This window comes from Apis mellifera, linkage group LG9 (genome assembly GCF_003254395.2).
Source record: "Apis mellifera strain DH4 linkage group LG9, Amel_HAv3.1, whole genome shotgun sequence".
NCBI lineage: Eukaryota > Metazoa > Arthropoda > Insecta > Hymenoptera > Apidae > Apis > Apis mellifera.
In genome coordinates, this window is record NC_037646.1 from 11,691,398 (window position 1) to 11,763,486 (window position 72,089).

The 72,089-nt window shown below is 43.3% G+C and overlaps 2 protein-coding genes and 2 long non-coding RNA genes across 5 annotated transcripts in view; 1 reads left to right on the forward strand and 3 right to left on the reverse strand.

Moving 5' to 3' along the window:
- Positions 1-21,568: 21,568 nt before the first annotated feature.
- LOC113218997 lies at positions 21,569-36,749 on the reverse strand. Its single transcript, XR_003305350.1, has 2 exons — positions 36,286-36,749; positions 21,569-22,897 (listed from the first exon to the last, which is right to left on the reverse strand). It is a non-coding gene; the product is annotated as an uncharacterized LOC113218997 (long non-coding RNA).
- Positions 36,750-44,162: 7,413 nt separating this feature from the next.
- LOC411296 (silk gland factor 1) lies at positions 44,163-46,046 on the reverse strand. Its single transcript, XM_394770.7, has one exon. The coding sequence runs from the start codon at positions 45,864-45,866 to the stop codon at positions 44,322-44,324; it is 1,545 nt and encodes a 514-aa protein (XP_394770.5). The 5' UTR covers positions 45,867-46,046; the 3' UTR covers positions 44,163-44,321.
- A 1,137-nt stretch (positions 46,047-47,183) lies between these two features.
- Positions 47,184-64,493, forward strand: LOC107964972. Its single transcript, XR_003305368.1, has 2 exons — positions 47,184-47,460; positions 63,742-64,493. It is a non-coding gene; the product is annotated as an uncharacterized LOC107964972 (long non-coding RNA).
- A 3,810-nt stretch (positions 64,494-68,303) lies between these two features.
- Positions 68,304-72,089, reverse strand: part of LOC100577196 — an 8,785-nt gene continuing 4,999 nt past the window's right edge. Inside the window, exons 6-7 of one of the 2 annotated variants that reach the window (XR_003305367.1) lie at positions 70,680-71,997; positions 68,304-68,440 (exon numbers count right to left, since the gene is read on the reverse strand). Coding sequence is in view for 1 of the 2 variants with exons in the window: in XM_006567379.3 (XP_006567442.2) it covers positions 70,794-71,997 (1,204 nt within the window). In the remaining variant the exon portion in view is untranslated. Of the gene's footprint in view, positions 68,441-70,143; positions 71,998-72,089 lie in introns of those variants that run through there. The other variant, XM_006567379.3, reaches the window with a different exon arrangement.

Genomic DNA, 72,089 nt, shown 5'->3' on the forward strand with positions numbered 1-72,089 from the left:
CGAAACGCGATCCCCTCTCCTCCTCCTCCCCCGAGCCTCGAAAAATTCATTCGAAACGAGCTGCGAGATCCTACGAAATTTTAATAATTATCGGTTTATCGGCAAATAAATATAATAATAATTAATTATAATTATTTCGTTCCGACGTATCGATGATCCCATTATGCAAATAACGTTGCTCCAATGTTTGATCCACTTCGTAATCGCTTCTGCGAGCGAGAATTTGCCTCCGAGCGCGCATAATACCCGTTGACCCGATATATTTCACCCTCCTTCCTCCTCCATGTGTGCATTATTTCACCAGGGAAAATAAAGCGAAACCGTGTATCTTCCGCTCGCGCGTCTCTCGTTATCCCATTGTCCACGTTTGCGGACCGATCCCTCGATAATCCGTAATCTTTCATTCTCGAAACGGTCACGAATTAGGAACGAATCTTTCTTCTTTTCGATTATTGACAACTTCTTCTCTCTCTTTCTCTCGTGTTGGACGAATCGTTCGGTTCGATCGATAGGAAAATCTCGGCCAGTGCTCGGTTCTTCTCTTTGGAAAAACGTTGGATGGAGCGGAGGGAAGGTGCATAACGGAGCGCGTACGCGACGGTACACGCGCGTATGCAGCCGCGTGTTCGCATATGGCCGCGGAAGGTCGAGCGTGACGTGGTCTCCACTCCCGGCTGCGCAAATATTGATCGAGGTGTCGCCGTGACGAAAAATTCCACCGAACGGGAATATATACGATGCGTTGGACGTAGTCCGCCAAAGATGGACGCGCCACGCGCCCAATTCCGTGAAATCCTTCTTCCTCTTCCTCTTTCATTTCGACGCGACAGGTTGGATCCTTGGATTCCTTCGATTACGAGGATTATATCGATATCTAAATCCGGCGGATACGTTTGTCCATGTTTAAGTGGAGGTGTATTTATCGAGAAGCTATGCATAATTTGTACCCATTCGAGTAATTTGAATTTATAATCTCTGCTCGGTTGCATAAGAAGTAGAAGAAGAAGAAGAAGAAGAAGGAAGAGGTAACAAGTTGCTTTTAGTTTTCCATCGATTTACACGGTTGGTAGAATTCTATTATATCTTGCCATATTTTTCTCTCGAAGAAGAAGAAGAAGAAGAAATGGAAATTTACATTTTCTCCCTTTCGAGTATCAAAATTTCTTAAATGTAAAGATAGGAAATTGATATAAATTCGTTGGTAGAATTCTATTATATCTTGCCATATTTTTTTCTCTCTCTCTCTCGAAGAAATGGAAATTTACATTTTCTTTCGAATATCAAAATTTCTTAAATGTAAAGATAGGAAATTGATATAAATTCGTTGGTAGAATTCTATTATATCTTGCCATATTTTTCTCTTTCTCTCTCTTTCTCGAGGAAATTTACATTTCCTTCCTTTCGAGTATCAAAATTTCTTAAACGTAAAGGAAATTGATATTGGCGAGCGAAATCTGTCAACATTATTCGTTAAAATACGACGATGAAATTGTCGGGCCTATTGGCGATATATGACGTTATTTTATCGAGTTTCAATAGGCGTCCCCTTGAGTATCGCTCGAAACACAGAGCCTCGATTTACAACGTATGTACAAACTATTAATTCGATATCGCCTCGGCTTGTATCGATGAATATCGATACGAAGTCGTTCCGATATTCTACAACCTGGCGTGTCGAATTTTGTGTCGATCCATTGATTCTTTGCAAATTTTTCGAAAGGAAGAAAGGAAATTGAGCGAAAAAGCGGTTCTATCGGTTCAATTATACCTTAGGGCTCTTAGCGTATATGAAATTCACACAAAGGCGTGGGTCGAGGAGATGGATCGATCTTCCGGAAGGCTGCGAGTATCGATAAACAGATAATTGGCCGAGACGTAATATTCCGTGATGGCGTGTAATCCGATACAAGTGGAGGTATAACGTCAAACAGGAAGGAATGGTGGAATTGAATTGACAATGGCCCCCGGGATTCAATTTGGTCCTCCGACTCCTTTACGAAAATTAAACGGAGATTAAATGCCTTCGGCCTCCTATATATACCTTCACATATCTACGACCGCGAGAGAGTTTAGAGATTAGAATTCCATCCCCCCCTCCAACCTTTTTCCATCCATTGCTTAATCGATTCTTCTCGATCGAAAGGGATCGTTCTTCGAAACGAGTGCCTCGCCTATTGTTTTATCGCGAGAGGGGGGCAAATCCCTTTCGAGGAGGCAGCGGAACAGGTGGCAAGCGGTAGCGCTGTCAAACCACCCCCTCGTGGTAAACTTTGTACGCAACGCACGAGACGCACCGTGGGGGCCACAGCTGGGCGCCGCGTAGACACGCTTCAGCGTGCCCCTTTAACGGACGCGACTCCTCTTCGCTTCGAGGGGCCCACTCGTTTGTCCCGACCCCCTTTCTTTCAACTACTTTCCACTCGAGAGAGAGAGAGATCGGGATTCTTGGCTAGGAGTAAGCTTTCTTGAAAAAACTCGTACTCTGGCAGTTTATTAGAACAGTTTGATCATCGAATTTATATATCTGTGAAAACTGTGTAATAACTAAGAGGAGAAAGGTTATGATATTTCCAACCGCGTGGAACAGAAGCGGGCGGACATTTATCGTTGTATACATTGTGTATATATATATATATATATATATTTGCTAGGCGATGCCTCTCGCTTAAGAGCAGTTTCCCTGTTGATTCAAAATATCAATCGTGGCGAAGAAGTGGGGAGGAGAAGGGAGGGGAGGGGAGGAGGATTTATTGGCCGATCATCGGCCGACGATTAGGAATAATAATGATCGCGTTGTTATATTTCCCCCCTTCCCGATCCCCCTCCCCTCCCCAATTGTAACCACGCGACGATTTATGGCAGCAAATATTCTTTTAATATTTAAAGAATCCTCCTCCCGTATAACCGTTTTCGTGCAAATACTCCGGCCATGAAGTGTAAATATGTACAAAATATACATTGGCGGAATGTATAAATATACGAGGACTTTTATACACTTTCAGGGATAAAATATTTGCAGGAATCGATCATTCGCTTCTCCAATTTCACTTTCCTCGCCTCGTCTTTTCTGCGGGAGGATGGGGTGGGGGGGAGTAGCGTTCGAGTGTCGTAAGATCGAAAGAGCGAAAGAGTAAAACTTGGCTCGGGAGGGGGGAATACGAGTGCACAAAACGAAACGAATAAAAGTCGATGCTCGATGTTGTACAGATCGAAAAAACAATAAGAGTCGAGGGAGTGCGTTATACGGGGAAAGTGAGAGTGTCGTGTATTTTTTTCCCTTTCGAGTCGAATACGGACGACGGGGAAAACGATGGACATTGAAACGAACGAATCCTCGCGGTATAACGGCTTGTTAATCGCATTAGCGCGACATCGCCGATAAATCAGACAATTAGCGGCCATAAGCGCATCGTAAATCGGAATTATCAGAATCGGCTAATGCATTTTGATGCTGTCTGTTTGCTTGGTAACGCGCTGCGGCGGGCCAGCATATATGTTTACCAGTCTTACGATCGCTGGAACCATCACCTGTTTGTTCTGTCAACCGGGGAGAGCTCGAACCGCTTCGTCCCGCCCTCGTCATAATCGACCCCCCTCGTCAAGTAAAATTCCGTCTTTTCCTTCCAAGGAGAAAAAGAAAACCACGCTCTCTCTCTCTTTCTCCTTTCGAGGCTCCCTCTTCTTCCTTTCCACTCGTGCATTCTCATTCAATTCCTCTCCTCTCTTTCGTATTTTAGGATAATTATAACCGATAATTTTAATAACGCTCTTCCTTTTCTATTTATATTCTCATTAAATTCGAGATAGAGAAGTAAAAGAACACTTTCGTTTCCTTTTCTTATCCTTTTCTTCCTTTCGACTCATAAACTTGCGTTGAATTCGATGGAGAAGCAAAGGGAAAATTGGGAATTCGATCGTGGAGCGATAATTTCGAGAAAAGAAACGCATAGAAAATTAATATTAAATTCGATGACAAAGTAAAACAACACTTTCGTTCCTTTTTCTTATCCTCTTCTTCCTTTCTCATATACTCGCGTTAGATTCGAAGCAAAGGAAAATTGAGAATTCGAGCAATAATTTTGAGAAAAGAAACGCATAGAAAATTAATATTAAATTCGACAGCAAAGTAAAAGAATACTTTCGTTCCCTTTTCTTATCCTCTTCTTCCTTTCGACTCGTATACTCGCGTTAAATTCGAAGCAAAGGAAAATTAAGAATTTAAGCGATAATTTCGAGAAAAGAAACGCATAGAAAATTAATATTAAATTCGATAGCAAAATAAAAGAACACTTTCGTTCCCTTTTCTTATCCTCTTTTTCCTTTCTTATATACTCGCGTTAAATTCGAAGCAAAGAAAAATTGAGAATTCGAGCAATAATTTCGAGAAAAGAAACGCATAGAAAATTAATATTAAATTCGATAGCAAAGTAAAAGTTCCCTTTTCTTATCCTCTTCTTCCTTTTGACTCGTATACTCGCGTTAAATTCGAAGCAAAGAAAAATAATTCGATCGTGGAGCGATAATTTCGAGAAAAGAAACGCATAGAAAATTAATATTAAATTCGATAGCAAAGTAAAAGTTCCCTTTTCTTATCCTCTTCTTCCTTTCTCATATTCTCACTCACGTTAAATTCGAAGCAAAGGAAAATTGAGAATTCGAGCGATAATTTCGAGAAAAGAAACGCGTAGAAAATTAATATTAAATTCGATTTAGCAAAGTAAAAGAGCACTTTGGTTTGAGAAAACTGCGGACCGATAATTTTAATAACGCTTTCTCTTTTCTTATCCTCCTCTTCCTCTCGACTACTCGTATATTCGCGTTAAACTCGACGGAGAAGAGAGAGGCAAACGGAAAAAACGGTTTCGTTCGGGAAATTTTGGGGATCGAATCGACAATTTCTGCGGAGGGAGGCGAGGCGCGTGTAGGCGCTGTTCGAGCGAAGGAAGAGGAGCGGAGGGAGCGCATGGGAAATTAATGCAACGCAGGGGATGCGCGTCCCATCGCTTCGGGGAATTGGTCGGACGTCGATGGACTTAGAAGTATCATCGAGAGGTAGTTTACATCGGCTAGTACCAGCGTCGCGATTAACTTCTCCGACGCTCGAAGGCGAATCGCTTTTTAAATAGACGGCCGGCCCGATCGTGGGAAACCGTGCCAGCCATCGCGCTCGAGAGGAGAGGAGAGGAGAATGAGAGAGAGAAAGAGAGGAGAGGCGGTTTTCTCTCCCGAGAAATCGCACCGGCACGTGACACCTCGTTCTCGGTTTCGAAAGAGACGCGGATAAAAGGAGAGGATCTTTTTCTTCCTTCTTTCTTTCTTTTTTCTTTTTTTTTTTTTTTTTTACGTTCACAGCCGCATCGATCGCGTATTAATCGCAGCTTTTTAATATACCTCCTCTCTGCGTGAAAGCTGTCGCGCTGTTTTCTAATTGACTTTCGACTTTCAACCGTTCACTTGCAATTCGAACTCCTAATTGAGATTTCTAACTTTCGATCGGTGCTCTCTCTCTCTCTCCCGTGTTCTCGAGCAGAGGAGGGAGCCACTCGTCCCACTTCCACTTCGCCTCCTCTCCACCACGCTCTACGTTCCATCGTGAAAGGAGACGAAAGGATTAAAGGTCGTGGCTTCTTCTTCTTCTTCTTCTCCGAATCACCATCGTGTTCTCGTGCCACCCGATTTTCCACGTGGTCCACGTGCTGCGTCCACGAACCGCGCGTGCTGCGCTCGAGCGAGCTGGGAGCAGAGAAAGAAAGCGGAGCGGAAGAGGGAGGGGAAGGGAGAGAGGCAAGTTTCACCCCGTTGGTCGGATATCATCCAGGCTGGCGATATCCCGAATGTTTTGACAGGGGGTGGTCGGTCGCGTGGCGTAAAAACATCGCCTCGGTTCCTTTATCGGCGCCGATATTAACCGGCCGACCCCCCCGGCGGCCACGTGATCCTTCCTCCCCCCTCCCCTCCCTCCCCATTGTTCGCATTGTTGCGGCTCGAGAGAGCAATGATACGGGCCATTGTTCGCCCGTGATTTTATTTCTCCACTCGCGATAATCTAATTGAAATTAATTCCCTCCTCGCGATGTCGAGGGTTTTCGAGAGGAGAGAGAGGGAAAAAAAAGAAAGAAAGGAGAAGTGGGAAGGAAGGATATTTCGAGGAACATTTCGAGTGAGAATATGTTTTTTTTTTTTAATGAGAGATCGAAGAGAGAGAGAGAGAGATCAAAGAGAAAGTAACGACGATTATTCGAAGATAACCGGTGATATATTGTTCGAATTATCATTCTTCAAATATTTTACTTAAATAATACTCGAGGCTGCAAATTACACGCTATACATATTTTTCTTTCTCTCCTCTCGAGCGTCTCAACCGATAACGCCAACCGATATTTTTTTATCGATCGATCGATTAAAGATATCGGTCGAAGAATTTCTCTCCCACGAGAAACTCCTAGTAAATTCGGATCCTCTTGCAACTCTTCCCCATCCGTCTGATCTGTCGCGTCGTTATACAATTTCTTTCTTCTTTTCTCAACGGCCCCTCCATTTCTCCCTTCTTCTCTTCTCGAAGAGAAGAAAAGAGGGGAGGGGAAAAAAAAAGAAGAAGAGAAGACAGAACAAACACGCGTCGCGATTTATTATCGGGCATCCACCGATCCGATCGATAATAATAAGGCGCCGCTCGAACGAAAAACATCCGATTTTTGCGTCTGCCGATTTCCCACGCGCAAAGTTCCTTGCCTTCTCCCTCTCGATCCCCCGCGATCATTCATTTTATTCGAAACGTTCTCTATGTAGAAAAAAATATCGCGCGCCTCGAAAATTATCGATCGATAATTAACGATCGGATCGGTAAGAGAAAGGGAGAGAGAAAACAGAGAAGAGGAAAAGGAGGAGGGAACTTGACCAGGCGGAAGTTCGTTAATAATTCGGCCCCCGCGCGCTCTCCTCCCGGCCAAGTCTTTTCGAAGCGAGGAGGGGGAGGAGGAGGCGAAAGGGGCCAGCCGGCTCGTGGAAGCTCAGGCTCAGGCAAGCAGGCTCAGGCTCAGGCTCGGAACTCGCCTGGTTCTTGACGAAAGCTAGACCGAGGGAGGAGAGGGGAGAAGCGAGGAAGGGATGCGGGGGGATAGTTGGAGCGCATGCCACGGGGGTTGAAGTCTGTTTGCTCATGAAATATGCAGGCATGCGCCCTCCATAACTGCTCGAAAGCACTGAAACTTGCGTGCAGCTCGGCCGGGCCACGGGATTTTCTGTCCCTTCCAACGTTTACCAAAGCGCACCGTTTACGCCGATGGGAAGAACACGCGTTCTTATCGACTCCGGCCATCGACTCGTCGTATTATAATATATATATATATATATATGTATCTCATTTTGCCATTTACTTTCTTCCTTTCCTTTCGTTCCGTTTATTATTTACCTTCCCTCGAGAAAAAAAAAAGAAGGAAAAATCGTGACGAGGAAAGGGAAGGAGAGAAGAAAAGTGAAAGGTAAGGGAGGAGAGGAGGAAAAAGTAGGCATTAAACGGCGGGTTTCCTCGGCTCGGGTTTGGTTTTGTACCGATCGAATCGAGCCGCGAATCAGTTGGACATATGGCGGGAGAGCGTGCAGCTTGCGTGGGCGTAGCGTGTCAAGCGTTTTTACGAGCCGCACGAAAGCTCGTCACGTCGGTCGCCACAGCGTGTGTATCCGACCAGTCACGGCCGGATTATTTAACCCCGAGGAGAGCATATGTCGCCTTCCCTCCCCTCGCCTGGCCGCCTCCTTTTATCGCAATTAACCCCCGTTTCGAAATCAAGCCCCGTCGATAACGATCGCGTATATAAAAACCCGTTTTATTCGCCCACGTTTCTCCCATTCCTCGCACGACAGGTTCACCTCTCCCTTCCCCTCCCGCCACCTCTTCCTCCCGTTTCTCGACTTCGACCGACAGTCGAGTCGAGAGATTTTCTTTCCTCAAAAAAATCCTACGAGCCAATCCTGAGAAACGTTTCGAAAGATTGGAGGATTCGTTCTGAATCTGTGAGCGAAGAGAGAGAAAGTGTTTTAAGCGGAATGCGTGTACGAGTGTGTTGCAGGGTGAAACAACCGGGAGGGTTGACACTGAGACTGAAAAAGTCAGCGTCGGGCAAACTGCTGCTTCCCCTTTTTTGCTCTCGCCTTCTTCTTCTTCTTCTTCGCCCCCTCTCCTTCGCAGGACATTTGCGATTTTAAATTAACGCGAAAATATAAATCGATCGATCGAAAATTGTTGGATAAGCATAAACGTACGATGAACGACGCGTCGATTATCGATTAGACTTTTATTATCGAACAATGCAATACTCGGTGATTCGTCCAAAAAGAAAAAAAATGGAAAAGTATATATATATATATATATATACACGCTTGCGTCGAGCGAAAGATTTAATTTTTCTTCCTTTCTTCCCTCTCCTCCTTTTTTCCTTCCCGAAACGGCGAATTGATTAAACGGCGATTTAACGAGATAAAATTATGTTCTATTTCTAATTCGTACAGCGGACTTTTGACTTGGATGGCACGCAGAAAATTCAGATTCGATTCGAACCGATGGGTTGGCCGATCGGACACGGCCTTTGTCGCCCACGGATGAACGATCGGACTGATCTTCTTCGGTGCGGTGCGTCGTAAAAAATTCATTACTTGGCCGGAAAATCGATCGTAAACCCGTGTAATTGCCTGCCCTCTGGATCTCGTGAACTTTGCCTCGTGGCTCCGCTTCGTTCGCGATGGAAAACGCGAAAGAAATCCGTCCATTATCCGTCCTTATCGATATCTCCTCCGCGATTATCCCTCTTCATTTCCCCCTTCTTCCTTTTCTCACCCGAATTTCGACCCAAAATTCCAGAAACTTCGAGAAGCATTTTATCAGCAAAATATTTGCTAATAATACCGCGAATATAGCGTAGGGGGAGGGGATGGGTAATACCGTGAAAATCCGATTTGTTTGTACGATTTAAATTTGTTTGTTTACATTCCCCCCCTCCTTTGTTTATTTACTATCCCAGTTTGTTTGTTTGTATTTCCAATTTGTTTATTTACATTCCATATATATACATATATATATATTAGATGTACGCACCATGTATGATAAAGAGAGCACTTATCGTCGTGGCGCGACGAGATTAGAGGAGAGGAGAAATTTTCCGATCGCTGGTTGGAAAAATGAGAAAGGAGAAAAGGCGTGAGAGGCAACGGATGGCAACGCACGGCAACGAAACGGTCGAAGAGAGCAAGGATACAAAAGAGAGGATACGTAGAGAGAGGAGAGATGGGCTCCGAACGAACCAAGCTCATCCTTCACGGAGAAGATTTAATTACGGGGCCATTCAACGCCTCGTAAAAGCCGACTTTCTAGAAACCGAACGTTCCACACCGCTCCCCCCCGCCCCGCTTAAAAATCTTACTCGTACCACTTACGCTCGTATCGCCGCGGATCTCCGCGTCTCCGAATCCTCGAGTCGTTTTTTTAAAGGAAAAGAGGAGAGAGAGAGAGAATCTTGGAATGGAAAATATTTCATTCTCCATTCTTATTCTTTTCTTCGTTTATTTCTCTCTCTTTCTTTTCTTTCGCCATTCTCTCGTCGACACATCGTCTCCAATAGCGGATTTAAATAAAATTTCTTCAAGACCAGTTCTAATTTGACGGCCTCGTATAGGCCGCGATTCTTCTCGCGGAGGGAACGACCGGGGTGGCACAAATCGCGGAACACATTGCAAAATTAACAATTTGTCCCGCATCGGTACATTCGAAACAGTATGCATCCTCGATGCCGACAAAGGCGAATCATCGATCGAATCTTTTTTTCGTTATTCCCGCACGATTTTTATTGACCCCTCGTAATCGAGACGAGGAGAGAGGGGGAGGAGGATAGTAGACATCGGCCGGCTACGCTTTCTCACGTCCACATTTTTCCTCCTCCTCCTCCTGCTGTTCTTCTTCTTCCACCTGGAGAAGAGGTGGAGAAACACGCTTGTTGACTCTTTTGGTTCGCGCGAGACGATAAGACGTGCACGTCTTAACGAGCAGATAACTATTTTCCCGGAAAAATTGCATGGCACCGCCGGGCCCGTCTCGATGATTCATCCACATCTCCAACACCTCTCGATACCAAAACCTTCTTCTCCTCTCCAATTCCTAAATATTATGATCGTTCTCCATCTTCCAAATATCCACTCGTCGATTGCCTCGAATCGATTTCGAACGAGACGATTGCAAAAGAATTGGAAAAGCGTCTCTCTCGTAATGGGGGAATTAAGAAAGCGAGAGATCGAGCCGATTCTCCGGAGATAATGACAGGGGAGGGGAGGAGGAGAGGCGCGTTCATTTAAGAATTTGCCTCGTTAGTCAGATCATGTCCACCTCGTTGGGCGGCCAGGTTGATACAATTAATTAAGCAGCCCGTCGCCGGATGTTGCAGCCTTTGCTAAATCTGATTAGAAGCGACGGGGAAACCGATTCTCTCGCTCTTTCTCGGTTCCACTCGGGCGGATGTCGTTTCTTCCGGATATCGGTGCCCATTAACGTCGCGATTACCGATGGAGAAGGATACTTTTTTTTAATTTTTATTGAATTCGTTCGAGGGAGAATAAGAAAAGAACGGAATTATTACGATACGAGGTTCGACGATTCGAAATTTTTTCCTTTTAGTACCTCGGTCTCCTTGTTTTAGATAACGATTAAACGAGCCGAGTGACTTTTGACACGTAGGAGCGTGTAAATGATGTAAGTGCAGGAGAACGGAGATTTCTAGGATAAATAAGAAAAAATACGCTAATTTGTTTAGCCAATTATCGCAACTTTAGTTCCTTCTAAAAGGTAAGATAAATTATAGTACGCTGTTACGCCGTTTAACGTTTAATTTGGCGTGAAATTTATATATATATACCTTTTCCTGTAGAGAGAGAGAGAAAAAGAAGAAGAAGAAGGAGAAGAAGAAGTGAAAGAAAAAAAGATTCTTCCTCCTCCGAGCTTTTTTATTTTTTTTACACGATCGATAGAGGAGGAAATCGGGTATCATAATCGCGGCGGACACCAGCCTGGGTGTCTGGGAGGATCGGGATCGATCGCGATAGGAAATGGTCGGATGGAGGCGCGGACGATTATGTCGGGGCAAAAAGTATATACTTTATCAGGTGTGTAAACAGTGGCGTAGCTCGACAGAAAATTATGGCGGGCCGCTCGGCGTTGCACGCTCGCCGCTTCGGCTCCGCTTCGGCCTTAAACAGAGTTGTAAATTAATGCAGCAACCATGAGCGAACGAGCGCCCCGTTGCCCCGTCGCTATTAATCACCACCAACTTAATTACAGTCACGCGCACCCCGCCTCATTGTTCCACCCGTCCTCCGAAAAACGCGTCTCGTCAAATTGCACGTTTAAATCGCTCGATCGCCCCTCCCCCTCCCCCTCCGTTCCTCACCGCGATCGATATTTTTTTCACTTCGATTCCGTCCCGTCGAGTTAATCGAAACTGCGTTTGTCGCGTTTAATATCCGATCGATTCGACGTTTCTCTTCGATTTTCGCTTCGATTCTTTCGAACGATGGAATACGAGTCATCTAATATTCTAAGAACGTTTTTCAAAAAAAAAATGGGATTTCGGTAATTTTTAATAATATTCCGTTTGACGAAGAATTGTTTCTCGTTTCGTTCAATCTCTCGAAAAAATCGCGATGATTTGGAATTTTTTTTTCTTCCACTTGGAACATTATCTACGAGTATATTCTTTCCATATTTACGCCGATGCTCGTTTCCTCGTCTGTATATATATATATATATATATATATATATATATATATATGTATGTATGTATATTTTTTTCTCTTCGCAAGAGTCGCACGAACGTTTCTTCTCTTCGGCCGTGTATCTTATCGTCGATGGAACGTAGTCGAGCGTTATCAGCCAATGTATTTATGGGGTGGGATATGCGTAGCTGAAAAGATTGGATAGATATCAGTGTCGGTAAGGCTGGCTACGTTTTTAGAGAAACGAGAGTGCGTGGGATAAGTAGAATTTTATTACGGTTTCTTCGGGGCGTATGCGATTCGAATCGCTTTTTACGCCAACAGATTGTTCGGCTAGAAAGTTAGCCAATCCTCTTCTCGTTCGTTGGCCCGTCGTTCGAGATTCTCCCTTCGCGAAACGAGATGAACGATTTCGTACGGGTCAACGGGAGGAAGGGAAATAAAAGAAAAAAAAATCTATGTAAATATTTCATTGGCTAATCTAACGTAAATACGAATAAAAAAAATGAGAAGAAGAGGAAGAAGAAAAATATCTAAATACCTCGTCTCGTTTCTTCTATCTTTTCCTCCTATCTAGAAATCTGACAAAATGGAAATTACAACGCCTCTTAAATTAATCATTTTCAACGTATAAATAATCTTAATGATACCGTCTCTTAGGAAAGATAAGGGAATTCGTGAACGGCGAGAGAGAATAAAACTTGCTCCTAGGCGAGGTGGAACAAAAACGCGAATCCAAAGAAATCGTCCATCTATTTATCGACCGATCCTCTCTACCTTTACTCGAGAAATTCATGGCCGATTCATCGATCACGCGCTCGCCGCGTCGAGAAAGACACGCGGTTTGCACAAGTGTTCCGCGTCACGTTAATTGTCCCTCCTCCCTCCTCCTCTCCACCCCTCCTCCTCCTTCTCGGCCCAGGAACGGATGTTAATAAATTTCGTATTCTCACCGCTTGAACGAGCATCCACATTCCCCTTTAAAACACAAACTCACTCTTTCTCTCTCTCTCTCTTTGGAAGAGTTTCCCTAATTAAACTTAATCTCGAATCACTTATCATCGCTTGACGTGTAATCGAATACACGAGACGAAATCGTGAAACCTCGCTTCGTAATTGCGTAAATTGGGTGATCGATCCCCCCCTTCGAGTCGAAGGAAAGGAAAGAAAGAAAATAAAGGAAAACAAAATTCTCTCCCTTCTTCGCCTCTTCTAAACAGGCATTCGAGTATTTGCCAAGGGAAGGAGTGGAGAAAGGAGGAGGAGGAATTGGTGGAAAGGAAGAATTTGGTTGAAATCACGTTTCCGGAACGGCGGCCAGGGACGCGTTCCACGATTTCCGAATGTTTCCTCGGAAATTCTCGCCTCGCTTCCTGGATTCGACACGGTCCCGCTCGTTTGTACATATCGCCGCGCCTCCCTTTGTCCGTCCATTGGGCCGGGGGTGGCGGATTTGCACGCGCCCCCTGATTCGCGCTCTCCCCGTTTCATCCAAGCTCCCTTTATATCTCCTATTTCGTTCCCAGGATTTTCACAATTTTTTCCAATCCAACCCGATCCTTTCCTCCCCTTTCCCTATCCTCTCTATCCGTCGATTAACGTACAGCGTCAACTGACTGCACGACCCATCCGTTGTAATTTATCGGACCGAGGATGGGATGAAAATGTTTTGGATTCGAAAGGAAATGGAAAGGAGAGAGAGAAAGGGAGAGAATTCGGGTGAAAGGAAAAACTTCTTCGTCCCCGAGTTTAGCCAAATATTATTTCTGATCGATCTGAAAACGATTGCAACGTGTTCGTAACGTGGCAGTCACGTAAGAGCGTTATTATCGCAACGCAATGTAGGTCGGACGCAAACAGACCGCTTTTTCTCCTTTTTTTTCTTTTTTCTCTCCCTTTCCCTCTCTCCATCGATTAATTATCGGTGAAAACTGTTCCCGCGGTATCTCGCGACGATTAGCCGTAAGATGATGTACTCTTTTTTATCTGAAGGGGGTCGAGGACCCATTATCGGCCGCCGCCTATGCAACCGCTTGTAAATATGTTTCGCGACTCTTTTTCGATCCCCAATATCTATTTTGTTGAATTAGTTTCGGGGATATTTTTCCAAGGGAACGAGGACACGTTTCGCTTACTCGATTATGTAAAAAAAAACAGAAAGGAAGAGAAGTCTCATCTTGGGAAGTGTTTGTTTCGTTCGCTGGCCGAGAAAAAGAAGTAAAAAAAAAAAAAGGAGAAAAATTGACAAACGACGATAGACGAGACAGGTGGATTTATTCCGACTACGCGCGAGAATCGAACACGAACACGCGTACACACACATACGCGCGTAGACGCGCGTGCACGGTTTTGTTTGCTTGTCGTTAGCATGGACATACTTTTCGGTGTAACGTTGCAGGGAGACGCGCGCTTCGAAACGATAGATCGATAAGTGTTTCGTTAAATTCGGGACGGATTACGGACGGGGAACGAGGAGGGGAGGATTGGAACCGTTTATTAAACCGCGTATCGCGTGTCAAGAATATAACACTCGACTCGATATATAAACGACGGATCAAATATTATTCAAAATAATATATGTCCTCGTCGATAGGCCAAGAACTCGAAATAAATAGGTCGTCGAAATTATCGTTTCTCGAATAGTAATCGATAATCGTCCGATCCCCTTCGCTTACTTAACGCCTACTTATTTTTTTCCACGCGTAACTCGTAAACCGATTCGACCGCCTCGAACTCGCGATCCTCTTCGTCCGCCGAGCCGATACTTTGCTACTAAAAAGCGGGGAGGGAGGCGCGCGTAAACAGGACGCCGTAGGAGCGAACTGGGATGAAAGAACGGAGGGGAGAGTGGCCGGTTTTTAGGGTTAATAAGCGAGCAATGGGAGTGGGAGGGGGCGAGGGAGGAGAGGGGGGGCGTCGCTAATTAGTCGCGCAACGGGTCGCGCAAAATTTGCCAGAGAAATCTGAATGAACGTGCCTTGAATCGTGCTACGCGGTTAATACAAATGTGTATTACCGAGCAAATAAATAAATATTTGGTCATGAGCGGAGCAACTCAAATATGTTCAAGCAATGTCAGCAGCATCTCTGTCGACGCTCTCTTTCTCCCTCTCTTTTCTCCTCCTCCTCCTCCTCCTCCTCCTCTTCCTCCAACGCCGCACGTGTGCGTGTGTGCATACGTACGCGCACGCATCCGCGTACGAAGCGGAACGGACGGGAGAAAAGAGAAAAGGAAACGCAGCCACGCACGAAACAAAGGGTGTTAGTCGCCTCGCTCGACGACGACGATTCTTTCCAACTTTTCTCTCTCGCCTAACTCTTTCCCCTCCCCTCGTTTGTTCTCGCGATATTTCCGTCTCATTCTCTCTTTCATCTCTCTCGTCCTTTCCTATATATATATATACTCGATCGCAATTTAACGATCGATTTAATTCATCCACTCACCGTGCAACGATTTCCACTTTAACGGATGCGATTCTCGAAGCGAGAACATCGAAATTATAATTATCGTTCGATTCTTTTTCGCTCCTAACCTCCTCCGCCGTGTCCTCTCCCACTGTTTGCGCGTTCCTACGTGTGCGTCTGCCATTATACACCATCGTTATACGCGTGCAGAGCACGCACGCAGCACACACGTGTACACACCATACACACACACAGAGAGGAGAAGCGAAGTACGCGTATCCGTATCCACGTAGGACGGCAGGCGATAGCGTTCGGGTACAATATGTACTCAGTCTACCCCACAGTTGACTCTTGGTATTTGATTCTTGAATCATTTTGTGTACGAGAGGAGTGGTTAATCGTAGGTTAAATATTTTGGTCGCTCGATGCGCGCCCTGACGACGTCGTCCAACGCCACCTAGTCCAACGGACGCCAACCGACGAATTTCGACTTTACGCTCCGTTCTTCCCTCTCCCCTCCCCTCCCTTCCCGCCTCCCGATTCAAAATTCGCACTCGTTGCCTCCGCAACGTTATCGCTGCGCGGAGAGGACAGAGACGGTTGATGCAATCGGTCGTCGATCGATCGATTAATTATTATTTTCTTTCCTTCGTTCCATTCGATTGTTCGATCGAAGAATACGCGAGAGAGTTTTGAAATTAGTTATTAGAGTTTGAAATTTATATCCATTTAATATTGGATACACAACACAGGATGTTTAAAGATTGTATTTTTTCAAGGGTGTTTGACGCGTTATTATTGATAAATAATATCCATCCTACTGTTTTCCCAACTTTAATATTTTACTTATAGAACTTTAATATTTGTTATATTTCTTTGATAAATATTTGATCGAGAATTATAAGGTTATATATTGCATATATTTTTCTTTCCTTTTTTTTTCCTTCTCGCGTTTCGCGAAACGTGTGTAATTTTAAAATTATTTCGCAATTGGCAAAAGAGGTTTGATCTTCTTGACTTATCGAGGAACGGAAGTGGGGAGGTATTCGGCGGTGTTCAGGATTATTCTCGGATTGTTTCTTCCTTCAAACACGGATGTCAATACTCGTTCCTTATTGACACTTCAAACTCGAATCTTAAACGTTTAAATATTTAATCGTACACTTAATATGTTATAATATTTGTCGTGCATTTAATCGCGAGTCTCTCTTTTCCTTCGTAAAATTATATATATATATATATATATATATATATATATATATATATTATATATATTATAATCTCTGCCTGTTTTTCTTAAATATTTATTTACCGAATTAACGAATACACGGTTCACAGCTGGCACAATTATTAAAATCGAGATTGAAATTTTTTTCGAAAAACTTGCGATCCCTTGCGTCCAACGCAAAGGATTGAACGAAGAAGAAAAAAAACTTACTTACCGTGGCGGGAAGAGATAGGAACGAAAAAAAAGAAAAAGAAAAGAAAAGAAACGAGAAATGGAAATCTTGGTTTTGTTTGCAACGAGCAAAGTTATCGTGGAAACACAATTTTGCTATAATTAATCTTCGATATCTCGTTTCGAGATTACGCCATTTCGTTTTTAAACAGATATGTAAAACATACAAATGTACGAAACACTTTATCTCCTTAGGTAAAGAACGATTATGCAGGGACTTGTATCTAATCGCTCGTTGCTGTTTGTTAAAAACGGAAGGTCATCCTTTAAATAAAGATACTCGTTGTTTTATGCTTCGATCGCGCTCTTTGAGCCAATCTTCGTCGGAGTGATTCGAGGGAATTTAATCACTCGCGAACAAAATTTAATTTATCGTTCGAAAATAATATAATCGGAAATAATTATCACGCTTAAAAAGAGGATCGACAAACAGCTACATTAATTCCTTTAACCTTTTCTCAACCACCAAAGCCAAGTCTGCTCTATATCTTGTTTTCTTCTACACATCTGGACCGGAATATATCCTTCATTTTTACCCATTAATCGTTAGTTTAGACGAAAAGATAAACAGTTAGGCGAAAAATGAAGGTGTACCACTTTTCCAATAAATCGTTCCATCGATGGATTTCGAGCAAGGGTTGCTACGACTCGCGATCGAGATTCTCCCGATTCCAGAGCATATTTAGAGAGGCCTCCATTCTATTTGTTGGCTTTAAAAACATCCCTCCCTCCCCTTGGTAAGCCGCATTATTTCGCCCCTTGAATGTCGAGGCATTAGGAAAATACCGATACACCCTACTTTCCTCCCCTCCACGTTCGTTTATCAAATTTTCCAATCCTTTCCACGATTTCGCGAGTTCGATTCGAGAGAAAATTGGAATCTTTCGTCGAAAACGAAAGATTTTCTCGTCTCGTAAAATGGCGGCGTGTCCTCCATGTCGGTCCGCTCGATCGGCAACGAGCAAACGACAGTCCTGTCCCGAGGGAGAGGACTGTCGAGGGGGAGAGCCGATAGAGGGTGGCGGTGATAACTGAACTGAAGGGGGGAGGGGGTGGACTCGAGTGGCCGAGAAACGAGAGAATCGGAGAAAAAAAGAGGAAGAAGAAGAAGAAAGGAGAAAGAGAGGGGGAGAAAAAGAGGAAAAAAAGGGAACCACCTACGGAGAGTCCGACAAAGAGCTCGGCCACTTGTCCATCTCGTGGATCTACGCAAATAGACGCCCACCGAGCCGGCTTTTAACGTTCCCCCCGTGTCTCGTCGTCGTCGTCGTCATCGTCGTCTCTTCTCTTCTCTTCTCTTCGCTCTTCGTGTGTCCCCGACACACCTGCCTTGGCCTCCTTTCCACCGCGTTTCGCCGCGTCTCTCCAATACGATACCTCTAACGAGACGCGTGGGCGTCGAGAACGACGGGTAAAAATAAGAACGGACACGAATGGATGGATGGATTCAGACGTTAATAAGGAATAAGGATTGAATTAAGCATTTAAATTTAGAATAATTTTCTTGCCTTCGTTTAAATTTTTCGAATAAAAAGAAGGAAGGAGGGCTGCTTCGAAGTGGAAAAACTCGAGTGGAAAAGGGAAGAGAGAGAGAGAGAGAGAGAGAGAGAGGGGCATTGATTGGTTTGTTTGCAAAGAACACACGAAGGCGAATACACGAAGTCGGGCGAAGAAGGGAAAGAGAAGGGAACAAGCCGGCGGAACGCAGCGTGCTAATATTGGCGCGGAAATTACGTAAAACAAAGGAAGCGTGCCGGAACTCCGCGCCTCTCGACAAATCGGCCGATCGATCTTCCAAGAGAAAGCCCGTCCCGTCTCGTGCCGATCCTCGCCTCGACCTCGAAAAATCTCGCGATAACTCGCGCAACTCAACGACGCCTTTGACAACAACCCTCGTTTCCATCGATCGGCGAGACCACCAACTTCCGTAACAACCCTCCTCGAAGAGGAGGAGGAGGAGGAGAGAGCGCTTCGTTTCCATGTGGAAACCCGATCCTCAGCGGCGAGAAGGGAGAGGAGAAGACGGCCCACTCGACGCGGCGGGCTTTTACGCGGGGGGGTTGGAGGTGGTGGCGGAAGTGGAGGGCCCGGCTCGAAGAGGTTCGGGGCCCCTTTCGTCGAAATGCCGAGCGTGCCGCTGTTTGCCGAACCGGGCGAGGCTCTCTCAAACATCGGATCATCGCGGCCTGTTTCCACGCCGTCCCCGCGCCTACGAGTTATATATATATATATATATACCTGGGAGGAAAGGTAGCCCGTGGTTTGCCCCGGGGCCGTTTACCGTTTACCTGAAAAAAAAAAAGAAGAAGAAAGAAAAAAACCGCGGCTTTCACTGGAAACCGGAGGAACTTTAAAAGCGCGCCTTCTCCTCTTACCTTCTCGGCAAACGTCGCGGCGAGACGGTGTTGCTCGAGACGGGGAGGGAAAGGTGTCGCGTCGGATCGGTCAAACCCTTTCCTTCGAATTTCGTCAAGTTTTCTTCACCTCCAATTTTCCTATTTCAATATATTCGAATATTGTTAATTTTAGAAAGATGGAATTATATGTATATATGGAGGAGAGTAGTCCAAGAGGGAATACAGTGGTATCAAATCCTTTCCTCAAAATTCCGTCAAGTTTTCTTCACCTCCAATTTTCCATTTCAATATATTTAATATTATTAATTTTAGTAAGATGGAATTATATATATATATGGAGGAGAGTAGTCCAAGAGGGACGTGAATACGGTGGTATCAAATCCTTTCCTCCAAATTCAAGTCACCTCCAATTTTCCATTTCAATATATTGAATATTGTTAATTTTAGAAAGATGGAAGTATATATGGAGGAGAGCAGGTTCGTGAAACGCGATCTTTGTCCAAGAGGAATGTGAATATACAGTGATATCAAACCCTTTCCTCCAAATTCCGTCAAGTTTTCTTCACCTCCAATTTTCCATTTCATATATTTAATATTATTAATTAATTAGAAAAATGGAATTATATGTATATATGGAGGAGAGTAAGTTCGTGATCTTTGTCCAAGAGGGACATGAATATCAAACCCTTTTCTCCAAATTCCGTCAAGTTTTCTTCACCTCCAATTTTTCATTTCAATAGATTCGAATATTGTTAATTTAGTTGTTAATTTTAGAAAGATAGAATTATATGTATATATATATATGGAAGAGAGTAGTCCAAGAGGGATGTGAATACGGTGGTATCAAATCCTTTCCTCCAAATTCCATCAAGTCACCTCCAATTTTTCATTTCAATATATTGAATATTGTTAATTTTAGAAAGATGGAAGTATATATGGAGGAGAGCAGGTTCGTGAAACGCGATCTTTGTCCAAGAGGAATGTGAATATATACAATGGTATCAAACCCTTTCCTCCAAATTCCGTCAAGTTTTCTTCACCTCCAATTTTTCCAGTTCAATATATTCGAATATTGTTAATTTTAGAAAGATGGAATTATATGTATATATGGAGGAGAGTAGTCCAAGAGGGATGTGAATACGGTAGTATCAAATCCTTTCCTCCAAATTCCTCAAGTCACCTCCAATTTTCCATTTATTTTCCATTTATATTATTACAATATATTGAATATTGTTAATTTTAGAAAGATGGAAGTATATATGGAAGAGAGTAGGTTCGTGATCTTGATCCAAGAGGGACGTGAATATACGGTAGTATCAAACCTTTTTCTCCAAATTCCGTCAAGTTTTCTTCACCTCCAATTTTCAGTTCAATATATTCGAATATTGTTAATTTTAGAAAGATGAAATATATGTTATACGTATATGGAGGAGAGTAGGTTCGTGAAACGCGATCTTTGTCCAAGAGGGACGTGAATATACGGTGGTATCGAAGGTGGCTCGAGGTTAATGGAAAACAATGAACGCCTTATTTCTGGCGCAGACGAGCGGACCAAGATGACGGGCGCCAGGTACAAGTCAATTTATCGCTGTGCAAACACGCGCTATCGCCATGCGAACTGGTATCGTCGCGTTTGCGACTATTCCTCTACCAATTCTGGGATGAACTCGCGCCTTCCTCGATCGTTGGCCTCGTTATCTTCCCCGCGCGAGGCAAAATCGAGAGAGGAGACGACTTAAAACCTCCGATTTCTTTCGTCCCCTTTTCGTTTCCGTCCGCGAGGAAAATATTTAGGAAGGGAAGGTAATTTTCGGTGATCGAAATGCTAAACGTAAAAACGTGTTTGCGTTTTTCCACAACGTTTCGTCTAACGAATAAAATAAATCAACCAAATAGGAAATAGGAAAGTCGAACGCGTGGAAACCAGTTTGGAGTATCTAATTTCTCGTGAAATTCCACCTCGTTATTTCCTTCCATCTTTCTTTCTTCGCGAGTTACCTCGAAATGGCACATGATTCCTTATCACGAATCCGTGTATACAGGCATTTGCTTGGTCGTTGCTATCGTTTCTTGGAATCGCCTCCGCGCTCGAGAAAAACGCGATTCGAGAAATTTGTCCGTCTTCCGAAGAAAAAAAAATATTTCTTCTCTACGACAAGAATCTCGTAGGATTTTAACATTTTTTTAAAAAGAAAATTATTCTCGCGAAACAATCGAACTCGAATCTCGATTCTCCCGGTTTTTCTCCCTCGAAAAATTCTTTCTTTCTTTCTTTCTTTCTTTCCTCTTCTCTTTGTTCCCATTTAAAATAGAATTGTTTCAAGGCTTTTTCGTTTACGCCGCGTAAAAAGCAGCACGTAACGTCGAGGCGCTATCAAGCTTTCTAAAATTTATAGCCTGTCTTCTAGCGTGCCGTGTCTTGATAAGATTTATCCTTTGACGCGAGTCTTGCCTCTTTTTTGTGCGTGAAATCCGGCCGATTTCGCGGAACAACGAGCGTTTATCTTCGAATTCTTCCGCCGCGAATAGAAAGAGAGCGATTGAAAGGAAAAAGAATAATGTAAATTGAAAGAAGAATAAGAAGAATTCGATACTTGCTTTAGCATATTATATTTATAATTTTTATCCCAACTGTGTCTCCCGACTGTTTATACAATGCGTGTTTCATGCAGAAAAATATACACCAACAACAACAACTATACAACAATGATAAATCCGCCAGATTTCTCTTTCCAAAAAGAAAAATCTGGCTGGAAATGACAAATGGCGAACAGAAAGAATCTGCAACATCGTGCAGATCTCTTGATCTACTCTCTGTTTACCTTCTTCAACACCAATCCGCCTCTGATGAACTTTTTTCCCGATGAAACCCGTTCGTCCCTTAGATACATCCTTCGCTCGTACATTCGTTATTGCCTTGCGATCGAACGACGTTTCCATCCCACAAATTGAAAATATAGATATCGACACGATATCCTTTCCCCTTCGAACGCGAGGGAGGGGGGGCCGTTTAAAAGAGCAAGAGTTCGAGGAAGCGGAACGGGAGAAAGAGACTAATAGACCTGTTCGCGCGGGTACGAGCGGAACGGATTCGGGGGCGCCACAATAGGGGATCCAGCTTAAGATCGCGCCGTTTAACGCCGAACCCCTGCGGCGCGACACCCGTCAATAAAACACCCCATGAAACGGCAACTACACGTTAAAGGCCTTCCAATCCTTCGACCCGTCCACGCACCGCTACCCCCCCCCCCTCTTGCTTAATCGTTTCGATCGAATAAATTTTTCTCGATCGAACCAATTTTCATATTCCAACGTTCAGTTTAATCTTGATTCTTTTTTTAAACAAAAATTCACCTTGCCATTTCGAGATGTTCCATGATAATAATAATAATAATATTCGATGAAACGATTCGTCGAGCGATCAAATCCCCTTTCGAATATCAACCGCACCCCATTCGTAGGGCAACAAAGGAGAGAGAGAGAGAGGAAGAGAGGGGGAGCTTATTTTCGAAATCGAAGGATTCGCAGGAAGACGCAGTTGTCGGGGCGGGATGCATACGGTCGAATTTATCGCGGATGAATCGAGGAAAGAAGGGGTGGAAGGGATCCCGGGGGATTGGGCGGGGAATTAGCAGGAATATAGCAGCATTTAGTAGAGCGGGCGCACAGAATCCACCGAATCGCCCCTGTTTGTCCAACAACCATATACATACGGGACATTTTCCGCGCGAGCAATGATCTCGTTATTTGTTTCCAGCCATGATAAAAGGGTGCCGTCTCTCCTCTGCCTCGCCGGTTCACGCCGGTCACGGCCCGCTTTCACGCACCGCGGCCAGCGGATTTGGATCCTTGCCGCGCTTCCTCGCTTCTCTTTCGCGCGATTTTCGAGGAATTTCGAATCTATCTCCTCGAAAATGTCGATCTAGAAAAAAGAGAAATGGATATCCTATTTTTTCGTTTCTGCGAAGGAACGTTACAGTGCGACTTTTGACCGAATTGAGCGAATTTTTGTCGAAGAAACTCGAAATTATGAATTTAGAAGAAAAAAATAGATTTATTTATCTTTCGTAATACGTTTCGTTGCAATAAGATTCGATTTCGAGTGAATTTATCTCCTTTTGGATCTTGGATCCAAGTGAACTCGGTGAATTTTTATCGAAAAAATTAGAAGCATTGAGAAAAAAGAGAAAGAAACATGTCATCTACGATATCTGTTTTTCGTAACACATTTCTTCGTAATAATGCGACTTCTGATCAAGCGAAATTATAAATCTAGAAAAAAAATAGACATATTTATCTTTCGTATGCAAAGGAATGTTACAATGCGATTTGATTTCAAGCAAATTTATCTCCTTTTAGATCTTGGATCCAACTCGGTGAATTTGTATCGAAAAAGTTTGAAGCATTGAGAAAAAGGAACATATTATCTACGATATCTATTTTTCGTTTCTTCGTTACAATGCGACTTCTGATCAAGCGAATTTTTATCGAAGAAACTCGAAATTATAAATCTAGAAAAAAAAATAGACATATTTATCTTTCATATGCAAAGGAATGTTACAATGCGATTCGATTTCAAGCGAATTTATCTCCTTTTGGATCTTGGATCCAAGTGAACTCGGTGAATTTGTATCGAAAAAGTTTGAAGCATTGAGAAAAAGGAACGTATTATCTACGATATTTATTTTTTGTTTCTTCGTTACAATGCGACTTCTGACCAAGCGAATTTATCTCCTCTTTTCTTTTGGATCTTGGATCCAAGAAAATTCGGTGAATTTTTGTCGAAATTATCAAGAAAAAGAAGAAATAGACGCTATCTATTTTTTCGTTTCTTCGTTTCTGTTCGTCGTGAAGGAACGTTATATTGCGATTTCTGATCAAGCGAATTTATCTCCTTTTGGATCTTGGATCCAAATGAACTCGGTGAATTTTTAACGAAAAAATTCGAAGTATTCGAAGCATATCTATTTTTCGTAACACGTTTCTTCGTTACAATGCGATTTTTGACTAAGCAAATTTATCTCCTCTTTTCTCTTGGATCTTGGATTCAAGTAAATTCGATAAATTTTTATCGAAATCATTAACCTAGAAAAAGAAGAAATAGACGCTTTCTATATTATCTATTTTTTCATTTCTTCGTTTCTGTTCGTTGCAAAGGAACGTTACAATATGATTTCTGATCAAGCGAATTTATTTTCTCTTTTCTCTTTAATCTGGATTCAAGTAAATTTTTATTGAAAAGACTCAAAATCATCAATCTAGAAGGAAGAGAAATAAACGCGCTATCTATTTATTTCTTCGTTTCTTCGTTTTTGTTCTTTGCGAAGGAACAGTTACAATGCGGCTTCTGATCAAGAGAATTTATTTCCTCTTTCGATCCAAGTAAACTGGATGAATTTTTATCGAAAATGTTCGAAGCATCGAGAGAAAAGAGAAAGAAACACGCTATCTACACGATATCTATTTTTCGTAACACGTTACGATGCGATTTCTGAACAATTTATTATCTGGCGAATTTATCTTCTCTTTCCTCTTGGATCTTGGATGAATTTTTATCGAAAAAGCTCGAAATCATCAACCTAGAAAAAAAAGAAATAGATACTATCTACGCTATCTATTTTTAGTAATACGTTTCGTTGTAAAGAAACGTTACAATGCAATTTCTGATCAAGCGAATTTATCTCCTCTTTCCTCTTTTATCTTGAATTCAAATAAATTCGGTGAATTTTTATCGAAATCATCAAGCTAGAAAACAAAAGAAAGACACGCTATTTATTTTTCTTCGTTTCTTCGTTTCTGTTCGTCGCCAAGAAATGTTACAACGCGATATCTGACCAAGCGAATTTATCTCTTCTTTCCTCTTTGATCTTGAATCCAAGAAAATTCGGTGAATTTTTATCGAAGAAGCTCGAAATCATCAAAAAAAAAAAGAAATAGACACGCTATCTACCTTTCTTCTGTAACACGTTTCTTCGTTTCTGTTCGTCGCGAAGGACAACGCGATATCTGACCAAGCGAATTTATTCAATTTTATCCATTCTTTTTTGTTGGATCTTGGATCCGGATAAACTGAATGAATTTTTATCGAAAAAAAGAGAAACAAACACGCTATCTACGATATCTATTTTTCGTAACACGTTTCTTCCTTACAATGCGATTTCTGACCAAGCGAATTTATCTCCTCTTTCGTTGGATCCTCGATCCAAATAAACTCGAAGAATTTTTATCAAAAAAGCTCGAAATCATCAACCTAAAAAAAAAAAGAAATAGACACTATTTTTCATAATACGTTTCGTTGTAAAGGAACGTTACAATGCAATTCCTGATCAAGCGAATTTATCTCCTCTTTCCTCTTTGATCTTGAACTCAAGTAAATTTGGTAAATTTTTATCTAAGTCATCAACTTAGAAAACAAAAGAAAGATACGCTATCTATTTTTCTTCATTTCTTCGTTTCTGTTCGTCGCCAAGAAACGTTACAATGCGATATCTGACCAAGCGAATTTATTCAATTCTATTCCTTTCCTCTTTGATCTTGGATCTAAGTAAATTTGGTAAATTTTTATCTAAATCATCAACCTAGAAAACAAAGAGAAAGACACATTATCTACCTTTCTTCTATTTCTTCATTTCTGTTCGTCGCCAAGGAACATTACAACGCGATATTACTGACCAAACGAATTTATTCAATTCTATTCCTTTCCTCTTTGATCTTGGATTCAAGTAAATTTTTATCTAAATCATCAACCTAGAAAACAAAAGAAAGACACGCTATCTACTTTTCTTCACGTTTCTTCGTTTCTGTTCGTCGCGAAGGACAACGCGATATTTCTGACCAAGCGAATTTATTCAATTCTATCCCTTCTTTCCTCTTTGATCTTGGATCCAACTAAATTCGATAAATTTTTATCTAAATCATCAACTTAGAAAACAAAAAGAAAGACACATTATCTACCTTTCTTCTGTTTCTGTTCGTCTCGAAGGACAACGCGATATTACTGACCAAGCGAATTTATTCAATTCTATCCCTTCTTTCCTCTCGGATCTTGGATCCAACTAAATTAGATAAATTTTTATCTAAATCATCAACCTAGAAAACAAAGAGAAAGACACGCTATCTATCTTTCTTCTGTTTCTTCGTTTCTTCGCGAAGGACAACACGATATTACTGACCAAGCGAATTTATTCAATTCTATCCCTTCTTTCCTCTCGGATCTTGGATAAACTCGATGAATTTTTATCGAAAAAGCTGGAAAAATCGTCGATCTGAAAAAAAAAAGAAAAAAAAGAGAAATAGACTATCTATTTTCCGTTTAATCCTTCGTTCGATCACTCGGCCGCGAAAAAAATACGCCCTTAATCCCGATGATTAATCCCCTGGATGGGAAATGGAAAGCGCGAAACGCTCTCTCTCGGCGCGAATCCGTGAAAACGGTTTTCGAAAACAGTTGAAACAGGACGCGCGGGGGGGGGGGGGAACAGGAGAGAGGGAGGATTGAAACGGGAAGCAGAATCGTCATTGATTAGGAATAATTACCGTTAACGAGCGCGATTAAAAGCCGGGAGGAGGCCTCCGCTCCCGGTTTATTAAATGTAAACAGCCATGTTTTTAACCATCCTCCCTCCCTCCGTTCGTTTCGTTTCGTTTCGAAATCGGGAATTTCTCCGCTGCTCCGAATAATCACCGGAACTTCCGGATTATTTTAACCCGGCCGGCCCGGCCTTGTTTGCTCAGCGCGCATAAATTAACGAAACGCCAAGTAAAATGGAACGATTCCGCGGCCGCAAATCTCGCGCCGCCCAGATTCACATCTCTCCATCCAGCTGATCAGATGTCGCTAATTAACGCGACTCCTCATTTTTCTCCATCGTTTCGATCGTTTCCTCTCCAAATCGAGTCGAATAAATTATCTCCTCGACCAGGAGGAGAACTCCTTTCCTCTTCCAGGGCAACGATCGTAACGTTATCGCGCGGCGACGGACGCGTCCACTCGATCCACCCGCGGCCAGTGGATATCTATTATCCTCGCAAAGTGACCAAGATGTCAGGGATGCTTGATGGATGAGCGGTGATTAATTATACAACGTCCATCCCCCTCTCTGTAACCGGCACTCGGGTTTTCCCGATGGTAAACACTAGACGATCCTTCGTTCCACGCTGCCTCTTCTCAGCCGAGAAACCGTCGTCGTCGTCGTCGTCGTCGTGCTCGACCGTTCCGATTGACGTATTAATTTTCTAAAGTGGATACGCACAAACCCCCGTGCAAACGTGGTCGAGGATCGATCCACTCGTTAATCTCGATAATGGGGAAAGGAGGGAATTATTCGTTTTCGTTCGCGTAAAAATTTGTGGATGGAAAGAGAAGGGATTTTTAAGAATGGAAAACTCGAGGGAGGCGCGATTTTCGGATATCCGGAAAGGAGGGAATCGTGGACAAACAATCGCGGCCGCGACGAGAGAGAGACGTGCCGGGCAGCGCCGAGTGTGGATTTACGAGACAATGATCAAGAGATGACCGGTGGTTCCGCTACAATTACGGAAATGGTTACTCGAGGCAATCAGGTTAACTGGCAAATTGCGATCGATCGTCCCTTAACCGCGCAAGGAACTGCGCAAACAACCTCCAGAAGATCTCGTTACGCTTCCACCGAAATTCGATTCCTACCCCTTTTCTCGCCTCGCGAGGGAAATTTCAAAAAAGAAGAGTCGAGAAAATCGACGCATTTGTCGAATCTGTCGCAACGAACGTTTCATCGACGCGATGGAAAAAGGAGTAGAAACGGCGTTGCGAGACGTGCCTGTCCGCACAGCGCGTGGATTTGCGCGAGGATAACCACCGAGGATGGCCACGGTCAGCGATCATTACGCTCGAGCGAGACGAGCAATCGATGAAAAATACGACACCTGTTTCGAAACCGTTTCTAGTTTCGACCATTCCTCTCCGTTTCTAAAATTTCTCGAAAAGATACATTGCAAGTTACGTAGCCATCATAGTCGAAATAGGCTGAAAAATTAATCCCCCTTTTCTAGTACGCTCTCCCTCGCACAACCGGTGCATAATTCCCGCCACGATCCGCTAATCCACTTTTCTTTTCTCTCGGATGGAAAAACAGGGGTGAATCGAAATCAGGTGTTGCGACGAAATGAAAGGCGACCGCACGTGTTCGTTCTCGCGGCTGGTTCGCATTCGGTGATCACACGCGCCATTATCCTTGACGCGATTAAACCGGTTTCACGATTTGTCGATTGTTTTTAAACCGGGTGGGGGGGGGGAGAGGCCTGGATCCTGAATCGTTTAATCGATCGAGGGGAGAGGGCAGACGATCAAAGGGTCGATGATCAGCGCGGATACAGATTTTGTTTGTACACGTCGAAAGCGTGTATAGATTCGGCCGTTGTAACGACTTTGTTCCGCGATTCTGCCCGTTTGTCGTATTGGTAAATCCAAACAAGAGCCGCGATGATCGCGCCGCTCGTCCTTTGCCAGGCCTCCTCCTCCTCCCCTCTACCTCGCCGCCCGATTTTCGACTGCTGATCATCAGCGGATCGAGCTGCGGCCGCTTCCGCAAATCGAAACGGCGCGCTTTCAACTGCGATCGCAAATATTGCGAGACCCGAGAATTTGCCAACTTTTTTCCCCTCCTTTAAGGTTTTATATATAATAGAGAGAGACGAGTTTAAGCATCGAAATAATAAGCTTCTGAACGATGATGCGCGTCAACACCCTTTCACGCTTCTCTAAGCGTGAACCACAACCCCTGCGATACGGTTATTGTCCAGCTTTCTACCCTAAATAGAGGCCAACGTTGTCGAGCATTACGACGAATAATTAGCGTGAACCATTTACTAGGCGATATAACAGTGTATGTGTATCGATCGGTTTTTCGCCTTTCATCGATGGTTTTAAGAGGAGAGAGAAAGGAAGTACCGATCTTCCGCGGTCGATTCAATCGAAAAATTGACTTAATCCACTCCTATCCCGTTTTAATTCGTGCTAAACCTCTCAAATTTCGAGAACAAACATCGAAGTACGCAAAAGATGGGAGGAGAGAAGGAAAATATGTGGAGAGCAATTTTGGGAGGAGGGGGATCTATCTCCTCGAGATTGAAGTTTCTAGAACTTGTTTCCTCCCACCAGATCTTCTCTCGGGGAGAAAATATTTCGCATATTGTTGCTCGAGGTGCGAAATTGGAAACGTGCCGCCATTAAAACGGCATTAGGCATCGATCGATGGAAAAGGGTTGCTTCCGCGTACTCATAAACCTGCGATTCATCGGAGACGAAACCTCTGCTAATGTTTTAGAATTTTTGCCATCCTCGAAGCGATCGATTTTTCAAGGGATCGAGAGATGGAAAAAGATCAGCATCTCGATATCGTGCAAACGCGTTTGTAAGCGTAACGTAGAAAGAGGTGATCTCGGAATTATCGAGTACAATCGGAGGGAATTCATCTCGAGGAGAACGTAACCCCTGTCTCGCGGGCTGTTTTAATATTTCACTCTATCTTCCTTCCCATCGTGACAACGTCTTCGAATTTCTCGATGAGGCTCCCGATGAATACGAGAAACGGGGAAGGATCTCGATTAATAAATCGAGGAATAACAATGGCTCGTACAATTATTTCCCCTATCTTAATATCCTTCTTAATTTTCCAAATCCTCATCCTCCTCTACGAAAAGAAAAAAAAAAGAAGAAGAAACCACCTATAGTACAAGCCTTAGCCTCGATTCCCATCTCTTAGGAAAAATTCGATCGGCGTCCACCCCGGTAGCCCAGTGAACGCCGCGAATCTCCTCTCGTACATCCATCCTCTAGGGATAGCCAAGCAAATCTCGAGCTTCTCTCCTTCGTTTTCCCCGTGATTTTCCACGAGAGAGGAAGAGAGACGGTCGGAGAGAGAGGGAGGGAGAAGCGTGGCAAGGCAGGCGAGAGGAGAGAGGGAAAGAGAGAGAGAGAGAGAGAGAGCGGGTAGCCGGCGGCGGCGGTCGAGCGAGGAAAGCGTTGCCATCGCTACGCCTGGGTATCAGCTTGCCTTCTGGTTGGCCCGAGCGAACGCGGCCCATGAGACTTCGCGGGGTGCAAAGCACGCTTGGCCGAGGTATTGACGCGCCTTCGTGTCCGACGCGCCGAGAGAGGGACGAACGAGCGAGCGCGCGAGAGGGTGTGCAGGCAGGCGAGGAGCGGGCGAACGAGGATGGAGTTGAACGTGAAACGGACGGAGAGGAGGAGAGTGGCTGCGAGGCGGACGAGGACGGCCGAGGATGATGGGTTGGATCCCCCTCTCGGCAGGCGGACGGACGAGGGAGGAGGGAAGCGAGGAGCACGGCAGAGTGAAAGGGTGAAAGCGATGGACGGGACAGGGACGGATGGAGAGAGAGAGAGAGAGGAGAGTGGGAGAGACGCGGCAGGGAGCGTGGAACGAGCCAGAACGCAGGCTCGTTCAACATGGCCGACGCTTCGTAACCCCCCACGCTGATAAACGTGCTCATATTCGCTGATAGCCGCTCCCACACGCGTCAGCACAACCGTCTTTCCCTCCTCTTCCTCGCCTCCCCCTCTCCTCCTCTCTTTCTCTCTCTCTCTTCCTCTTTCCCTCCTCCTCCTCCTCCTGGCTCCTTGCACTCCTCGCGCTTTTTGCAGCGGGTTCGGATTCTCCGCGAGTCTCTTTTCCCGGCTCTCGCTCGATTCACCCTACTGGCTTCGTCTTCCTTTCTTTCTCTTTTTTCTTCTTTTCGCTATCTCTCTCTCTCATACAGGTTTTAAATTTTGGTTTTAAGGGAGTCTTTTTATCCCTTTTTATCCTTGTTCTTCTCTTTTCTTTTCTTTTTCTATTTTTTCTTAAACCCGGTTCAAACGCGGTTCTTTTTCCTGCTCGTTTCAAATTCGATCGCGGATCTCGAGTGCGGATATTTCGCGAGATCCTTCTCCTCCCTTCGTTTCGTTACACGTTTCGCCTCCTCGCTTTTTCTCCTCTCACTTGGAAAAGGTTAATTCGCGATCCCCGGGAGATTTTCGGAGCGGCGGCCGTGAGGGCGTATGGGGAAATTACGGGAGGGCTTACAACGGCGAGATTACGAGAGGCGTTGCGTAACGATAACCAAATAGAGACTTCCGGATCGATCCCATCTTTTTTCCCGCTTCCTCCTCCAAGAAAAGGAGAGCTCTCTCTTCGTCCCTCCCTCCGAGAGGGAAAATACAGTTTTATCGAAGAAAAATATGCACCGCTACTCCCCGATACATACCACCCTCCCCTTGGGTACGTACGCGGCATTACGTAATTTCCCCTCCCCCTTCCTTCGAGTAGAGCAAAGCAAACCTTACCTCGGAACCCAGGTTTTATCTGGAGGAGAAATTCAACCGACGCGATAATTCGAACCATCAACCGGATCAACCGTCGTGACGATTGTAAAAATAAAGTGTTAAAGATAATATAACTAAGAAAGCATGTATATATATATATATAAATTGGAAGAATCTTATGAATCTTAAAATTAATGTAATTTTTAATAAATTTCGTTAAATTTATCAAATCGAGGAGGGAAAGAGGGAAAAGTTGATGTCCTCGAGACGCGTTCAATTTGGCAACCGTTGTGATGATTGTAAAAATACGTGTTAAAGATATAACTAAGAAAATATAACTAAGAAATATAACTAAGAAGATATAACTAAGAAAATATAACTAAGAAAGCGTGTATATATATATATAAATTGGAAGAATCTTATGAATCTTAAAATTAATGTAATTTTTAATAAATTTCGTTAAATTTATCAAATCGAGGAGAGGAAGAGGGAAAAGTTGGTGTCCTCGAGACGTTCAATTTGGCAACCGTCGTGACGATTGTAAAAATACGTGTTAAAGATATAACTAAAAAAATATAACTAAGAAATATAAGTAAGAAGATATAACTAAGAAAATATAACTAAGAAAGCATGTATATATATATATATATAAATTGGAAGAATCTTATGAATCTTAAAATTAATGTAATTTCTAATAAATTTCGTTAAATTTATCAAATCGAGGAGGGGAAGAGGGAAAAGTTAATGTCCTCGAGACGCGTTCAATTTGGCAACCGTCGTGACGATTGTAAAAATACGTGTTAAAAATAATATAACTAAGAAAGCGTGTATATATATATATATATATATATAAAATATAACTAAGAAAGCGTGTATATATATATATATATAAATTGGAAGAATCTTACGCTTAAAATTAATGTAAATTCGTGTGATTTCTAATAAATCAGATCAGGGAGGAGGAAAAAGTTGGTGTCCTCGAGACGCGTTCAATTCGTCCTCGGCGAAATTGTCTCAGATCGGCGAGGATCGTGCGATTTTATTAGCGGACCTCCCTACCTCCTCCTTCCTCCTGCCCATTAAGCGGGCGGATTACATTCTAATTAACAAGGAGTTTGTCGTGCGGCCGCCCCCCCTTCCCCTCACCCCTAATCCGTTTACGAAAATTTCAATTTCTCGGCCGCACCTAAGTAAACCGCGCCTCGCAACCTCGGACACGCGCGCGCGACAGACTTTGCCTTTCGTCTCGGGACACGTATACGTATCGAGCGGGGATGTAATCCTTTCCACGATCGAGAAAATTAGGATCGGGAGGGAGGATGGACGAGGTTGTTTCTTCCTCTCCTTCCTCGAGAATTAAAAAGATGGGATCGAAGGATTGGCGTTGATGGAGTTGTTGGTCCAAAATTGCGCGCCAGAGGGATGGAAGAGAAAAGGATAAACAAGGATGAAACAGCACTGTGATTTGGATCGATTTCTATATTCATGTTTGATTAAAAATTAATTGGGCGACGAACGAGAGGCGGATCCACTTTTTGTTTTCTTCTCTCTTGTTAATTGAAGACATTCGCTTTTTAACTCGAGAATCGAGAAACATTTTGTCGCGTGGAGGCGTAGAAATTGCGGGAGGGGGAAAGAAAAATCTGGATGGGACGATTAACTTTGTTCCATGCCTGTTTTATTAAACGCGAAAATAAAAAAAGACATGGAATGGAAAAAAGCGTTATTTCGAATAACGTGGAAATTTGCTGGGAAGAGGAAATAAGTAATATAGAAATAAGTAACCTCGCCTCAAATATTTGTATCGTTCGTGGAAGAAAGGAGAAAGAGAGCGTGTGCGTTAATCGTAGCGACGTTAATTAAAAGGGGGCAGTGGTGGTATTATGTCACGCGTGAAACGGAATGGAATAACATTTGCCTGCTTAAATCCTCGTGTGGAAAAAGAGAGAGAGAGAAAAAAAAAGAAAAAGAATTACACCGTTCTTTTCCCGCTTACGTTCATCGATCATTCGTCCTCTTATTTCTCCAAGTCAAACAATCATACCTCTACCCGCGAGATGTAACAGTTTTTAAATTCGGTTTGGAAATGGTCCGGTACCGGATCAAATTGAACGTAAAGATATTTATTTTTCCCTACAAATTGGAGTGGAAGCGGGTGGCGAGGAATGGCGAAGATACTCGTTCGATAATGGAATCGCAGAAATGAAACGATAAATTTGAATTTTTTTTTTTTTTTACAGAGACAAAATACACACGCATATATACATATATACATATATATTGCGTTCTCATTAGTTGGAACGAAACAATGAGGGATGAACGAACGAGCGCGCACGCGTCCACGAGTTCCAGTTATAAAATTAAATTGAAAATTATACGGGCCCGTGCGCGATGCGTGAAATGTATCAAAATTGTTTGCAGTTTTTATCATGTTTGCCGTACCAGCGAATTATTATATCGTATTTCCATAAAGCCATTACACTCCATTAAAATGAAATTCGCAGCTCGGCGCTAATCGATCGGCCGTTACGTACGCGCGTTTAAACTTTTTGTTTATTACGCGTTTATTGCCCCCCCTCCCCCGCCCTATTTCCCTCCGAAATTACATTTTTTATGCTGAACACATCGCACCCCCCTCCTCCCCCGATCAAGTCGATTTTTCGTTATTGTTTTATCGCCCGATCATCTTCGACGAGTGTAAATAAATTTCCGCGGCAATGGAATATCGTGTAACGAAATATCAATTCGCGTCAATTTTATAATTCCGATAATTTTGTTTGTCCTCCCGATTCGTATTCCGTTCATATTTGAAAAGAGGGAAGCTCGTGAGAAAATCCTCATCTTTCGTCTTCTCTCTCTCTTTTTTCTCCTCACGAGATTCGATCCGAGATTCGAAATTTCCTACGCACAATTATCTCTCCCTTTATCGCGTTTACATAATCGCGATTACGTCGATCGAGCAGGGAATCAGTGGAGAGGATGCGTCAAGAAATGCGTCAAGAAATTACGCATAAGGAAGATAAGGAAATTACGTGGAAAAACGTAAGCGCGAGCGTAAACGTTTGCGCGGGTTTCGAGGATCCGACCGATGATGATGATGAAGAAGAAAAAGAAGAAGAAGAAGAAGGAGAAGAAGGGAAAAAATTCGAGATCGGCATGTTGCACTTAAGAGGCGGCGTTAAGATATCTCTTATCTGATCTATTCTAGTCTTGTAAATTTATCGAGGATGGAATAAACGAACGGATCGATTCGGGGAAGAAGAAGGGAAGAAGAAGGGGGAATGAAAATTTGTCTTCCTATAATAATTTTTCCGAATATGAAAAACAATTAGGTATCGATGTTGACCTTCGACCGTCTTGGCCGTCATTGGCCAATATTTGTAATGGGAAACAAATGACACTCGAAGAGCGGGAATTAAAGCTGACTTGTTCAAACGGACGGATCTCAAGTACTTTAAAAACATCTCGGTGACAAGTTTGAGCAAGCGGAGGAGGACGGTCGTTCTCGATTTCGTTCGTTTTCCCTAATTCTTTTCCTTAATTATTCTTTCGACCTGGTGGACGGCGAGTTCGCGAGGGTTAACATCGTTGGCCGCGTGGTTGACAAACACGCGAGCGCGGGCAAAGGGGGGGGGCCTGTCACGCGACTAATATACGCGGTAAAAAATAAAAGGGAGGAGATAAAATTGTTGTTCGATCACTGATCAAATATTTGCCCCCGATAGGAAGAATCAAAGCAACATTAATACTTTTATGCCCGTTGTTTACGTTTTATTAACACGTCGTTGGAAAACTATTTCACGACAAATACGGAAACATTTGACGATGAAAGTGGTTTAATAGTGGCTATGGGTCCGCTATCTTGCCTCAAATATTTGCCCTGTCCACAACGTTCTTGCTTAATTATGACAACGCTAATTAAAAGAAAAACTGCAATAAGTTTTCCATCGAGTTTCTCGGCCGCTAAATAATATGCAAATGTTGAGGAGGAAGGAAAAAAAGAAAAAAGAAGAACAAGTAGAAGAAAATAAAAAAGCGTTTACGTTTGTTCTTTTTATTTAATTCATTCTCTAGTGTCGCGTGATGTTGTTTCGAAAATTATTATTATTACCGCGAGATCGTAATAATGATGATGATGATGATGATAATAATAATAATAAAATAAAAATAATCGCGCTAGTCACGACTGTAGTCACAACTTTCGATTACGCGAATTACGATTACGATGACGGTGCAAAAGTAAATAAACTCGGGCGTATCGATTACGATACTCGTAAAATACGATAATGAAACATCGCGGAATTTTTTCAAATTGCAACTTTACAGAGAAGAGGAAGGAATCTAATCGAGAACGGCATCACTAATCGCGCGCAACGTTTCAGACTGAAAAACTTCGATACCTGCCCGATAAGTGGTCAATACGTAATATCTGTATTCAAAGTGAATCTTAATCTTTGAAAAAATGAACACGTGGAACGATGATACGGGCGAGAGACGGAGAGAATATTTTCCTCGAAGAACTCGGATGCATCGCCACGTACGGTCTACGGTCAGACATCTTGTCACTGATTCTCCGCGAACCTTGACTCCTCGCCTCTGCTGACGACGCGAAATTCACGCTTGCGCAACCATAAATTAACGAAGCTGCAAATTACCCTGACTAACACCACGTGCACATGTACGCTCGTGCAAATATCTGCATACAGGCGACGCAATGCAGCCGTGCACACTCCACGCGACCCACGTGAAACGGAGAAGCAAGACGCGTCTATATATATATATATATATATATATACATATATATCGAAGGGATTTTTCCGATACAACGATCGTCCATAATAATAAAACGATCGATTACGTAATACCGTGTCTATCTTTATTTTAATCCTGGATACATGGTAGAAAACCTCGATCGCATCGTATATTACCATTATGCGTTATTTCTTACACCATCTCGAAAGAATCGTAAAATCGCAAAACCACCGACGCATAGCCGAGTCGCGACTAACCTGTCATATCCGATCCCCTGTTCGGTGTGCGTCCGTCAGAGTCCCGTTTAATATCCTCGAATTAACGACGCCGCTTATCGTCGCCGTGTCCCGAGAGCAAGCCGCTGATAAAACCCATCGATGAAGCGTTAAATTCCACGCGAGGGGGCTTCTGCCCTTCCTGTCCTCCTCTTCCTTCGCGCGCCAACCCTCGCCGCGTACTTTCCACACCGAGCCAGAGACGCGAGCAGATACACGCAAGAGAGAAAAAGAGATGGATAGTGGAGTCGAAAGGGAGGAGGGCACGTTCGTTGCACACGCACACGGCTTTCCTCTCCTCGTCGATATCGGCGCCCCTTCTCCTTCTCCGCCTCTCCCTCGCCCTTCCCCACCTCCTCCCGTCCGCCCATCCCCACCGCCGCGTTCGCAGCGCCGCACGGCTCCCCCCACCACGCCGCCCACCGTGTCGCGCCTCTCCCCACTCCCGCCTCGTCGGTCCCCGCCTCGCCCCTCCCCGCCCGTTCGCGTTCCCCGCTTCTACCCCCACTCTACCCCGCCTGCCCTTCCCCGACCCGTTCGCCGTTACTCCACCTTTCGCCCGCCGTGTTCTCCGCCACGGTCACTCTCTTTCTCCCTTGGCCTCGTGTCTTTCGAGCCACGTCTCTATCTCCTCCACTCCCGCCACTCTTCCTCGCCGACCCGTACGCCCGTTCCTTTTTTTTCTTTTCTCCTTTTTTTCTTCCTTGCCTCTCCTCTGCCTTCTTGCGCCTATTTTTCCACCTCTTTTCCCTCCGCGTGTCTTACCGCTTCTCTCCCATCTTCCACTCCCTTCGACCCACGCTACTATATACTTTCACCGACCCCGTCTCTATCCGTCCATCGTCGTCTCGTTTCCGCTCCCTACGCTTCGCGTCCCTTTCTTTATTTCTTTCTTTCTTTCCTTCTTCTTTCCTCTTCTATGTATATGTACGTATATATTTTATATATATGTATATACATATATACGTATAGTGTCTCGTTTCACGGGACGACGAGCCTATATCGAATGAGCCGGAGCATGTGTGCGCGCTCATATCGCGCGCGCGGTCGCGCGCATGTGTACAATCAAACATTGTTCATGATTTAGTCAAATATTGGCGAGATACACAGGTTTGTAGTACCTCTCGATGTATATCTGTCTGTGTATCATGCCGAATAATCCGCGGGAGATTGCACCTCGATTGTCCACCCGTTAACTAAGACTCGTTACGCCGTCCAGACTCCCTTCCTCCCCCTCCTCCCCTCCACTTTCCCTCCCCAGACTCACCTTCCGCTCGTGATTTTTCCCTCCCTCTCCCCAGTCGCAATTCATTTCCGAATGAATCTCGCCGAATTTATACACGCAATTTCGTGCGACCTACACGCTTTTTCACTCGCAAAGTAAAATATATCGAAGAAATAACCGAAAGTAGATAGTTATCTGTATGTGTTGTTTTTTCGACGCGGCCAATATTCGCTCGATCTATTGTACGCTAGATCGTAGATTTCTCCCCTCCCCCTTCTCGGATCGGATGTAAGTGTTTTTCCTCTCGATCGATTATTGACGATCGATTATTATCTCTCCGTGAAATTTCGATCGGTTTCACAACAACTGTGACGGGGAGCCTATCTCTCGAAAGGGAAGCATTTCAGGGAAGAAAACTTTCGTCGCAAGGTGACGTTCGATCGAAGAGGAAGAGAGGAGGAGAGAGGTAGGTCAATTTGAGAGCAATAGAAGCGGGACAGGTAGGTAATAATAGGAACTTTTAATGGTTGACGGTGGAAAGGGGGGCAAAGATAAGATAATAGGCCGTACACCATGGCCGTAAATTCGGGCGACTGGTATCTGGGAATGAAAAAATCGATAGGGATAGCGGCGGTTCGAATCTCGTCTCGTCGATCCTTCGTAAATTTTTCAAGAAACGGAAGAAAAGTGTTCTACACTCGTCTATTTCGACGGATAAACGTAATAATGATCGATTTTCGACATTCGATCCTCCGAAAAATCGATTTCGCGGAGGGAAACTCGTGTCACGGTTCGTCCGATTTCGACGAATCGATCCCGTTATTACCCGTTAATCGGGAGAACCTGTTGATAATCGGCCAAATTTTTATCCCAGAATTCGTCCGGCGAATCCGTAATTAATGAGCGCGTATCGTATTGCATACGCGGATTAGGAGAGCCGTGTGGGGCGGGAGTCGGATCCGCAGATGATAGGCAGAAATGAAATCGGGGCGGGGATAAAAGTCGAACGTTAAATTCGATTAATTTCAATGATCAATTAAACTCTCTTCTCGCCGAGAGAACAAGTCAAGATCGGGAGGGAAAATTTCTAAATTCTTCGAAAAGAGAGAAAATTAATCGTGACTTTTTTCTCTCTCTTAGACGGAGTTGAACTTTACTCGTGGAATTTCGTAGAATTTCAACTTTGAAATTTGTGTCGCGAACTGATTATCCGACTCGTGTCACGGATCTTAGATACCGATCTTACCGAAACGTTTTAACTATTATCTCCGGCGATATTAATAATGAAATAGAGATACTGGAGTAATAACGATCTATAATTGCGAGAATAGATAAAAAGAAACAGAAAGAAAGAAAGAAGAAGAAAAAAAAAAATCACGGAATCGACAACGTTTTTCCTTCGGTCTTTCTCTGGACGAGAGAAACGCTACCGGATAATTTGATCGACGTAATCGCAAAGAAGGAAGAAGAAACGAGGAGAAAATTATACAACAGTGTAGTAGTATTTGGAAAAAGCGACGGTTAAATAAAAATATACGCGTTACTTCATTATCTTATTTTCGATTTATTCGACTCGTTCCAAAGTGGACGCGCTAACACGCGCGTTATCGTATCTGAAATCGCGTGATTATAAAATGTACACGGCGACGATTCCACGGAAATAGGCTTCGCTATTACCAGCCTGCGATGATGTATCCATCGATGTAAAGTACAGATGATTTAACTAGAAAGTGCGCGAGCGCTTTTTATTAACGTATTTTTATTAACGATGAAATATTTACCGTTTGTAACTTTATCTTATTTTATTTATTAACCGGTTTTCGTTGTTTGCATTTTGGGAACGAAAGCGGAATTTTTTTTTCTCGTGCCCGAGACACACTGGTTCACTAAAAATCAATTAGCAAAAGTCTCCTCCCCGGTAATGAATATGCAAAAAAATTTGTAATGGTTCTTGAGTGAAAACTTTGCGCAACTTTCGTCGCGCCTTTTCGTTTCAACGCCATGGACGGAGGGAAGATATCGTGAAATTTTGACCGGCTCTGAATATCGGCTCTGAATCCTCGCTCGCGGAATATACCGTTAGAGTTGTGAATTAATTAACGACTCTCTGAAAGCTTTGCATCCGATATAGCGTAAAATAAAATAAAATAAAAAAAAGGAAAAGAAAAGAACCATTTTCCATTCCGTCGGTGAATATTATCGAGAACAGTCTCTACATACGTATCTCTGAATAAATTTCAAAAAGAAAAGAAAACTATCTTACTTGCTGCTAGCTTCGAGAACGAAAGATTCTTTTTCTTTCCTTTTATTCGAAAAAAGAAAAAGAAAGATAGAAAGAAAGGAGAAGAACGTCGAGAAAAAAGTAGTCAAAATTTTTCGTAGAAATACGTGGATTTATTGAAACATTTACATCCTCGTTTTTTTTTTTTTTTTTGCTCGCGTCGTTTCTGCGTCGGTCCCCGGCCCGAAAACTCGCGAGGGCCGTGGACGTATAATAATTTCCGCTGTGGCGCGTTCACGTGTTATTTACATCTCAGCCCACATCCACAGAATCACCACACACAGATCGCATCGAGCAAAGTGATTCTCAAGAATTTCGCTCATCCCCGGCCAGAAACGACACACTCTGGAAAAATGTATCCGAAGCGGCGGTTCGAACAAGTAAGTGGTAAAAGTTGTTGTTGCGGAACAAGAAGAAGAAGAAGAAGAAGAAAGGCAAAGGAAAAAAGGGGAGAGAGAGCAGAAAGAAGGAGAGGAATAAGAGGAGGAGGAGGAGGAGGAAGTTTCGAGAGGTTTCGACGGGGGAGGTAAACGAAGGGTGTTTCTTTCGATCCCCCTCCCCCGGCTGGAAACAGTACACCGGGGAAACGGTACACAGTGGGCGAGGAGAAGCGTGGAGGAATGCCGGAACAATGCACAGGAACAATGAAAGCGTAAACATGGCGCGATGAGATTTCGTGACTTCGAGATATTTTTTTTTTTTTTCTATCATTTCGCGGCGCACGCGCGTACGCGATCGCATCCCGTTTCGCGTGATCGCTCGAACGAAACGGGAACGAAACGGGAAGCTCGAGCGTGCGATACTTTCTCCTTTTTCTTGCTCCCTCTCTCTCTCTCTCTCTACGCTCGGCTTTTCTCGCGGCTTTTCTTCTCAACCGCGACGAGCAGCGGCTGTGAAGAAGAAAACATGAAGGGCGGAGGAGAGAACAAGTCGATAAAAGGGGAAAAACCTAGAGACACACGATCGTGATCCGACGATTAGGGGGTTTAATTATTATAATTATAATTATAATTATTATTATTATTATTGTTATTATTATTATTTATTGTTATTATTATTATTATTAATCATTATTATTATTACTTTTTTTTTCTCCTCTCTCCTTTCTCTCTCTCTCTCTCTCTCTCTCTCGTCTTTTCTTTTCTTTTTTTTTTCTTTCTTTCCTTCCCTTTTCCCCCTCGCAACTCGGCGATCATCGGCGATCATCCGCGATGCGCGCTGCTCCCCCGACTCTTCGGTCTCTCCTCTATTTACAGGGCGTTTCGCGGAGGGGCGTGTTTCAAAAGCAACCCCCCCGTTTTACCGGTCGTGGTGGAATCGACTGTGCGGGGTGGTCTCGAGACTCGAGGGTGACTCCAGCTGCCGGGCTCTCGAAGGGAAGGGGGAGGGGGAGGGGGAGAGAGGAGTGATGCTTTTGAAACGCGCTGTACAATGCTCTCGATGCTACCTCTCTCTCTCTCTCGCTCGCGTACGATCGTCATTCGCTCTCTCATTCGCTCGCTCAATTTTTCATGTGTGTATGTATGTATGTATATATATATATATATAATATAAATATATATACATATATATATATATCTAACATAGCGTATCGTTTTAGACTCCATTTATTTATATATTTATATCTGTATTTATAATATTTATATATATATATAGAGCTCCCTGTAACATGTATAATTATTGTACATCGTAAACGTTACGTTGTGCGGCTATCTACACGTATCATACAAAAAAAGAAAACACCGTGGACGTGTCCTGCCTCTTTGTCGACGCTTCGAAAAGAAAACTCACTCTCTCTCTCTCTCTCTCTCTCTCGGTTTGTTTTCTTCGGCGCGTATCATCGCTCTCGACGTGTTTTTCACGCGAGCGTATTATATACGAAGAGGAAGAAGAGGAGGAGGAGGATTTTCGAGTATAACGTATATACGAATACGCGCGTCTCTGCTACGAGGGGGGAAATGCACAGGCGTGAAGAACGTCACTTTCGCAAGCCTACGTTCGTTAATTTAGATTTATTCTCGCGGTTTCTTTTTTTTCTTTTTTTTTTTTCGTTTTATCACATTTTTCGCTCTACGCCGGCGCTCGAGCCAGCCAGTCCAACGAGCTTCTCTCCTTCCCTTCTCGATTAATAAAATTTCGAGACGCGAATAGCAAACTCTTGGCGTTGTTCGCGTGACGAGAATCGAATTTTTCCCGGCAGGGGGTAGAAAAAGAAAAGAAAACTCGAAATTCCTTTTTGAAATGACGAATTTGAACCTGATGAGCCGTTTAACTTAATTCGAAAAGAATCGTAGCACGATCAAATGCAAGATGGTGATTAGAATTTTATTTTACTACGATTTTTAACGTAAGGCGTACTTTCACGAGTCGTACAATAATTCATTCGTAATTTTCTTATTCGATATTCTCTTCCGTGATCCAACGATACTCGTGGCAACGTTTCGAAACTTTCGATCGTCTTCAAAGATCATTATCGAATTTTATTCTTCGCCAAAGAGAAATCCTTCGCGAGATCAATCACCCTCGAATAAATTTAAAAAAAATCTGTCTAATCGTCGAATCTTGAGGAAAAATCAAGAGAAATTACGGGAACTAGAAGAGAGATCAATGACCGGTGGAAAAATGGAATGCATCATCGAGGGTACAGATAATTCTAAAGAATCTTCGCTATCGCTTTCCAAGTATCGCAATCTATACTCGGTAAACAATCGTCTGGCGATTGTTCGTCCTGCTCTTTGTTCCGGAATGAGTCACGCGTTACGAATCATAGATCGGCCCTGCGTAGAACATCGGCGCCTTTAAGCTAAAAGAAAGCTTAAAAGAACAACAAAATCCTGAATGAAATGAAAATGGAACCGTTCCAATTCCCTTTCGAATTAATTGATCGAAACGATCCTTCAGTCGTTGAAAACGAAGAAGAAGAAGAAAAGGCACGGAGAGATTATTCGCGTCTCGAAGAGAAACCGGCCAATTTCCCTCTCGAGGAGAAGGAGATTGCAGCCGATTGTTTTGAGAAAGGAAGGAGAGCGACGTTCGGGGCGAGCGTCACGCAGCCAGAGGATCGCCGGTGCATCGTTGTCGCGTATCACAGAAAAAAACCCTATTCGTAACACTCGGAGGTGAACGTGTCGAATTGGAACGAGGCGGAAACTCGAGCGGGGGGAGGAGGGAACGAGGATCGAGCGGGGCCAATAACGGAATTTCTCTCCGTTTTCTCGTTTCCCCTCTAGATCGCAATCGATCCTATCTTTCGATGAGTCACGCGATTCGAGTGGCGCTTCATCTCGATAGAACTTTACTTCCACTCCGTTTTCACGGCGGAGAAAACGATCTCGGTACGACGTCGATCCACCTTCCAATTTTCTCCAAGGAATTTTCCAATGTTTTCATCTCGGTGGCAACTCTTCGAAAAGCAGGATTTTTAAGAGCAAGATCGACGTCGTACTCGTCGTATATGCGTATATATATATATATATATATATTTTCTTCGATAATAGAGCTTCATCGATGCAAAACAATTTCGAAACGATCGAAGAATCGCGAGTATTTTTTAGAAGAAGATTCGTTTCGAGCTACGACGTAACTCGTACTCGCCGAGGAAAGGCGAGCGAAAAGGAAACGCGATTCTTCGATCATCCAGCAGAAGGAAAAACCAAGTTCACGATCAAACCAAGTTCACTCTTTCCACAATAAAGAAACCGAAAATTCGCACCTGCCCAAAACTCGTTCGTCTCCCGATCCCGTGTTCCTCCAGTGGTCGAGTCGTCGAGACGCTCTCGTTGCACCCGCACACCTCACCGTCCCCTCTCACCTTCTCGACAACAACGACCGAAACCGTGATCCAGCCGCGCCATCATCATTCTCACGACCGATTCCCATCACCCCCCCGATCTTCCTCTTCCCCACATCCTCGTCTCACATATCCTCCTCGTCCTCTTCCTCCTCCTCCTCCTCCTCCTCGTCGTAATCGTTCTCGTGCGCGACGGGCCAGCAACCCACCTCCACCTCGTTTCCCTCGCACCTCGGCCGCCGGCGTTTCTCTTCCTGCTGCGGCTCCTGCGACTCCTGCTGCTGCTGCTGCGGTTGAATGGTCGCCGAGGCTCGAACGGATTGCGACACAACGGGCGTCGGGTGCGACGAGCACATGGACGAGGAGGACGAGGAGGAGGAGGAGGAGGACGAGGACAACGACGACGACGATGACGAGGAAGAGGAGGACGAGGACATGGACGACGAGGACGACGACGAGGACGAGGACGAGGACGAGGACGAGGACGAGGAGGACGAGGAGGAGGAGGAGGAGGAGGAGGAGGACGAAGAGAAGGAGGAGGAGGAGGAGGAAGCGAAGGAGGAGGCGGGCGGTTGAAGAAGATGATGGTGGTGATGATGATGATGGTGGTGGTGGGCGGCGGGCGGTAGGACGAAATTGACGGTGGTGGACGAGGGATTGGTGGCGGCGTAGGCCGCGGCTGCAGCGACTCAGGCCAGGGCGTAGGGATGGGTAGCGTGATGTCACAAGCCCGGTGCCGCTGTGGCGACGGTGGACGGCGGGGGCGCGCTGCTACTCGCCACGCTGGTCGCGTGATGGTACAACGGGCTCTGGTAATACTCCTGGTGGTGGTGGTTGGTCATGTTGTGCATCGGGGTGGCCGCGTTCGAGGCCGCGTGCATCCCGTTGTGATGGTGGTGGCTCGGGGGCGCCGAGTGGGCGTGCGGGTGGTGCGGCGAGCCGAAGTTGGCGTAGCTCTGGTGCAGCTGCTCGTACATCTTCATCTCGGGCGGCTTGATGTCCTGGGCGCCGGGCGAGGTGGCCGCCGTCGCGCCGGGCAGCAGCCTCGTGATGCTGAACGGGTGGCTGGCGGCGGTGTACGGCGGCTCCTGCTTCAGGCTGCCCGCCATCCCGTGGTGGAGGGCGGCGGCCGGCTCCGAGATGAGGTGAGGGTGAAGGCTTCGGCTGACCATCGCGGTCAGCTCGTCGTGCGCCGCGCCGAGGTCCGGCCCGAGCAGGCCGCCTATGTCGGCCGCGTCGCTCTTCAGGCTCGCGTGGTGCTGGTGGAGGCTCGCCGCCGCCGCCGCCGCCGCGTGATGGTGGTGGTGCGAGGTGACCAGCGAGTGGAGGTCCTTGTCGTCCTGCTGCTGGGGCCCGTGGTGGAGAGAAGAGGCCGCGCTCTTCTTGGCCGCGTGGGCGAGCTCGTGGGAGGTGGGGCTGTTGTGGCCGGCCGCGGCTGCGACGGCGACCGCGGCCGCGGCCGCCGCCGCCCCCGTGTGGTGCTGCTGGTGCTTGTTGTTCTGCCTGGTCAGCTCCTTCTTCTCGTCCTTGAACCTCTTCTGCCTTCGAAGGTAGCACCCGTTCTCGAACATGTTCCCGCTCTCGGGGTGCAGGGTCCAGAACGAGCCCTTGCCCGGCTTGTCCGGGGTGCGCGCCACCTTCACGAAGCAATCGTTGAAGCTGAGCGAGTGCCTGATCGAGTTTTGCCACCGCTGCTGATTCTGCCTGTAGAACGGGAACAGATCCATGATGAACTGGTAGATCTCGGACAGGGTGAGCATCTTGGTCGGCGCGTTCTGGATCGCCATCGTGATCAGGCTGATGTACGAGTAGGGCGGCTTCGCGTGGGTGTAGCTGCGCCGGTAAGACTTGTCGGTCCTCGCCCGTTGCAGGGCCGAGTTGGGCGAGTCGGGCTCGGCCAGGGAGAGCGGGTCCCTGGCCACCCCGGCGCCGCCGCCCGGCGTCAGGGGCCCGTACCCGACGGCGCTCATGCACGCGCCACCGCCGCCCATCGACGCGCTCCCGTACCCACCCATGCCACCGCCGCCCATCGAGGCCATCCCCATGGCCGAGCTCATGCTGCTCATGTTGAACCCGCCGGCGCCTTGGGGGCTGCAGCTCGGCCCGACTCCGACGCCCATCGACATGCCCATCGGCATGCATCCCACCGAGTTGATCGAGCTGTACGTCGGCGCCATGCTGCCCATCGTGGACATCGCGGCGCTGGTCATCGCGCCGCCGAGGCTACCAGCGTCGCTGTACAGCTTCTGCGACTGGAGCATGGTCATAGAGCTGACCGGTGCCGGGATGGCGGGCTGCTGTCTGCTCGTCAAACGAGAGTCATGAAAACCTCGGTACCACGGCTGCTGCTGCTGGTGATGCGACGAGTCCCTAATCTTCTCCTCGGCCAGGAAAATCCTTGCCACCCCTCCGAAACGCCGGATCTCTCGCTTCCTCCGCCACCAGCTCTACTTCCGTCGTTCGAGACGTCGCTCCTCTTCCTCCTCCTCCACCTCCTCCTCCTCCTCCACCTCCTCCGCCGCCTCCTCCTCCGCCTCCTCCCTCTCTCTCTCTCCCTCTATGTCTGGTCCCGAATCGATTCACAAACGTACGTACGAAACGACGAACGAAAAACTCTCACTCTCGCCTCGACGTCCAGTCCTCGAATAATCGGAATAAATCACATCGGAAATCGCGCGCACTCAATACGTGTATATATTTTGTGTATATAATATATATATATATATACTTTTGTTTTCACACAGTAGGAATCTCGTTCGAGATGTATATCTATACGCACAAATATATATATATATATATATTTGGATATCGCGATCTGGTTACGCTTGGAGACACGGTTCCATCGGGACGATCACTTGTCACCACGATCCACGATCGTTTGGACAACGCGGCGCGACTGTGGTGGATCGGATCGGACGCGGGCTGGTCGCGCGCGTCCACCAGCGAGAGAACGGTCCGTACGTGTGCTCGAGCCGCCTCGCCTCACCACTCACCTCCCTCATTCACCTCGGTCTCTCGACGTCTCTCTGTCTCTCTGTGTGCCGTGTGGATGGAGGCCGGTAAGCGAGTGTACTCCGCTACTCTTCGGTCTCCCGATCTTGTTCAAACACGCCCCACTCCGTCCCGCTGCGCCGCGCCTGTTCCACGCTGCCCGGCCAATGGGCGCGCGGCACGCCCCACCGCGCGCCCGCGCCCACCAATCGGCCGGGAGCGGAGCGTGTCCCCCTCGTATCGCGTCAATCTGTGGCGCGATAATGCGAGCGGTGGAAGAGGCAGGCCGGCCGGCTTCGCCCGACCAGCGGACCGCGCAGCTGCGGAAATCGCCGCTTGCGCAATATCCAACGCCGGGATATCCACGATGCCCGGCCACCGCCGCGTCCCAAACGCCGCGTCCCAAACACGCTCCTCTCTCATGTCATGTCAACTGTCTGTCTGCCACGCGTTTCACACCTATCGACGCGCCTCACGCCACGGCCTTCCACGCTTTTCTTCTTTCCTCTCTTCTTACTATTATTATTATTATTATTCTTCGCTTTTTGTTTCGTTTCGGTTTGTAATTTTCCTTTTTTTTTTTCTTTTCTTGCAAATTTTTCCCTTTACTTTTTACTTTCTACTCTCCCTTCTTTCTTCGTCGCTTATAAAAGTTACTTGCTCGCTCGCTCGCGTGGCTCGCTATCGTCCTTTTCGCTGGTGTTAGTGGGGTTGATTCGAAGGGGTTCGACTTTGAACAGTGGTTTTTTGCAAATTCGTGGCTGTGGTGCGATTCGATGTTCACGCGGTATTTATTATTGGTGAAGGACGAAGAGGAGGAGGAGAAGAAGCTACTCGTCGAGCCGGGACGATTTGGAATATTCGAAGAAGGTTCGTGAAACGTGTGTGACTCTCGTCGAAATTCACTTCTTTGTTATACATAATTTTCTAACGAGTTTGTATCCAAAAATTTCTCCAATATCGTTTAAAGATATTTAAACATCTTTCTCACTTTCATATTATCCGATCGTTCCTTTTTATTCGAAGAAAAAATGTAGATACACTTTCTTTCCATCCACCGGTTCCACGATTCGAGAAAATCGAACGAAATTGAAATCAACGATTGATCCTTTTTCTCTTATCTTATCCCGTAAATGGATACGAAACGACGGATGGAAGTTGAAAAGGATTGGCGCGGTCGCGATAAACGTTTAATCGTGGAATTATTTTTCGACTTTCGCGCGGCGATTATCGAGAAACGGAATAATTTTTTAACGAGTCGAATATCGAAGCACGGCAAATTGCAGAGAGCGGTAAGAATACGCGGCCGCTTTCATTACCTATGTCAAAGCTAGATAACTCAAATAGGCCCCGATAACATTTAATTACAACAACAAATATATACACGCATAATATTTATCTACATCCGTATAACTGATAATTCTAAACATTCAACGTAAATTTGTCGATATTTACGATCGAATTAAGCCTCTTCTAACTATAAGTACACTCGAATTCCTTCTCGGCAAGGAGAATTTATCAAACAATCTTGGCTTATTTTAACAAGGAAACGAATCAAAGAGACACATTTTCCTTATTCTCTCCCCCCTCCTCGTGAGAGAAATAATAACATCGCGAGTCGTCCGTCTACGCGGAAGGAGAAAAATGTTTCGAAAACGCGGAACGCGTAGAAAATCAACAATAACAAACGTTTCCCGAGCGTCCCGTACAATCGAGTTTTGCAATCGAATTTTCCGCTTTTTCCGCCACGTCGCGGATCAGCGCCGATTAATCGTTTATCGCGTCTCGAATAATTAACCGTCCCGTGGCCCATGAATATTAAACGGGCGTAATAAAAAGAGATCGAATTTTCGGCTGATAATTCGGTTAGCTTAACTCGATCCAGTCGCGCTTCGCTTTTCTCTCCCTCCGTCGCGACGCGACGCGAGTCGACCCTCCATTTCTTCCTCGTTATTTCTCCTTTCCTTCCCTCGTATTTTATCGAAAAGAATAATCAAAAGAATCGACGATTACACTCGTTTACTTCTCTTCCTCTTTGACGCTTCGAAGATATCATCCGTGAATGATGTATATATTGATAGTTTCAAAATTTTAAAACTTCTTTCTTGTCATTTCGCTACTCTTTCCTTTTCTTTCCTTCTATTTTATCGAAAAGGAGAGGAAAAAGAATAATGAAAAGGATCGACGATTACAACTTCTTTCTCGTCATTTCGCCGTTTTCCTTTCTTTCCCTCTTATTTTATCGAAAAGAATAATAAAAAGAATCGACGATTATGCTCGTTTACTTCTCTTCCTCTTTGACGCGCTTCGAAGATATCATCTATGAATGAAGTATATATCGCTCGTTTCGAAATTTTAAACCTTCTTTCTTGTCATTTCGCTACTCTTTCCTTTCCTTCCCTTCTATTTTATCGAAAAGGAGAGGAAAAGGAATAATGAAAAGAATCGACGATTACACTCGTTTACTTCTCTTCCTCTTTGACGCGCTTCGAAGATATCATCCGTGAATGAAGTATATATTGATAGTTTCGAAATTTTAAAATTTCTTCTTCGTTATTTTGCTACTCTTTCCTTCCCTCCTATTTTATCGAAAAGGAGAGGAAAAGGAATAATGAAAAGAATCGATGATTATACTTGTTTACTTCTCTTCCTCTTTGACGCGCTTCGAAGATATCATCAGTGAATGAAATATATATCGTTACTTTCGAAATTTTAAAACCTCTTCCTCGTCATTTCGCCATTCTTCTTTCCTTCCTTCGTATTTTATCAAAAAGGAGAGGAAAAAGAATCAACGATTACACTCGTTCGTTTATTTCTCTTCCTTTTTGACACGCTTCGAAGATATCATCCGTGAATGAAGTATATATCGATAGTTTCGAAATTTTAAAACCTCTTCCTCGTCATTTCGCCATTCTTCTTTCCTTCCTTCGTATTTTATCAAAAAGGAGAGGAAAAAGAATCAACGATTACACTCGTTCGTTTATTTCTCTTCCTTTTTGATGCGCTTCGAAGATATCATCTATGAATGAAGTATATATCGCTCGTTTCGAAATTTTAAAACTTCTTTCTCGTCATTTCGCTACTCTTTCCTTCCCTCCTATTTTATCGAAAAGGAGAGGAAAAGGAATAATGAAAAGAATCGACAATTATACTCGTTTACTTCTCTTCCTCTTTGACGCGTTTCGAAGATATTTCGAAGATATCATTTGTAAATGAAGTATATATCGTTCGTTTCGATCGTTTCGAAATTTTAAAATTTTTTCCTCGTCATTTCGCCATTCTCCTTTCCTTCCCTCGTACTTTATCGAAAAGGAGAGGAAAAAGACTCAACGATTACACTCGTTTATTTCTCTTCCTCTTTGATGCGCTTCAAAGCAAGGTATTATTCGTAAATGAAGTATATATCGATCGTTTCGAAATTTTAAAACTTCTTCCTCGTCATTTCGCCACTCTCCTTTTCTTCCCTAGTACTTTTTTGAAAAGGAGAGAAAGACTCAACGATTACACTCGTTCGTTTATTTCTCTTCCCCTTTGAAGATATCATCCGTGAATGAAGTATATATCGCTCGTTTCGATCGTGTCGAAATTTTAAAATTTCTTCCTCGTCATTTCGCCATTTTCCTTTTCTTCCCTCGTATTTTATAGAAAAGGAGAGGAAAAGGAATAATGAAAAGAATCGACAATTACACTCGTTTATTTTTCTTCCTCTTTGATGCGCTTTCAAGCGAGATATCATCCGTGAATGAAGTATATATCGCTCGTTTCGATCGTTTCGAAATTTTTGAACAAGAAGATTGCACAATGTCGCAACGCGATCGTTCGTTCGTCGCGATACGTTCCGACGGGATTGATTGACGGAAGAGAAGAAGAAAAAAGGAAGCAAAAGATATTTGCGAATCGGAGGAAATTGATAGGAGGAATGGTAACGAATCTTGCTTACGATTCGTTTTTGATATATTTTTCGAGGAAGTGGCAAGTACGGTCTAATGCGTCGTCCTTTCGCGTGCGCGACACGAAATCTCAAAGGGAGCGAAGAATGGAGAGCGTTGGAAGGGTGGCCGATGTGTCGCATTTGTTCAACGACTTAACACGTCTCCCCACCCGCTGCTGGGTGTAAATCATCGAACGGTGACCCATTTTGCTCGCAACGGATGGAGAGAAATCTCGTTCGCGGTTTCACACCGGCCGTTAGAGGCGAAAAACTTGGGATATATTTTTCTCTTCAAAGTAGAATTACGCGGTTTCCTCGAGGAGGAGGAGGAGGAGGAGGAGGAAGGATAGGAAAAAATTCTCGCAAGCGTAGGTAAGAAAATACGTGGAAAAATATCGACTTAACTGGTACGAGCGAGGGAAGCAAATATTCCGCGGGGAATGCAAATTTCAAGAGTGCAAACGCGACACCGTTTCAAAGCGTACAAAGCGTGGCGCGACATTATTTATGATAAACAGCGGGCCAGGCCGGCGCTAATAATTTCACAGATTGTTACACGGCGCAATCAACTATGATCCTGTGCCGTGTCCACGAATGAATTAAATAAACGGGTTAGTCGCCGATTAATCGACGCTAGTCTCGCGCACGATTAAACGAAACCGGCCGATCGCTGCCAAATTGTTGCGCTAATTTTTCCACTTCTGCGTCCAAATACCGCGCACGATTATGGAAGAATATGTTCGAACATTGTTAGTCGACGTAATCAAAGAAATTGTTGCTCATTGACAAATTTTCTCTTCTCTTGCGGTCAAATAAGTGCGCAATCGAGAATCGTTTGAATATTATTGTAAATATATTCAAATAAGTGCACGATTGAGGATCGTTCGAACATCATTGTGAATATATTCGAGTAAGGAACGTATTATTACTCGACGTAATCGTAGAAATTATTGCACGAATTAATTTTTCATCGATTGACAAATTTTCTTTGCGTTCAAATAAGTACACAATCGAGAATCGTTCGAACATTATCGTGAATATATTTAGCTATATTCAAATAAGTGCACGATTGAGAATCGTTCGAATATTATTGTGAATATATTTGGGTAAGGAACGTATTATTACTCGATGTAGTTACAACAAACAAGGCAAGCGAGAAATTATTGCACGAACTTTTCCATTGACAAATTTTCTCTTCTCTCGCGTTCAAATAAGTGCACAATTTAGAATCGAACATCATAGTGAATATATTCGGTTAAGAAACGTATTATCACTCGATGTAATCGTAGAAATTGTTACACAAATTAATTCTTTATCGGTTGATAAATTTTCTCTTCTATTCTCTCGCATTCAAATAAGTGCACAATTGAGAATCATTCAAACATCATCGTGAATATATTCGGTTAAGGAACGTAGTATCACTCGATATAATCGCAGAAATTGTTGCTCGAGTTGATTCCTCATCGGTTGACAAATTTTCTCTTCTCTCGCGTTCAAATAAATGCATAATTTAGAATAGAACATCATCATTCTTCTCTCCAAATAGCACGCACAATTAGAAGAATATGTTCAAACATTATAGGTTCGGCTAAGAAATCATCACTCAACATAATTGCAGAAATTATTGCACGAGTTGTTCATCGGTTGACAAATTTTCTCTTCTCTGCGTTGAAATAAGGACACAATCGAGAGTCGTTCATTGTGAAACATCATTGTGAATATATAAGAAACATAGTATCACTCGATATAGAAATTATATAGAAATTATTGCACGAGTTAATTCTTCATCGGTTGACAAATTTTCTTTTCTCTGCGTTGAAATAAGGACACAATCGAGAGTCATTTATTGAAACATCATTATGAATATATAAGAAACATATCACTCGATATAGAAATTATTGCACGAGTTAATTCTTCATCGGTTGACAAATTTTCTTTTCTCTCGCGTTCAAATAAATGCACAATTTAGAATGGAACATCATCATTCTTCTCTCCAAATATCACGCACAATTAGAAGAATATGTTCAAACATTATAAGTTCAGCTAAGAAACATAATATAATAAGGATAAGGATACAATCGAAAGTTGTTCATTGTGAAACATCATCGTGAATATAATATCGGATAAGAAACGTAGTATCACTCGATGTAGAAATTATTGCACGAGTTAATTCTTCATCAGTTGACAAATTTTCTCTTCTTTGCGTTGAAATAAGAACACAATCGAGAGTCATTCATTGTGAAACATCATTGTGAATATATAAGAAACATATCACTCGATATAGAAATTGTTGCACGAGTTAATCCTTCATCGGTTGACAAATTTTCTCTTCTCTGCGTTGGAATAAGGACACAATCGACAATCGTTCATTGTGAATATATAAGAAACGTAGTATCACTCGATATGGAAATTGTTGCACGAGTTAATCCTTCATCGGTTGACAAATTTTCTCTTCTCTGCGTTGGAATAAAAAATCGAGAGTCGTTCATTGTGAAACATCATTGTGAATATAATATCGAATAAGGAACGTGGTATCGCTCGATGTAGAAATTGTTGCACGAGTTACTTCTTCATCGGTGGATAAATTTTCTATTCTCTCGCGTTCAAATAAGTGCGCAATCGAGAGTCGAACATCATGGTGGATACGTACGTAATATCACTCGATGATCCGCAGTTATGCGGTAAAAAGGGATGCGTGCGGGCTGTGTCGGCCGATTAAAATCGCGTGGTGGAAAAGCTGGGCTTCCGCCGACGCGGGGGATTAACATTATTGCAGGGCCGCCGCAAAGTGCATTTTTAACTTTATTAAGCCGAGGCTAATACGGTTCGCAAACACGTTCTCCGCTCCGCGGGATCGAGAGAGATCCGGTAATCTCGGAGGCAGCCGCTCCAAATTGCCCGACGATTCGCGGATCGTTCGCTCCTTTAATTGGAACTCGCTCAAAATTGTTTTAAATTCGCTTGCGAGCCGTTTCGAAACGATCGATATATGATTGATTTTTATTCGTGAGAAGAAAAGAAGGGAATAAAGGATAAAGGAACGAGTATATTTTTATATATATTTCGTTTGCCGGTCAAACTTTTTGCGTTTCTTCTCGAGTCACGAGGAAGGAATATTTTCATTTTCTCTTCCTCCTCCTCCTCCTCCTCTTCCTCTTCTTTTTTTTCTTTTTTTCTTTTTTTTTTTTTTCCTATATTATTCCCGCGTGAGACGGGATAATATCTCACCGCGCAGATCAAATATTCCCCGGAATTGATTTAAAAAAACTTGGATCGAGCGGAAAAATCTTTTTACGATCGGTTAGAAAACTTTGTTTGCCGTCGACCAACAGTTTCGAGACGATATTTTCGCCTCGTTCGTCTCTCTATGCTTAACACGTCGCGTCATCGTTTGCTAATTGTTAATAATTTATACGCAATTTACTATTTCAACAAGTGTCGCTCGTCTCTCCGCGTATATCTTTTTCCTCGCGCGACGGATATTCAAGAGAGCCTCGGACGAAACGATCGGCGAAAAATTTTTGTTCGCGCATCTCCGCGTTTTTATCGCGAATATGAGAAATCGTGCGTTCACCTTCGTGCGAAAATGTAGAGAAAAAGGGAAAAAAGGTTTCTTCTCGAGAATATTTTATTATCCTCGTTACCTTTTTCTTTTTTTTTTTCGAGTCACAGAGCCACAAGCGAGAGAAAACGAATGGCAAAAATGACGGGCATCGGACAAAGGGGCGAAAGGTGGTAGAGGGCCGAACGATCGACGAACGAGTTCCGTCGTTTTATCGATTGCCTGTCCGTCGCCCCTTGTATCTTGTCCAGTGACCACCGATTAACAGAGGGCCTCTGTCACGATAAAACCGTGTCTAAATGTCTATCTATGCTATTACAATACGTTCTCCGCATTCATACGAGGATAAAAGGATAAAACATAATTGTTTTTCTTTCCCTCTTCTTTCTTCTTTCTTTCTTTCTTTCTTTTTCTTTTTTTCTCGTTATATTATCTCTCAATGACTCATTCTAAACTTTATATTTTTCTGAAAGTGAAAAACCATTGTCCCTCCTTGTAACGATATAATATTTATAACCGTAATAATGGAAACCGTAATCGTTCGGGACGAGTCACCATGACTCCATGTCCAAGTCATATTTGTCCATTTTCATTCATGATAAAACTGTTCTCCTTCGATTTAGGGAAAAAGAAGAAAAAGAAAAAAGTGAGTTAGATTAATAAATAGCAATGGAAGCTCGATAATAGTTGCATCGTTCCTCGGCAAATCTCCGTTTCACAGTCGATCCAGCATCGCTTATTATCCACATCAGCCGTAAGAGTAGACTTTGCCCCCTTAGCTTGTTTTCATTCTTGCGGTTTCTCGATCGTAGACACCACCAGGATTATCCTCCACCTCTCCGTGTCCACCAGGACGCCTTGCCCTCCGCGTTTTATCGCGCCCCATTTCCTTCCACCGCCGGATTTTAGTTTTACCGACGGCTGGTAATACGAAACGATCGGCTCGGGTTTCCATCCTTTATCTCGCCAATCGGAATCGAATCAATTCTAATGTTGTTATTATTATATTAATATCGTGACCTCCTCCTTGATTAATCGCATTAACTTGGATCTAATCATCCAATTAACCCCTCCCCTCCTTTTTCATCTTTCTTTTCCAAAACGAATCTTCGCGATTCGATAAGAAAGAAGAAGAAAAAAAGGGAGCCTCGAATGAGATGAATCTTAAAAGAGGCTCGAAAAATACTAACATCCCTCTCTCCCCTCCCATTATTCTCACGGAGAATGAATGAAGAGAGAGGAAAAAAGTAACAAACTAGGTGTATCGTTAAAAAAGGAAAGAGGGAGAGAGAGAAATATCGGTCAGGTTGGCGGCGTGACGGGGCGACGAATCGAAGGCATACAACTCGACGATTCAAGCGTTTAGAGTCGGCTAATACTTTACTCGAGAGATTCGTAAACACACACACATACACACACAAATATATATATATATATATACATATATAGAGAGGGATGGTAAGAGGGAGGGAGGGAGGGAGGAGAGAGGCATTGACGAACGGGCGGCGCGTTCCAACGTTAGATCGGAGAGAGCACCCACCTGTACGCCGGGTCTTTATCGAGCCACCAATTGTTTGCGGAATGAAAATATTGTCCCTGTAAACAAGTGGCTACATTGTGCCAAGCGAGCGCGGGCTTCGTTCTTCGTTACAACAAATCACTACTCCCCCTCTCCCCTCCCGTCTCCGTCTCCCCTCCTACTCCCCCTCCTCCTCCTCCTGCCCCCCGCAAGAGCGGCACAAGTGCGCAATCGAGTGCTGTTTGTTTCGATTAGTAACCGATCCTTAATCTCCGATTAAATAACGATTTGCTATTTGGCCTAGATTAGAAGAAGCAGTATCTCGAACATCCACGCCCAATCTATCTAGGATCTCCTCGGCTAGGGACTTTTTTTTTTCTTCCTCTTCTTTCTTTTATACGTCGTTTTGGTCGTTCGAACGGATGAGATTGTTATTTCTTTTCGCGTAAACGCGAACGAGATTGTTTATTTTTTCTTTCGCTTTTCGTGGAAGAATACTTTCTTGTTTTTTTTTTTTCTTCCTTTCACGCCAATTATCGGACGCTTTATTTTCGGTCTGGGAGTCATACCGGTCTCGTCGCCGGTACGTTTTATTGCGACCTGGAATTTTAACAACTTATTTGCGCGCGATAAAAAAAAAGCGGCACAGAGATTCGCGTTACGAATTTCAGAGAGAGAGAACTCTGCGCGCGACTTCTGCTTCCTTCGAGGTAAAGATTTAAAAAGAAAAGAATTAAAATCTAGTTTTATCCGTAACAATTTTTACCTCTGAACAAACGATTACGAAAAATCCTTCCTCCTTCTGTGCAAGAGCATGTAATATAATTGTATGGAATAAATAAATATTCCAATCTTTCTTGGATATTCAATTTCGAAAATCGAAACTTTTCCATCGATTCTCCCTTCTCGTGTTATTAAACCGCTCCGAAAAGAATTTCCTTTTCGTTCACCGAGGCCGAACGACTGTTTGACTACCTGTTTCAAGTAGCGAGACTCGCGAGTCAAGAGTCACTTCGGCTCGATAAAAGTGTTTTGTCATTTATATAAAGAGACGAGGGAGGTGACACGATGGGGATGGATGCGAGACGGACTGAAACAACGGCTACCTGCCTCCACGTGGGTGGCCTACCCCTGTTTTCCCCCGTTATTAACGCCGTCGATACTTCGTTCACGCGCCGTGCACGAAAATTCTAGCTAGATTTTTTCCCCCCTTTGTTCGAAAAATTATCACCCCATTATTTCAATCTACGAATCAATCGCGTGAAAGAAAAAAAGAGGAACAAAATTCGTACACTCGTGTTTGAGAAATTTTTGGAGAGGATGAAAGTTGAAAAAGTTGTAAGGGAAAGGGGAAAATTTTCTTCCCGAATTCCCCCCCCTTTTTCGACCTAGAAAAATAAGTATTTAGGCGAATGGCTAAATACCTGTCGCGCGATCACGGAGCGAACGAGGGTTTGTTGTTTCAACGCTTTGCGAAACAACAAACCGTCGAAAAGTCAATGTTTTTTGCCGGGGAAATCAGGTGCGTCCGCGGTTGGGTCACGTCCGAAAAATTACTGGAAATCGTCGCGCGAATATCTAAATATATTGCAAATATATCGTGGTATAAATCACGATAATAAGGAGTTGGTTCCGTCGAGGGAGAGGCGCGAACGTCGTCGTACGAGAATTCTTTCCGAGAAGGTGACGAAGAAAATTAAAGTAAACCTGTCGGTATCGTAAATCAAAGATAAGAAAACTTAGTTTATCGTTAACTTACCGAGACTTTTTCACTTTTATTCTTTCGAGAAAAGAAAAAGAAAAGAAAAGAAAAGAAAAATAAATAAATTCATCTCTCTCTCTCTCGTCAATTGCGCTCGTCTCTGCGCTAGAAAAACAAAAATAGAGAAGAACCGTTGGAAAAGTCGAGGTGGAAGATTGACTCGGAGGTGAAGGTGTGATCGGCCGATCCGTGTCTGTGAATAAAGCACAACCTGAAACGTGTTCGAACGGCGATTTAAACCCGTGCAAATCTTGACCCGTGACTTGGTAAATCGCTGTCACAACATTTGCGCTCGAGACGAGAGCGTGAACCGCATTAAGCAGCCGGCATAATCGGGTCAAAACTAATTTCCCCGAGCCCGGGGAAAGCCCTCGTTTCACGCTTCTTCCCCACCTCTGATTTTTTCCTCTGCCTTCTCCTATTTTCGACAATTTTTCTCCTCCTTTTTTTAAGAATCTCGTTCGATCAGAGACAATTTCCAATATTTATACATCGCTCCAATAATCCGCGAGATCCACGCTTTGCCGAGATTCTTTTTCCTCTTCCTCGTCCAAGATTCGTCCAATGTTCTTGGTCCTCGATTCGTCCTCGAGGAACGTGCGAGGCGCGGTCTATTATTTTTAGCCGAATCGAGGGGAGGGGGTGGCCTGCCGGCCCTCCTGGGTCGGAGATAGGCCGACGGTCGATCTCGAGGGCCGCACAAATCTGGGAAAAGGCCGGCGAGGCACGCACAGCACGTGACTCTTTTTCGAGGGTCTGGTCTGCGCCGTCTCCAGCACGATAAAGCACACGCGGTCTATCGTTTTTTAAGTGACTCAATTTCGCCCTGCATCCACTTACGCCACTCCCCTCCCTCGCACACCCCGTCTAATTTTCCCTTTAGAGGCTGGAGGGTACAAAATATATATTCCACTAGCGCGGAGATCGCGTCTGATACAAACGATAAATTATAATTTAATAATTATAAAGGAATACCTTCAATATGAGACTTCGTCGCTAGAGTTTGTACGAGACTTTATTTCACGATAATTTTAAGATAACCTACTTCGGTTATCTTTCGTCTCGTTTATCCTAAACGTAGATTTATTTCAACGAAAGTGGCGAAACGCGGTTTAAATTACCTTAATTATTCCTCCGTTCCATTTCTCAACTCGAATTCATTGTTCCTCCATGTGTTCTGAAAAACACATTTTTTTTCCCCCCTCCTCGAAAGCGATTACTTACTTACTACGTAAAACAAATAAGAAAGAACTTCGAACCTATTGATGTTCACGGGAAGACGAAAATACGACGATAATTCGACCTTATCTACGACACCTTATCTTCCCTATTACTATCTTATTAGTTTGTTGCCGCGACTTGGCGCGAGCGATGATATATCTTCGAAGAGAAAAAAGAAGAAGAAGGAGGAGGAAAAGGTTATAAACAGTTGAAAAAGCGAGCAAAGCTCGTCGAAATCGCGGCTCGCTTAGCTTGTTTGTCATAGCGAGAAATCGGTAAATATTTGCAAGTAATAACCGAGTCGCTTGGCAGGATCAATAGAGCACAATTGCTCGACGACGTCCGCCTCGGCAGAGACCCCCTCGAATCGGTTGCGCAAACTTTTTAACCGGTCTACGTTTCACGCTCTGCACCGAGTGCAATTATTCCACGCTTCTTCTTCTTCTTCTTCTTCTTCGTTTCCGTCTTGGAAAAAAACCTTGGAGCAATAATTTTCGAACGAGAAAGTGAAAGTTTCGGGAAATTCTTTCAACGGGATTATTCAAGAGAGAGAAAGAGGATTATCCACCTACGAGAAGGAAAGATATTCTTTATTCCCTCGAAAATGAAATTTTTTTTATTTCTCGAAAACTTGGATGGAAATGTTGAACCATGAATCGTGAATCATCGTGAAAACGTTCGTGCAGGACAATCGATCGACAAATAACCGGCCATAATCGATAAGCCGGAATGAAAGGAGATCGAATGAAACGAATCGAAGGGGAGGGTAAAGGTTTCCCAGCGGTAACGTAACCTGTTGAAACTGTATAATGGACGTTTTCCTCCGGTTACAATCTTATTTGTAAAGCTCTGACGAACACTACGGGTGGATTAGTCATCGAGAGGCAAGATCCTTGCTTTGTTCGCAAGCAACGTTATCTCTCTTGTTTAATGCCAAAGTACTAAAGTTAGTCACACGTTAGAAGAGAAAAAGAATTTCCTCCCTCCCCCGAATAGACGCTATCTTCCCGACTTTGTCATCGTTTTCCCAAGGAGAAATTGTTGGCGCTATGCCTACGTGTCGGGCACATTTCCTTCCAATTTGAATCGCGTTAACGACCGGGATGAATAAGCGTCGTTGAAGGAAGGGGTTGGTGGAGGAAAAATTCTTCTCAGGAAACTTTCAGGTTCGTGTTTGTTCGAGCGCAAAAATAGACACGCGATCGACGTGACAATTTATACCGATGGAGAATAGAGTTAAAATTGCCAGATAATAGGATAAAAATGCGATACATTTAACGTGGCGGAATTGAATTAGTTGGCGCGGGATCATAAAGAGGCGAAATAAGTAGGAACGCTGAAACGATATTCCTAACACGTTAAGAAAACAGGTCTACACTAGCGCAAACATCGATTCAGAGAATCTGTACATACGTACCAGTAAACATTTCTTTATAAATATTTGATCGCTAATATTGAACATGTTTAATGTTCCATCTTCATTAGTTTCACGTTGTGTTCGCTTTTATTTCCACGAGTTGCGAGTACCTTTAATCGGCCGACTTACAAGTTTCGTTGCCAATATTTACCATCCGTTCGAATTTCACAAATTCTCGCACCACGTTTTCACAAACAAAATATCGCGTGCGATAATTTTCCACCACCTCTCCTCTCCCTCGAACAGTAATAGCCGTAATCCATCTTGCGATCCCATCATTTCTTCCTCCATTAGGATAAACGATGTAAAAATAAGGGATGGAGGAAAGAAATTGAAGGAAGAAGTAAATGATAAGTTGAATTAAATTCGATCAGGTATAGCAACTTTTGTTCTAGTAGGAATCGAAGATTTTTCGATATTTTCGATTTTTAACCGTAATCCAGCTCATTCCTCTTGATCCCATTACAGTATCATTTCTTCCTGATATAAAAATAAGGGACGAAGAAGAAAGAAATTGGAGGAAGAAGTAAATGAGACGATAAGTTGTCCAATCGAATTAAATTCGATCAGGTGTAGCAAGTTTTTGGTCTAGTAAGGGTAAGGATCGAAGATTTTTCGATATTTTCCGATTTTTAACCGTAATCCAGCTCATTCCTCTTGATCCCATTACACCATCATTTCTTCCTGATATAAAAATAAGGGATGGAGGAAAGAGATTGGAGGAAGAAGTAAATGAGACGATAAATTGTCCAATCGAATTAAATTCGATCAGATGTAGCAAGTTTTTGGTCTAGCAAAGGTAAGGATCGAAGATTTTTCGATATTTTCCGATTTTTAACCGTAAGCTCATTCCTCTTGCGATTCCATTACACCATCATTTCTTCCTGATATAAAAATAAGGGATGGAGGAAAGAGATTGGAGGAAGAAGTAAATGAGACGATAAATTGTCCAATCGAATTAAATTCGATCAGATGTAGCAAGTTTTTGGTCTAGCAAAGGTAAGGATCGAAGATTTTTCGATATTTTCCGATTTTTAACCGTAAGCTCATTCCTCTTGCGATTCCATTACACCATCATTTCTTCCTGATATAAAAATAAGAGATGGAGGAAAGAGATTGGAGGAAGAAGTAAGTGAGACTATAAGTTGTCCAATCGAATTAAATTCGATCAGATGTTTTTGTTCTAGTAGGGATGCGATCGAAGATTTTTCGATATTTTCGATATTTTCGATTTTTAGCGATTCCACGATCCATTATGCCATCATTTTTTCCTTCACGAAGCTACGATTAGGATAAATATAAGGAATATAAAAATAAGGGATGGAGGAAAGAGATTAAAGGAAGAAGTAAATGAAACGATGAGTTGTCCAATCGAATTAAATTCGATCAGGTATAGCAAGTTTTTGTTCTAGTAGGGATGCGATCGAAAATTTTTCGATATTTTCGATATTTTCGATTTTTAGCCTTAATCCATGTCATTCCTCTTGCGATCCCATCATTTTTTCCTCCACCACGATTAGGATAAACGATATAAAAATAAGGGATGGAGGAAAGAGATTGGAGGAAGAAGTAAATGAGACGATAAGTTGTCCAATCGAATTAAATTCGATCAGGTGTAGCAAGTTTTTGGTCTAGCAAGGATAGGGATGCGATTGAATATTTTTCGATATTTTCGATTTTTAGTAATCCAGCTCATTCCTCTTGACATTCCATCACATCATCATTTCTTCCTGATATAAAAATAAGGGACGAAGGAAACAAATTGGAGGAAGAAGTAAATGAGACGATAAGTTGTCCAATTAAATTCGAATTAAATTCGATCAGGTGTAGCAAGTTTTTGTTCTAGTAGGGATCGAAGATTTTTCAATATTTTCGATTTTTAGCTGTAATTCAGCTCATTCCTCTTGCGATCCCATTACACCATCATTTCTTCCTGATATAAAAATAAGGGACGAAGAAAAGAGATTGGAGGAAGAAGTAAATGAGACGATGAGTTGTCCAATCGAATTAAATTCGATCAGGTGTAGCAAGTTTTTGTTCTAGCAAGGGATGCGATCGAAGATTTTTCGATATTTTCGAGGGGATCCTTGCTGGCAATATAAAAGCACCACGCTCCACGGAATCGATTGTACAAACAGGAGCGGCGGTGTGGTGTTGTGTGCCCACCCCTCGGCCCCTGCCGCCCCCCGATCTTTCGTTAAATTTCCGTTTCATCGTTTCCGTGCAAACGTTCCTCCGAAAGGTAAAAGTTTTAAGCGGGCCATCGGGCCAAACCGAAAAACCTTTGATTCTCCTCCTTCCTCCTCCCCTTCCCCTTCTCCCCTTCTCCTTCCCATTGACATACCGATACTTGCTCGCCGCCACCGTGTGTTCGAAAACACATTTTCTATTTAATCGACGAGAAACGAAACTTGTGAAACTTTCGTTTATTTTCCATCCCCTCCTCGGGGAAGGATTCGCCCGAGTTTTGTTTTATTTCGCGACGGAAATAATCGCGAACGGAATATGAACAAATTTTCTACGAAATCGCAAATATTTGCTTCCTTTTTTTTCATATTCCGTTGTTAATAAATCTTTGGAAAAAAATTCGAGAGAAGAGGAAAGAAATTCGTATTAAAAATCAACGAAATCGTAATATCTTTAACGGTGTACGATAAAAGTTTGTGGAGGGAAAGTGCGATCGATGGCGAAAGAAAGAGATGCAGGCAGGCAGGTGTTGGACGACCGATCAAACGCGCCTCCAATTGGCACCGATTTCTCAGCGGCGAGAGAACCCTTTCCAACCCTCCCCCGTCCATTACGTCCAATTCCAGTCAATTTTAATAATATCGCGTCATGACTCGCACCATTTTGCCACGGCTCTCAATTATTATCCCGGGGAGTACAAGTACACTGCCCTCGCGAAATATCGATCCCCTTTCGAACACACGGAATCAACACACGGAATCGAGTCGAGGATAATTCAAAAAATTCAATTACAACTAGAAGAATTCGCATAAATTCGTTTGGAAAGGAAAGAAAATAGCGGAGGAATATTATTGTGAGGAAAGGAAAAAAGGGAGACTCGATTCGAGGAGGATTTAACCCGCTCGTATTTAGGAAGGAGAATTATCTACACACGGCCGGTCGCGAGTCGTTTCGATGGATAATCGCCGCATTAGGAGGAATCGGGTAGGTATATAGGGGGGCAATAAAACGGGGTTCGGTCAGAAGGAGTACCTGACCGCGGTGCGCCAGGTAGGGAAAAAACAGGAAGGGACGGTTTTTCGTGAGAGGGAAACGTGCGAAACGATAATCCAAGATCCTCGTCGTAAAACGATAATCGATTTACGGTGGCGGCGCTTTGCGGCGGAGAAAAGGGCTGAGGGGGAGGGGGAGAGTCGCAGATTCCTCTTCCCTTCTTTGTTTCCCTTCCCCCTCCCCCGTTTCCCTTTTTCCGTTTGCGTGGATAGGAAAGGAGAAGCTTTGTTTATCGCGACGCGGCCATAAAAAAAAAGAAGTTTTTACGATGGTCGCCACGAATTTTCGCAGGAATATTTGGCGGCGCGATACGGAAACGTTTCGAGCATAAAGGGGACGCTTTTTCCTTTCCTTTTCACGTCGAGGAGAAACAAGACTCTTCTACGAAGGAGAAAGGAGAAAAGGGGTGAAATTGGGAGGGAAATGGAACGATAACGACAGGGAACAATGTTTTGCTATCATCGCCGATTCCTGTGTGCCGTGTTTCTCACTGTTTCAGACGATCTTCGTGGGAGAGAGCGCAGCGAAGACAAACACCCATACGCAAGAATAACATCTTTCGCGCACCGCTAATCACAACACTTGGAAATAGGCTGTAACGCGGAGGAACGAGATGGAAAAACATGACAGCCTCCGCTGTAAAAATGACGCTCTCTGCCTCCTGGGGGGAGGGTTAATCAAGTGGCCGGCCGTTGCTTTCGCTCGAAACATTCCAACGCGTGTCGTAAAACGATGCAATTTCGTTCAACTTTGCATTCGTATTTTTATTATTTTTATTAATTCTATTAATCTTAATCGTATTTCTAGTGGAATGGAACTGTTGGAAGAGGGAATTTTTTATAATAAAGATGAAACCATCGTGTCAGTCTTGTTCATGTACATTTTATTTTATTAAAGTCTCAAGAATATATGTATGTATGTATGTATATATATATATATATACATATAGTTACTTGTTAAAACGAATTGTTCGAAAAGACTTCCGTTTCTTCAACCTTCATTCTCTCTAATTCACGTAACTTAATATATATATATATATATTTATACCTGTGACGACAATTCCGCCATCGGTGAAACTAAAAAAAAAAAAAGAAGAAAATGGTAAAACGCTTTTACACAGTCTACTCTTAAAAACTTACTCTTAAAACTTAACGGTTCGAGGGACATTATCAGGGTGAAAAGGGCACTTTTCAATTTTTCATTTCGAAATTACTTCCGATCCGGGTTTGTTGTGAAGGAAAAAAAAAAAGAGAAAAAATAGAAATGGGAACCTGAGCGATGGTTTTTTTTTACCGCGATTTTAATGGCACTTGGAGAGGATTGGATCGAATAATAATCGGATGCGCGGTGCGTTTCAATCGATCAACACGATTTTAACAAATTTATGATACGTCGTGAAACAAAGTAATTACGTTCGTGTCGTGCGATCGTTAAGTACACTATTTAAGTATTACAATTGTTATCCATTACGAAGTATCATCCATTACTCCTCCTGTAATCCATTTCTTTCCCATATTTCGATCTCGAGTTTAAATTTTCTCTCAATCATTAATTATGAACAAATGTTGATCGTCAAGATTTCTTTATACTACGATAATTTAATTTACGAATTTTTCGAACGATATTACGATTATCGTTATTTTTTTTTTCTTTTCTTTTTTTAATGAAAAAGTATTTTCAACGACAGTTTGGATTACTGGAGGATTAATCGTGCTCCGTTAAATTATCGCGAAAACGCAGCAACAATTATTTCCCAAAAAATGGGATTAAAATTACTCTGAATAAAAAAAAACGATACTTCAAAATCACGAAGAACGATAAAAATAGCGTAAAACAGCGTTTGGTTAAAGAATTGTTCATCGAATCGATGAAATTGAAACGGCGATTTCGCCGGGGAAAAAAACATCAATTATCAAGGTGGAAATCGAATTCGAACGGATTTGAATACGATCGGCTATCAATTTCGAGTGATAAATAAAAATAAAAATAAAAAAAAGGTTGAATAATAAATCGATTAAATTTTTGCGTATCGCTTAATTTCTATAAATTAATGCGCAGAAAGTGAATATATAAAAAAAAAAAAAACGTACTAATTCGATCGGTCAATAATTAAATTAATCAACAATTCATGTTCGCGCAACGATCGGTTTATATTTCGCGCCAACATCACACATCGTCGTCTCTGAATCGGCAAGTCAATGACGCATCGAATTACGAATTCGTTTCTACTTCGATTCGTTAAATAATTCGCGAATTTTTTTTTTTTTGATAAATTTTCACGAATCCAAGAATCACGAATTTGTTCACAATACGTGTTTCGTCGTATATACATGTTACACAGACCTTTTACAAAAATAGAACGTGAATTGCTACTTAAGATTCGATTTCAATATCTTAAAGCACGTTTCATACTTTGTGTGCCCATTCGAAAAGATATATCAAAGTGATAATAATAACGGATAGTACGATGATTTATTTACAATACCTTGTTGCACAAGTTTGCTCGAAATAATTAGAAAACACATTTATCCTCGATCGAGATAGATCGTCATTTCATCGTCAATTCTTATACTTTTTTCTTTCTTCTCGTTCAATTTAATGAAACAAATTATATATTAGATTCTTTAGGAAAAATAATGAATCGAAAAGTCTTTCGATCACTCTTACTTTTCGATTCCTTTTTCTGTAAAAATAAATAAATAAATAAATAAATTCGCCACAAATTCGGTGATTTTTTTAATTATTTCGAACGTGAAAATTGTTTCAACAATCGTTTCGCAATTGACTCTTCGCAAAAAACAAGTCCTTTCGTATTCACGAGTTATCGAGAAATAGAAAGTAAATGTATCAATAAAAGTAAAGGGATGATAAAAATAACGTTATCTCGTTTTTACGAAAATACCAGTTTTACGAAGAGTTTGTTGTAATTCTCAACTTAAAACTACTTTATGTGCATAATGTATATATGTGTGTGTATATATATATTTCTATACGTATACATAATTCGTTTAATTAATATAGATGGACGATATAAAAGATCGCGATTATACATTGCTAATTGATCAATCTACGAATCTATCTGTTATTAATTCCCTCCGTTTAGACGATTACTACGGTAAATAAAAATTGGAGAAATGGATCGTTTAATCCCCCTTTGCAATATGTAATTATAGCGTGGTAAGATAAGAAGAGTTAATCGATTAGAAAAATAAGAAAAGGAGGATAGGAATTGTGATAAAATTCACAATTTCCAACTATCGCGTATTATACTATATACGTGTATATATATGTACAATCTACATATTAATTCATAAAAAAATATATATCTTTCCCTTATTACAAACTATCAATTGCGTTTTCAGAGGGGGGGGGAAGAAAAAAAGAATATACCTATACCTAAAAAATTGTATTATTTGAACAATGCTCGTTCGAAAATATTGGGAAATTTCTGAATTCTGCGAAAATCGAGAAGAAGAAGAAAAAAAGAGAACATTTATTGATATAACGAGAAGAAAAAGATCGGCTTGAACGAACGATAATGTACACAAGATGAAGTATATAATCTCGAATAATACTTGATTTATCATCGAATCTACAAATTGATTAAACTCTAGGGACGATTGAAAATATATATATATATATATGTGTGTGTGTATATAGAGCAAAGATCCATTCTCAAATAAAACAATATTTAACGTTAACGAAAAGAGAAGATCCGTTGTACGCGTTAACCCAATTACATCAAGCTCGCTCTCCGGGCGAAGGGAAACTAATCATCGATCGGCGAGCGATGAACGCACGCGAACTTATCGATCGCGTTGCCTCCGTTGCGAAAGTTAATCGGCGAGGAAAAATACACAGCGAGGAATAACACGACCAAGCGTGCATCGATTCGTCGAACGAATGCCTGGACAGGCACGTAAAAGACGGCATAATAAGAATTTTAAGGAATAATTGGGACGAATAAAGGATCACAGTTAGGGTTGGAAATCGGTTACGTATCGATCGATCGCTCTTCAATAATCTCTTCCGAGGAGAATTTACTTTGTATCGCCCGATATATTAAGTTTAATGTAAATAACGTGTAATTAATTTGAATAAAACGATAGAATTATACGGAGAAGCCGCATTGTTTAATCCTTAATAAAAGAAATTCAACTCGTTCGAACGTTAAATAAAAATATCGATCCTGTACGACGATATATACTTAAATTTCTACAGTATTCGTGGAATAAATGTACCATGGAAATTTTAGTATCTATCATGCGATTCACATTCTATGATTACTATCTAAATCAAGCATCCGTTCAAGATCCAGAGGAACGATCTTGTGAAAATTGTTTGAAAATTTTGTTATAAACTATATATACGTGTATATGTACTTTTTATCGATGAGAAGCAAAATTACGTTAAAATTCTACGGAATCGGAATATTATTCGTCGAAGAAATTTTCTAAAAAGATCGATTACTTCCTCTTCGATTGTCAAACTTTCTCAAGTATCTCGTTCGAAAATACTTTTACTCGAATTTTCTTTTCTTTTTGATATGACGTATTTATAAATAATACACACCTACTAAAATTTGATATTTCTTCTACCCGAAAAATTGATCTTGGAAGAATTAATCTAATGTCATGGTCTTGATCATTCTCACACTTATCACTGCTCTCCTCCAACATTCCATCCTCCAATTTTTTAACTAATTCTACGCTCTCTATCGTCTACAATTCCTTCCCTCCTCGGCAATCTCTCTCTCTCGATCGAATGCAAACGAAAAACCATTTTCCATCTTCTCTTTTCTCTTTCTTTCTTTCTTTCTCGTTTAAAATCTCTAAAAAAGGGAGGAATGGCAAAAATCCTAGGTCTAAAGATCGGTAACAGGTCCAGAGAGTTTGATGCCGCTGTCGATCATCGACATCCATTCGGGAACCTTCTCCCTGAATGCCGTTACCCCGTTATCCTCCTCCTCGTCCACGTTACCATCGTCCTCCTCTTCGTCCTCCCTTTCCACTCGTCCTCCGCGATCCCTCCTCTTCTCCTCACAATCATCATCATCCTCCTCCTCCTCCTCCTCCTCTTCATCATCCTCCCCGGACGAGGAGGAGACGTTCCTCGCCCGTTTCACGTTGGCCATGCCCGAAACGGTTTCCTGGCCGGTGATCATCTTATTATGCAGAATGTCCAGCAGCTTCTCCAGTCTGACAAATGACGAGTCAAGTCACGTTACGTAGTGCCTTCGCTCCCCCCATCATCCACCACTACTCGGCCCAAACAAATCTCTGTAATGCTCTCTTTAGAAGCGGCAAAAGCAACAGTGAGATCAGCTGAAAGCCATGCTGCCTGCTGGAAGAACAGAAAAAAAAAAAAAAAAAAAAAAAAGAAAAAGAAAAATACACAAAGCGATAAATACACCATCACTCGCGATTCTTCGCCCCCTCCTTCGATCGGTCTCGCACGGGCTACGTCTACTACTGTACACTATTACCGTGTAAGAAAGTAGAAAGGAACGCTCTAAAAGAGGGGGGGAAAAGGTGTGTTCCAAGATGTTCGAGGGTGGAGACGCCGTTCTGACGCTCGATAAATTCGAAAAATCAACCGTGTTGCTATCGTTTTTTAAACGCTGTCATTGCCCAACATGGAATCGAAACTAGAAAATTTTCCAAAGATCCTCTCTCTCTCTCTCTCTTTTTTTCGTGACAGGAAATAGATCAAAAATATAAACTGTAGAATCTCCCTCTCCTTCCACCATCCGTTAATAATACACGTATGCGTCGAAATAGAAATAATTCTCGGCTCGTTCGAATGATATACGCGAGAGATTCGCAAAAATATAATCGGTAGTTTTCATCAAGTATTAAGAAAGTTCCTTTCGAATTTAGCAGGATCGTTCCTTGTCGGTGGCGTTAAACGCGTTTGCCAGCGACAAACAGCCGACCTCTGCAACTGTTTAAACAACGAATTAATTTGTTGTTTGCCGTTGTTGACGGGGATTCTACGGCGGCTGTTTGTCGTGGAAATTGTAGAAGAAAGAAAATATCAATTTTGTGCGCGCCCGCGCAAACACGCAACGCGAGCGCCGGCTTGAAAACATTAAATTAATATAATATTTGATCATTTATTAAATTGCCGTGTACAAACTCCATACATCGAAACGGGGGGAAAGGGAGGGAGGGGCAGAGCGAGCAAGCGAAATAGAGATATGTATATATATATATATATAGAGAGAGAGAGAGAGAGAGAATGGGTAAAAGGAAGGGAAAAATGGAGAAACGTGTATCTGTGGCGGCCGTTATTTCCACCGAGCGAACGGATCGAAAGATAAAAATTGACTTTGCTTGTTTAAACTGTACACACCGGGACATTTTTATGATGTTTGAGCGAAACGGTGGAATACAACGAGTATAATCGATAATGATACGTTGATTCTTTCGATCTCATCCTCGAATCTATCGAGGGGAGGAAGGGAGGGGAATCCGTTTTATTTTTTTTCTTCCTTCTTTTTTCTCTTTTTTTCTTTTAATCTCTTTTCGAACAGGGATGCGAGATAACACGTTGAACGATGTTTCAGAAGTGTAAGTGTAGAGGAGATTGGAAAAAAATTTTTTCCTTCCTTTTTTATCGTTGTCCAACTTACTTACGTAATTAAAAGTGTTTCTTCGAAATATAATATATATATATGTGTATATAAAATATATGTAAAACATAATACTAATAATAATAATAATATAAATATAAAAGAAACTTTTGATTTTAATAATAAAAAATTCTTAACGTCGATTTAAAGAGTTATTAAAATTTAGGGAGGGGGAGAGATTGAATCGAGAGGATAAAATCGTTAAAAGAAAAATATAAAAATACTCTGAATATAAAAATTTCGAGGAATCGAGCCACGATAATTGTTAAAAAAAAAAAAGTAATTAAACGCATGCTCCGTGTAACAAAAGCTCAAAAGCCATGCCAACGTGGACATAATTTACACTATTGCCTACTTACCGCATAATTACCTAATACAACATTACAACTAATTGCAACAACAACAACAAAGTGGAACTGAAACAACTTGCAAAAAAGAGAAAAAAAATACTACGTATTTTCCAATTTAACAATTTCTCTCAACGTTTTAAACATCGAACTTCGATTCGCTTCTTTCGTCGTCACTTCTACATAGAAACTACCTCTAAAAAAAAAAAGAAGTAAAAGAAGAAAAAACGGAGGAGATGAACGATAGAATCTTCGTTAGAGACACCTCCTCCAAAATACGAACTCTCTTGGAAAATAAACTCTTTGGAAAAGGAAAAAAAAAATAATTTCCGCGCTTAAACTCGCGTAATTCGAAACAACGAAGATGGCGGAATCCGCGAGGTAACAACGACGGAAAGATACGAAAAGAGAGAAACAGAGAGAGAGAGAGAAGGAGCGAAACAACGATAGACCTACGTGCTATTCGACATGTACATAGTAGTAGCCTCTAGCAAGCCCTCGAAGCCCCCCTTCGCTCAACGGCGATCGTTGGCTCGCGTTTGATTGGCAGGGGCCCCGCGCGTACGTAGCCTAAATGTAGGCGGTGGTGTAGGTAGCGCGTGAAGGTGCTGTCAGGACTCTGGAGGTCAGGATTCCCGTCGAGCAGAGATCTTTCGGCACGAAGGAGCCACCACCGACTACGGCCACTTCCGGGATCTCGGTGATGGCTCGGCTCGTTTCGTCGTCGTCGACGTCGTCGTCGCCGCCATCGTCCAGATTCCGATTCCGATCCTCGCCACCCTTGCTCACCCTTCTCCTCCCCTCTCTCCCCCCCGTCTCCTTCCTCTCCGCCACCTTGTCCGCCTCGCTCAACGACCTCCTCGACACCAAGCTGCCCCTCTTCTTCCTCCCCGACTTCCTCGATCCCGCTCGCTGATGTTGCTGCTGCTGCTGATGATAACGATGATGATTGCCGCGCCCCTGTTCCTCCTCCTTCCTCGTCGCTTTCGCCCTCTTCTCCCCGATCCATCTACCGTTCGTCTCCTTCTTCCCGGAATCCATAGCCTCCTCGTCCTCCTCCTCCTCCTCCTCGTCCTCCTTTCCTTTCGTCATCGCGTCCTCCACGATCCTCGTACCTTCCTCCTCCTCCTCCTCCTTATCCTCCTCGACTCGATCCATCGATGATCCTTGCTCCGCCTTCGAGGCGACTTCCGCAACGCTACGAGTCTCTTGGAGAGCCGCGCTATCGTCCCCTGCCGTGGTCAACGGATCCTCGTCGCTCGAAGCAACGGGGGCGATCCCCTGGTCCTCGAGCAAGAGGCAAGACGAGGTTGGCACGATGGCGGTGGAGGTGAGGGTGGTGGTGATAGAATCCGCGGAGGTGGTGGTGCTACAATCATCGTTGCTTCGATAAACGATCGTCGGATTGTCGATCGAGACGAAATGGTGGTTGAGGTGGTGAGCCGGATCCGTGTTGTTGGCGTTGTTGTTGTTGTTACGGGAACGCAGTGACGAGGCGAGGTGTTGGGGGGCCAACGTGGACAACGACGATGTCGATGACGATGGCGCGGGGATGAGGCTACAGGTGTCGGATAGAGCGGTACGCACGGGGGTGCTGGTTACGTAGGATTGCGCAGTATGGAAAGGCGTAGCGACAGGCGAGGCTGATGTTGCGTTTACGCACTTTGCCACGTGGCCCTCGGCTCCCAGACACTTGGACGCCCGGGCCTCCTGCAGCTCCCGTCTCAGCGCCAGAGTCTCTTCCTCGAACGCGGCGATCTCGCGGCCTTCGTTGCTACGTGCCAATCAACACACAATTTCCACCATGTATTTATGTACAGTGTATGTTTCAGGGGGGCGCGCGCAGGGGGGGGTGTGTGTGTCTCT

Excerpts from the sequence above, each read along its gene's own strand:
- LOC411296 (XM_394770.7), bottom strand. The coding sequence starts at position 45,866 with ATGACCATGCTCCAGTCGCAGAAGCTGTACAGCGACGCTGGTAGCCTC.